We start from the raw sequence: 63,766 nt of genomic DNA on the forward strand, positions 1-63,766 counted from the left end.
TACATGACCATCTGATCATTTATCACTCCAGTGTTAATCTGAAAAATTTTAATTATTCGCCTACCTCCTCATGCCTTTTGCACACATTGTATATAGACTCCCCTTTTTTTCTACTGTGTTATTGACTTGTTAATTGTTTACTCCATGTGTAACTCTGTGTTGTCTGTTCACACTGCTATGCTTTATCTTGGCCAGGTCGCAGTTGCAAATGATAACTTGTTCTCAACTAGCCTACCTGGTTAAATAAAGGTGAAATATTATTTTTTATTTTTTTTAAACTATGCCAAGTTCTCATCTGGCTCCTCTCACTTCTAGCAGAGTTGATCAATCTTTAATCAACTGGACAAGGCTGTTACCCATTCAGTGGGAGAGAACAGAACAGCCATCATGGGGCTTTTATTAATTGTTGGTTGTAGAGGCTAGTCCTCCTCACCTAAGGAACCATCAATACATCAACAATGTACAGGGAGGGGAGGTAGGGTTGTTGTTTTCATTTAGAGGCATTACGTGTAAACACGGTAATGGCAGTTGTTTAAGAATGTGGAAGTTAATTAATGCCTTTTTATTGGCCCATACCATACGCCTGGCCCTGAGCGAAGCTCAGAAACCTCAGAGGCTCCTGGTGCTTGAGAGCGTGCACAGACCTAGCTGGCATAAGTGGTTATTGAGGCCCATCACTAACACACCGCGTCACTATTGGCCTGATGTGGTGGGGAGAAACCCAGAGACTTTTCCACAATAAACTGCTGTGAGTGAAATAGCGCGGTCCATCCTTGCCCAGCGGGCTCAGACAGACACTCCACAGGGCAGCTTCCCATCCCAGTGGAAAACAAAACAGGAATGTGTTCTTTAAAGAGGGCCGCTGTGCTGTGAAGAAACCTCTGGTCTCTCACTGGGGTTGGTTTCTATGGAGGAACTCCGGTGAAGTACCTACAAAGTTGCATCAGATGACATTTAAGAGTCACTCCAACAACCTTGTTGTTCACTGATTCCTCTTACTGTACTTAACTTGACCTTTACATTGGAGTATTATCCCATCCTTCCATTCACATTAGTTAGGCTTGATAGTAGATTTGATTATATGAATGAGTATAAACACATATGTATTCTTCCCTAGCTTGAGCTGAAAGCTTTTGTGTTTGTCTTGTGGTTTTATAAATAAATCAAATCTAGTAAAATTGTGTCTTGCTTCCCACAAGACATTCACCAGACCTCACGCAAGCAAGATCAAAATAAACATACAAGCTCCTGGTGGATGTTGACAGAGTGGCAGTTGAAGAATGCCTGTTCACGCCACATGGCCCCTCATTTCCTGTCAGTCACAGGCCATATTTCCTCACCCTGGCTGTTTACAGCTCAGGCACAACTATTTTAACACCCCGCCATTGATCAACAAGAAATTAATCTCCAAAGACGGTCACAAGCAACTATTCATAGGAACGCTGCCATTCCATTCTAGCCTTTCCTTTCCCAAAATATATATATATATTTTACTCTCAGAATGATAGGACACTCTCCAGATGACACAAAACCTTTTTTTATATCAGGCCATATTGTGATTCATACCGTTATGAAGTGGTTTGTATTCATTGATGCCATTGTCATTTGAATAAATATGTCATAATGGTCCTGTGTTAGACCATAGATTGGAGCTGGGCCATAGCTTTGCCTGTAGTTCTTCCATGAAATGAAATGGTGCACCAATATTGCATTTTAAAAGTCTGTTATATTTAATGAAGTGGCATTTAATATAGACCACATGATTAATTCAATAAATCTGATATTAATAAAGACTTGCTAAAGTGCCCAAATACAGCCTTTTGACATGTCACTCTGTGTTATTTTTTACCCACTTAACATTTACCAACTTAACAAGTTTTCACCACCATAATAAAGCTCTTGTTATTTTGTTTCTTTGACAGTCATTTCTGAACATTAGTACTTGTGTCATGTTATTAGTGATTCATTTTAAGGTAAAAAGAAGAGAAAAAAAAATCTCATTTTTAAGGTCAACCCTGTTACGTGAACTTGTTTTAACATGGTGAAACTATTCCTTTTTATTTTTTTCAAACGAATCATTGAACATCTTATAGTCAAATCATAGTGTAAAAGTGGGTGAGGTGGTTCAACTCTTCTTGGCCATGTTCTGGTGTTTTGTGATGTCAAACAGAGTGGGTTGGGCCTGTTACCCATAGATAGACAGGTTAGAAATGTTAAACAAATGTGTGTGAAGCCTGAATTCAATTGCTCCTCCCTGTTTCACACAACCAGCTTCCATTCCCTCTGTCACAAAGGGATTTATGGTGAAATCAGCATCCCTGCTCCTTTATTTTCTTTTGCACTTAATAGGCACTTACTATAGTATTTTTTTAAATGAACCTCTTGAGAACATTTTTATTGAACATGTGCCCTTCATGACAATGTTACAATTAGGGGAAATCAAGTTTATTTTCACCAAGTTACACCACCCAAAAGGGACTAATTTTGTGGAACAACCCCCACCCTAATGAAGGAACCAGGATGAGGGGGACACTGATGAAGTAAACATACACCATTAGTATCCGTGGCAAAATAGTTTCAGGTTGACAGGTCCCATCCGGTGTGTCGTCAGACAGCAGCGAACCCAGACACCTTTCCCATTTGGTAAAGGTCCCTCTCCTCCAGTGCACCAGTTTTGTTGTCAAAAAGTTTCTGCAGATGCCTTTTTAGATACCGCTCAGTGGGATGTCAAAGTCTGCAGCTGACGGTCTGATGAGTTTCCTGGCCCTGCAGGTTGGAGATCAATATTTTGGCCGTCAACATCCCCAAGTTCAGTGTCCTCCCGTCTCTTGGCACAAGCATTTCGCTACACTCGCATTAACATCTGCTAACCATGTGTATGTGACAAATAAAATTTGATTTGATTTGATTTTCTATGGCATGTGTTTTAATCAAACAGCACCACAGAGCACTAGCCAATAGGTTAGGAGCTACCAACTCCTGCACACATGTAGACACACTATGTTGCACATACTGTGTTTCAAGCATGTTTGACAGCTCAGATAAATCAATGGTAGATAAAGCCTTATGTCAGATATGAGAGTAGTGAACACTGACTACCCACTACTAATACCCCAACAACCAAGTCCACACACTTCTGCACTCACACACACACCATCCTACTGCCTGGGAATGCAGCTACCCCATGAGAATCGTTGAAGTCAGACTCCGGTTTCTGTTGCTCGTAAAATCCTCCAGCGTGGAGATTTATGGTGCAGAGGTCCTTTTTATAATGTACGACATGCATGACTTACAGTCCTCTCTCTACCCTGCCTGATGAACAGAAACTCTAAACAGATTATCTGTGTGTGTGTGTGTGTGTGTGTGTGTGTGTGTGTGTGTGTGTGTGTGTGTGTGTGTGTGTGTGTTTGAAAATGGGAACGCGAAAAGGTAGGTCTGCCAAAAGCACCAGACAACAGTTACTGAGGCAACAGTATATAGTGTTCTGACTTAAGCCCTTCGCCCTGAGGAAATATCCATTTCATTTTCAGCCCTATCCGCTAGATGTCAAACATATGAGGTATAACGAGCAGTTCCAATAGCCTGCTATCTATTCACTAATGGATAAGGAAATTATCATTGGAGGTTTTGAAGTCTCCTAGGCTGTATGATAGATAGATTTCTGATTGCTAGGGATGTGCATCTTTCCATTTCAAGACTATTCGATACGTATCTAGATACTGTACATGGGCACCGATACGATACAGAAATGATACGTTATAGTTTTAAACGATTCGGTAAGATTCCGTTTGATTAGAGAATAAATTGCTGCGATTCGGTTCGATGCAATACAATTCTATGCACTAACATCTGTTGCATAAACACATTCAAATCAAATCAAACTTTATTTGTCACACGTGCTGAATACAACAAGTATTTACCGTGGAATGCTTACTTACAAGCCCTTAACCAACAGTGCAGTTCAAGAAGAGTTAAGAAAATATTTACCAAGTAGACTCAAATTAAAAGTAATAATAAAAAGTAACACAATAAGAATAACAATAAAGAGGCTATATACTGGGGGCACCAGTACCAAATCAGTGTGCAGGGGTACAGGTTATTTGAGGTCATTTTTACATGTAGATGGGGGTAAAGTGAATATGCATAGATAATAAACAACGAGTAGCAGCAGTGTACAAAAGGGAGGGAGAGGGAGGGCAGGGCAAAGGTGGGGTGGGTCAATGTAAATTGTCCAGTGGCGATTTTATTAATTGTTCAGCAGTCTTATGGCTTGGGGGTAAAAGCTGTTGAGGAGCCTTTTGGTCCTAGACTTGGCGCTCCGGTACCGCAGTAGCAGAGAAAACAGTCTATAACTTGGGTGACTGGAGTCTCTGACAATTTTATGGGCTTTCCCCTGACACCACCTATTGTATAGGTCATGGATGGCAGGGAGCTTGGCCCCAGTGTGCTGGGCCGTTCGCACTACCCTCTGTAGCGCCTTACAGTCAGATTCCGAGCAGTTTCCATACCAGGCGGTGATTCAACCGGTCAGGAAGCTCTCGATGGTGCAGCTGTAGAACCTTTTGAGGACCTGGGGAACCATGCCAAATCTTATTTTCCATTCTAGATTAAAATCTGCTGCTGATGAAGCTCATGAGTTGGGTCTTTCTGAGCTGGATCTGTCTTTTAAGGGTTTTTCTTTATTTTTACTATTTTATTTGTCTTGAAATGATCAACTTTACCCCGTGTATATCAAAAAATGACAATTTACACGGATTATTTAAAGCAAAACTACCAAAACTATTGCTGCGGTTTTGGGCTCCCAAATGGCGCAGCGGTCTGAGGCACTGTATCTCAGTGCTAGAGGCGTCACTACAGACCGTGGTTTGATTCCAGGCTGTATCACAACCGGCTGTAATTGGGAGTCCAGGAGGGCATCACACAATTAGCCCAGCGTCGTCCGGGTTAGTGTTTGGCCGGGGTAGGCCGTCATTGTAAATAAGAATTTGTTCTTTAACTGACTTGCCTAGTTAAATAAAGGTTCAATAAAAAATAGAGGTTGAACCTGAACAATCACAATAAAATAAATTGTATTCCCCCGTTAAGCAGGTATAGCCAGATGTAAGTTGTCTCCGGTAACTTGCTTTTATTCCAGTAAAACAGCGCATAGATAACAACAGCGCATAGATAACAATAGCCTAACAAATTACATGCTTTGTCACTCAACTAATAAAGCATAATATCATGCGGGCTATTTTAGCATTTGAATGCTGACAATGCCTCACAGATGTGCAAGATCAGGAACAGGACGCATACCTTGCGTTGGTCAGCACGTGAAGCTGGGCACAGTGCGCATTTTGACTAGGCCACTGATATTGTTCGGCATGCAAAATGACTTGTAGATCAATGACTGTAAACACAGTTGCATGCAGTTCGACACTGAAGGAGAGGATATATCAGTTGTCACAAAAGACGAGCAGTGTTTCTGGAAGATAGAAATAATATGAGCTAAACATTTGAGTGAATCTGTGATTCGTTGAATCGATTTTCTGACCAATGCATGCTGCATTTGGATCGGTTTGGGGTCTGCGGACCTATGCACTTGAATCTTAAACATTTTAATCTGGGACTGATGCATATTGATGAATCGTTGCAACCCTACTGATTGCATATACATTTTCCTCTGAGTATGGGGGACTTGGTAAAAGCTAAGTGTAAATGTGAGGGTTCGGTTGTTAGATCAATCTTTATTCACTTACTCCCCATTTCAGCTTGTACAACCATCATCAGACAAACATGTAGACCGGCTGTATGATATTTCCTAATGATAGAAGTAAAATAGAAGTTCTCAAACAGGCTTTCCTTTTCCATTCATGCTCAATGTTCCTCACAGACAGTCCCAAAGCTCCTCTCACTGATCGTCTGATTTGGCAGCTTCCTGCAGCAGTCTGTGCGAGTTGTGGAATGCATTGGTCCAATCAGCCTATCCTCTTGCCCCAACCCCTGGCCCGGATCTGATGTTAGCTACCCAGGAGGAGGCTTTTTATACTCAGTGGGTGCCCAGTCAGTCAAGGCTTCTGGGACGGGGGCCACAGGCCACAGAGGAGCTCAGAGAGTGATTTCACAGAGAGACAGAGACACAGACAGAGACCCAGGCCAAGACCTCAGTCAACAAACCACCAGACCAGACCCTCCTCTAGGAGAGGAGTGCTCCTCATTCTACCTCCTCCTTAGTCTCCTCTCTGTTTCTGACCAACCAGGCACGTGTCAAACAGCACTATTTGTTGTTTACAAGTATGATGTTTCACTTCATTCCACTGGAAAAGATCAGAGTCTTACCCTTCAATTAGACGCCAATTACCCATTGGTTACAGAGTAGTTTATCTTCTTAGGCTGACAAGAAAAAAGCAGTGTTGAAGTATTGTGGTTATGCTGTCTGAATGGTCACTTACTGTAAGCAGAGACATTTCATCCCGCAGGCCAATAACGGACAATAACACAGAATACGTAAGCAAGTGATGACTCGCCAAAGAGTATTGTGCCTAAATCAGAAATATTTCTCAGTCAAACATAATTTGTGTGTTTAAAGGACATCCTTGGCATGATGACGTCAGCTGTGCATGTGCAACATAAACTTTTTATTGTCCCATTCCACAAGAAAAATTCATGCCAAATTGATACTGCTGGCAAAGACGTCAATATGTAGCCCAAACTCAATCATCAGAGACGGCCACAGACAGACCTTAACCAATCTCATGTCATTCTCTCATTAAGAGAGGGAGTAGCTGACAAAAACATTGTTTTGTAACTGTGCGATGTTGGTGCAATGGGGCGCAAGGAGGCAGCTTCAGGGTGGAAAAAGAAGGGAAGTTGCCAGGTAATGCATTGCACACCTCATTTGCATCTAAATCACTATTTAAAATATTCATGCTGAGGACGGTGATACGGCGTTGGCCAGATGAGAGGAGACACTGCTTGCGTCCCAAATGGCAACTTATTCCCTGTATAGAGCCCTGGACAAAAGTAGTGCACTATATTGGGAATAGGGTACCATTTGGGATGCAACCATACTGTACCACCACTGACTTCATCAGAACCTTGTCCAAATATATTTAGCGAATGCATTGTGTATTTCTTCAGGGTCATGTTTAGGATCATATTTTTGCATTGTGTATATTTAAGTGCCATAGTCAGTTTTTTTCTGTCACAGTAGAGACTCAGACGGATGGAATTTAAAGCACACTACTTATCTTTGAAGAAAAAGGTTTCCAGTGTTTTGGTTTTGTGTGTTGAAATTATAGGGTGTGCGATGGAAATTGCACTATTTCAAAAGATTGTCTGGTCTGCTCAGAAGAATGTGATGGGAAGTTAATCTTTCTTCTAGAATAGTCCTGTGGTTTTAACTACTGGCTGAGTCATGTTGCTAAATCCGGTATTCATTTATTTTGAGTATTTCTGGAGGGTTTGGATGGTCGAGAGAACATTAAAATTAGAGTTGGTTCAAATTATACAATGAAATAACTTTTAGCAACTATTGTACGAACCAAAGACGGCCTTCACAAGCTAGTATATGGAAATGGCTGCAAACCATAACTGTGGAGGTTATCGGCTCCAGGACAAAGCTTGGTAAACCCTGGGCTAGGTCATACTCCTCCCGATCCACTCAGTGCCATAGGGTCAAAACAAAAGGTGAAAGCATACATCAACCTTGCACTTCATGTCAATGGAATGGCTTTGGGGAAGACAAAGCAGTCGACATTGTTTATTCACCAGCACATCTCAAGCTAATCCTCTACCTTCATTGCTTCCTGTCATACAGACAGACCATTATCGATCTACCAATAATATCTATGATCTGATATTTAGGTTTAGCCAGGGGCTAATCGGAGCTGTGACCTTTGCATGTGTGTCAACAGTAGAAATCATCTACTAATGATGGACTGTGTTTTCTTTCTCGCTTTCCTCCATCGGGCACGTCTTGTCTGGGTCTTTCATCTGGATCGTGTTTATTTTTCCTGTGTCCAATTATTGCCTTCACCTGAACTGACAGGAAAGGGTCAAAGACCAATCAGGAAGCCCCCCTCCCCTCCTGCGGCCAATCCAAACAAAGTGTCAGCCATGTGAGGGACTGCGTGACCTGCCTCCAAATGTCAACGTGAATGGAATGTAGAAATGAGTCTATCCCCAAAGCCCTCAATTACAACAGATGGATTTACCCCCAACTACATGCAATGTGTATGTACACACCAATGAGTTCAATACATGCTCACAATCATACATGTGAAGAATACATCTCCAGTAGCAGTCTTATGGCATGAGCAGCAATGTGAAAGTGATACATAAAGATTACACTGTGTCACCAAGGTGTGAGACACTGAGGTGTGACAGAATAACAACATCAATCTGTCTGCACCGCTTCCACTGAGCTTCAAGCCCACCCACACAGCCCACACAGCCCAATATGCCCTTGCTGACATCCTTACAAGTCATGCCCTGCCCTGTGTCCTTACAATGGTGGAAACGTAGTCCCAACCCTCGTTTGCTATGGTAGTTAGAACATCTCAGGGACTCAGGGACCAGGCAGTGTGAGCAGGTCCATGGGGTCCATGCATGTGATAAGGTGCCTTGTCAGGAGTCGACACTAGTGATGGGAAGTTCGGCTCTTTTTACTGACCCCGATCATTTCGACTCGTTCAATCAAAAGAACAAATCTTTCGACTCATTTCGTGAATTTTTTATTAACTTATATTTATTCAGGGGAACCCAAATTGAGACCAGTGTCTCATTTACAATGGTGTCCTGACGACAATGTGATTCAGTAATGCCCAGAGCATGCACGACCCCCTACCGGTGAACGATGAACTGAAAACTCAAGAGTCATGATTCTACAAGCCTCTCGTTCACCATGGAGTGCTTTATTGGTGCTATAATTTGTGACTGAGATGTGTGCTTTAAACAATGTACATTTGTTGATTGCTTGGCATACAAATAAGCATTTCTTGATACATTTGAAACGAGGTCAAGTTGTGCAGGTTGGAATGTATTGTCATGAATCTTGCGCTTGAGGCATCTCTGCAGTGGTCAATAGCTGGAACAGCCACAGTCATAAAAACAGATTTTAGAGCTAACCCTAACCTTAACCACACTGTTAACCCTAATGCCTAATCCTAACCTTAAATTAAGGCTAAATAGCATTTTTTTTAAATGAATTGTTACAATACAGCCAATTTTGACTTTGCAGCTGGCACATCTAGCAGAAATAACTCAGTTTTGCCTCCAGAGCAAGATTAGTTTATATTTTGTTGTATTTTTATAATTTAACCTTCATTTAACTAGGCAAGTCAGTCAAGAACAAATTCTTATTTACAATGACGGCCTACCCTGGCCAAACCCGGACGACATTGGGCCAATTGTGCACTGCCGTATGGGACTCCCAATCACGGCTGGCTGTGATGCAGCCTAGATCATGACAATAACTGTCAACCTGCTCTAGGCAGTTGTGGCCGCAACCGGACTAGATAGTCACCAATTCTTGGCGAAATGCATTGCTTGGTTCGTGAACTGCAGCCCCCCAAACAATTCGTTCTCGAGTTTGAGTTTGTTGAGCAGAGGCTTTGTATGTTTTAGTTCTATAAAGCTCATCATAACATTCAATAATAATTTAATTGCATGTATCAATGCTGCTGTAGGACTCAATGCGGCCAGCAGGTCGAACCACTAAAAACAAATCCCTAATGAATTCAGAAAAAAACAATTATGACTCTGGAGTCGGTAAAAAAAGTTGTTAAAAAAGAACGAATCTGCACATCACTAGTTGATACGCTCACTCATTCTGAAAATACCTTGACATTCCCGTTCCACCATCCACCTCAATCCACCTCCATCCACTCTATACCTCAAACCAGGGTGGGGGGGAAGGAGAGGACATCCATCAAGTTCAGCACAGGTGATAGAGCCCCCAACTTCTCCCCCAGGACCTTGGACCCCCCAACCCTACTAACCCCTCCATCACAACCCCCCTATTCCCCCCTTTCCTCCGGGGCCTGTTTTAGGGCTGCCATGGGGTCCTGTCTGGCTGGACCGGATATGCATTCCAGGACCCAGGGACGGCCTAGCACCATCTGTCATCCAGCTAACAGGGGGACTGGCTGGGCTGGGCCACCATTGTGTCTGAGGCCTGGAGCTTCCGCCCTCCACAGCTAGGCCCAGGTCTGGTCTGCCCAAATTGCATCCTATTCCCAATTTAGTACACTACATTTGATCAGGACCCATCCATAGGCCTTTGGTCTAAAGGAGTGCACTATATAGAGAATAGGGTGCCATTTGGGACGTAGTACAGATTTGGCATGCCAAGGTCACAGAGCCCTGGCTGCTGGTGACATTGACTGCCATTTGGTGGGTTTTCCAACTGACCTGAAATTTCCTCATGACAAATTAAAGCCCCTGATCACAGGCTGCAAATGCTTTTAATTTCCATTCAGCCAAAAACTATAATGCATGTGAAACAACACAGCATGTGAAAAAATGGTGTGTGTTTACAAAGAAAGTATACAGAGGAAGTATGCCATGTCATTCTAATAATTTCATTGATTTTCTCTATTATGGGCTGGTTAGGCAAAGAGTTCTGGTTAAATGCAGAATCCTTCCATGAGCTTACATGAGCTTACATTTCCAGACAAGGTGTGTTTATAGAGTCAATCTGATTCTAATGTATCAACACATCATTTACTCTGCTCTGCACATTTATAAAACAGAGGCATGCAATTCACTTTCCTTGAGCTACGTCTGATTTCAGGAAACCAACATAAATGACTGACTTAGCTAGCCCTGAAGGTCAGAGCCAGCCAGACAGACATCTGCAACAGCATCAGAAAACCCATTGGCACATTTGCTCCTTTACTATTTAGTACGGGGGGGAGGGGTATTTGTCAGGGGTACCATTTGGTAGCCATTACTGTTGAAGAAGGAAATCAGGGGAGGCGCAATGGTGCAGAGGGGGGAGCGAAACAGGAAGCAGTCCATATGCAAACCATTACCCTGGCTCTTATCAGACAGCTTCAATATCATAACCCTGGCATAAAATAAAGGAGAGATTTAATACACACATCTGAAACGCAATGTGGATCTTTGATGCCTGTTGCTTTTTAATGAGCAAAACACCATGCTCAAGAGAACGATGTATCCTTCTACTGAATGTGTCTGTTTTTTTTCTCTCTAGGCACCATTGCTTGAAATAGCGTGTGTGTGTGTGTGTGTGTGTGTGTGTGTGTGTGTGTGTGTGTGTGTGCGTGCGTGCGTGCGTGCGTGCGTGCGTGCGTGCGTGCGTGCGTGTGTTTACGCGGTCTAAGATTCAGTTAGATGGTCTGACAATGTTTAATGTAGTGTGAGCGCAATTACCGCAGCAGTTCTGTCTGTGCTAGTGTGCCCTGTTACACCCGTCACTGGCTCCAGGTGTTGCTGTAAACACTACACCCTCTCTAAGTGTTTGGAATACCACAGCCCTCACCATCTCCTCCCACTCTCCAGATGTCTATAACTGTGTGCATGTGGGTATGTATTAATTAATAGAACAGAACATGTATGAAATATGAATGAGCTTGTATATGAGATGTAAGTGGTGAAAAATATGCATGTTCATATCTTTATGTATCTAAGTGTGAGGTTTCAGGCATGGGTAAATAGTCATCCATGTTATAGAGCAAGCACAGATCAACCTGTTGGTCTTGTGCTTCAATAACTCATTGCCATTTGCCTAATTAACTTTCACAATAGTTTATCCCCAATTTCTAAGACAGGAGGAGACGTCTGCACTTTGTACAACAGAGGAAGGGACGCTCAGGGCAGATATGCTGCCAAATACAGGGATGACACATGGATGACACAGCACTGACGCTCGGGGTCTCCAAAGTGACCTGTCCCTTCCCGCTAGGGACATTTAAACAACGTACCATAGCAGATGAATCCTCTTTATCTCTGAGCAGTCAGCGGCTGAAACGCTTTATTAACATACACTGTGACACTGCCAGGGCAACCAATGAAACGAGGCATAGAATGGAAACGAAGTGGACAGAAATGAAGATTTCAGATAAAAGAAACAGCAGCGAGAGTCTATTGTTTTCAGACACTTCATACATCTGTACCTCTGCCATTTGTCTCATGAATCAGCTAACCAAGCACCAAGCTTTAGGTTCTATCTGATTATCTGCATAATCATAATTATCATTCTATGCAGCGCACCAAAGGGCCAAAAGTTCCCCACACTAAAACTTTTGGGTCCCTCATTTTTCAAACCTTGATTGCGTTTGAAAAGTTTCCTCTAACGAGGCCCTCTCCTGTCTCCTTGCTGGTCGGTGGCGGTCCATGCAGTGAAGTCACTGTTATTCCAAAATCAACTCTGGAGCCTCCAGGCCTACCATCCAGACCTGAACTAATGAGATGGAGCAGTCACATACAATGAGTGTCTGATAAGCCAACACATTATTTCTACGTCCCAAATTGCACACTTTCCTTATAAAGTGCACTACGTTTGACCAGAGCCCTGGATAGGGTGGCGGCTAGATGGAGCATCAGTGCTAGTAGGTGAAGAGGAGTCAGATTCCATATTAAACTTGAAGGAATGGAGTATATTTATTTTGGAGGAGCCTTAGGAGGGCTATGAAGCTGCAAATACTCATATAACGCCAATGAGGCAATGCTTTTTAGGATTAGATTTTAGCATTAAACTCTTCATTAAAATATAATTTCACCATAGCTGATTTTTAACACGGGATCCAATTTTCTAAATGTCACAAAGCGCTAGTCTTTCTCCACCACATGTCAGCAGTTTGAAATCTTAAAATCTTAATCGTGCATTCAAAAGAATGATCCTATTCTTGGGGAAAACTATAGTATTCAACTGAAAAGTTGTCTAAAAATAGATAGCTTAATCAGTGTGTGTGGCTCAGCGGTTTATCCAAAAGAGATGCTCATTACTTGACATTTTTGATGTCCAATCTCATTCATTTCAGTGTCGCAGTGCTAGACTACCGTCTTTCTACATCTCAACTCACATTGTAAAAAAATTGGGAAACATTTGAAGTGCAGAGTCTGTGTGAAACAAACAGAATGACAGTGTCTGGTCACTAGAGACAATTTTGTAATCCTTTTTTATCATTTCTGTCTATCAATTTATAAATCATTCAAGCCTGTCCAACATAGCCAGTCTCTTCAGTACTAGGACTGTTATAATGAAGATCAAAAGGAATGAGGATATTACGTGTGACTCTAGATATTCCCCCAGGGACTGGCATGATGGCATCCACCATCTACAAAACATCATCACCTCAGAGCACAGCAACCTTTACCCCTATCGGACAAATCCTGGCATATCACCAAAGCATATTTAAACAGGATGGATTTCTAGAAGCCATGTATTACATTTTTACCATTTATTTCGACAGGTAAGTTGACTGGGAACAAATTCTCTTTTACAGCAACAAGCTGGGAAAGAGTTGCAGGGGGGAGGAATGATTCAACTGGAAGCTGTGGATGATTAGGTGGTGGCCAGGACACGGAGATTAGCACACCTACTCTTACGATAAGTGCCATGGGACACCCATTTTACCGTCCCACCCAAAAGACAACACACTACGCAGGATAATGTCTCCCTAACTACCCTGGGATCTCCTGAGACCAGAGTGCCCCCTACTGGACCTCCAACAGTTTTTCCAGCAGCATCTGGTCTCCCATCCAGTCCATAGCTTCATAGGGAAGCCAGCAGTGGGATGCAGTGTGGTATGCTGCTGGCTAAACATATTGACAGACTTGGCAATGTTCTTTCTCACTGCAATATGCTGTATGTCTACGCACCTAAGAATACTTGAGGCGGGATCGATATCTAATACCTCTCCTCTCTCAAGAGCTCTTTAAAAATATCATTTATTTTTGTTTTCTTAGATTACAGTCATTCCTAAGAGGATAAACTAGAACAGCAGTATGAGAGAGAGAGAGAGAGAGAGAGAGAGAGAGATTGGTTCTATTAGTCTGACTGTAGCCTTGGCCCTGGAATATGGACATAAAACAGAAGGACAGATCGGTGTTAAAAGGCCTTATGAGTAATGAACGGAACTCAGAGAGCAATAAGAGAGAGGGAAAGGAAGGAGAGACCTGGTTAGATCAATTGTCTATGCTCTCCTTAAAACGTATTGAAGTGTAAAGTATTTATGTCTTGCGCAATGCTCTCCCCCATAACATCTGTATGTTTTGTATAGCTTGTTTCAAATCAGAACGGTCAGAATGTGTTTGCATTCTAAAAGAGTCGGGGAGGAAAGCAAATGCAGACTCAACGTGGAGAAGAAACACTAGTGGGTGTGGCTTTTGGCCAGAGCGATGTGGATGGGTATTCAGGCTACAGTGGGTATATCACTAATCAATACTCTGAGTAGTCTGTACACAATGTGACAGCGCCAGACAGAAACGAGACAGAAGATGGATATGGAAGGGATGAATGTGACTGTTCTGTCACAGAGGGATGGATGTCACCTAGATCTCTGAAGGTCGGAGTTGTTCACCCTCTGTCACAATCTGTCGTTAAGAGGACCCCTACACCTGTGTCCAGTGTGGTGACTGACTTGTGAGAATAAGTGGGCCTCAAAGAATCATAAATCCATCTGATGTTCAGCCGAATCCCTATCTGTGACCTTAGAGGAATTAGTAGCTGACCCCAGCACATTGGGGTTCTCTACTCATTCAATCACATCCCTCTGTCGTCCTAACAGACTGCACTGCTCAGACAGTGTCTCCCTTCTTGGGCCCTTCGCTCTCCCTTCATTTGTGCATCCATCAGCTCATTTGCTGGGTAAAGAACAACACAGTCTGAGCCGAGGGAGCTAGATTAGATAGCTCCCTATTTTAGGGCGCCCAATATGTTGCCATGACACTGGTGGAGTAATTGATCTGGTTAAGTCCTGTTTTCCAATCCTCATCAGTCCCCGGACTCCAAAGATGTATGCATCAAATGGGCCAGTAAGTGGTTTTGTATCAGCCGGTTGGCCCAGCTAAATTGGCCCTGCAGACCACTTCAGTCATACATTATTCACTATGGGGAGACATTAATCTTATTTGAATGACTGAGTGGAGGCTAAATAATCCACGGCAGGAAATTTATTTGGCTTATTTTGGCTCCATTCAGGGTGCCAGCGGCTTGTCTTGGCAAACTGAGATAACAAACGTTTTAATGAGGAATATCCTTTACAACCCAAACAAGGGGAATCTAATCAGGGTTGGTGATGTGCTGTTTGGAAGAACTTCAATTGTCACACTGTCTTTCAATTTCTCTCCCTGTTTCACACTTTTCAGCATCTTACCCTGTCAACAGTGCAAATCTCTCTTAAATTCAACTAGAGGGCATCAATCACATCACCACCTAAAATGTTTGATAAAGGGGCAAAAAAGGGTAATTTTGACCTTTTTATAAACTAGACAAATCAGCTAAGAAAAAATTCAAATTTACAATGAGGGCTTTCCCCGGACAAACCCGTGCCAATTGTGTGCCACCCTATGGGACTCCCAATCACGGCCAGATGTGATACCGCCTGTAGAACCAATGACTGTAGTGACGCCTCTTGCACTCGAGCACTGAGATGCAGTGTCTTAGACTGCTGCGCCACTCGGGAGCCCCCAAAGGGAAGAATAAAAATGTCACACTCTGGGCTATGAAGGTCCGGCTTCATCCTTCCTATCCCCCAAGATATCCCCTGTAGAGATTTGGACAAATGCATCTATTCTGACATTCTTAACTCACACTGGCATGCGACATGGATCATACTATATAGAATCCAGGGGTGTAGAGGAGAGGCTGGGGGAGGCAGAAGGAGGCACTGAGGCAGGCAGGGGGGTCGGGGGGAGGCAGGAGAGGGGAGGCAGGCGGAGGTGAGCAAGAGGGAGGAGTCTCTCTCTCTCTCTCTCTCTGAGGCACCTGCCTGCCTGCAGTGACAGACGGGTTAAATCATGAAGGGATCTTTCCTCCCCATTTCACTTTCCAATTATGGTACAAGACAGTCTCCCTAGCATGACTTACTACCGTCTCACAGTACATACACAACCTCAATGTCTCGTACTGTAGATGTTCATTACTGTACCTCCCTCAGAGTCAGCCAGGGCTGGAAGATAGATTTAAAGTGACTAATGATCTTGCCAGGGTGTAAGGTTATACTGGGCATTGTTTTGGGTCCTCAATGGTGTTCAATTCAATGGAACAGCACACACGAAAGCTTAGACTGCCATAACAGTGTTTCCCCTAGGATTTTTTTCAGCAGTGACAAAGTTGGGTGGGGGAGAGGTTTCAGAGGCCTTCTTGGCCACAGAGGTAAAATGTTGCTGTTTCGAAGCTAATTTCCTCCAATTCTACACGTTGCCATGGGGCGGAGAAAACAGTTACAGTTGTAAAGCAGATTTTCTGCAATTCTACACATTTGGTCATGGGTCTAAGATGAAAATATAAGTTTCAAAGCTAAGTTCCTGCAATTCAACACAACTAGCCATGACTTATGCTATCTGAGTGACTCAAAAATAACAAAATGAATGTGGTCCCCATGTCCTTTTTTAACATTTGGATTCTCCCTGACCGTCTAGTTTTTATATTTTGGTGAATTTGTGTTTTGTCGCAGTGGCGGCCACGATTTAGAAGCGGCGGTGCTTTAATACCTCCACATTCACATCAGGGATTGATTTACAGTCAGGGTTAAGTCAGGGAAAATCTAAAAATATTACGAATAGCCATACTTCTTGACTTATGACATGGCATGCTGTGATTGGAGGCAATAACGGCAGTTGTAGGGCTTTCAATTATGAAAAAAACCTTGAATGGCCACTGTGAGATGTATGAGTGTCCATAACAGAGAATAAATAGCACCCTATTCAATTTAAATAGTGGTCTCCTTTAGACCAGAGCACTGTAAAAGGGGCACTATATGTGGAATAGAGTGCCATTTGGGATGTGTTCAATGTATCCTACATGTTTCCTAGATGCTTTGCATTTCTGATGATGCCATTTCTAATCAAATTATCAGCATTTTGGGATGTTTGTAGCCCTCCTATGCTGACATAACAAATAGCTTATTGCCTGAAATAGCCCATTCAAGGTCAGTTTATGATGCATGGCTAAATTGGAAAAGATTTGTAATCTCGTGTTTGATGAAGGTTGGAATAATGACAAGGCACTGCCATCTAGTGGCCTTCAGCAGTCATTATGAGCTGAGCGGTACAGTACCTTAGACCAGGTATTCCCAAACTGGGGTACACGCAATGCCATCTGGGGTACGCCAAATAAAAATGTGATTCACGTTTTTTTTCTATATATATATATATAAATAATCTTCACATTTTCAAACAGTCCATTTACATTTTCCAAAGGGCCTATACATTTGTGTGAGGTTTTTCTCTCTCCTGAGTAGCCTCGTTTCACTGCCAAAAATAAAATTAAACCATCTAGTGTTCAGCGAAATAACAACACAATGTCAAATACAGGTATCCTAGTCAAATAATTAACATCCAATCACATTAACCGTTACTCTCTCACGGGAATTCCACTTAAGGTCCGCATGTAGCCAAACGTAGCTGCTGATCATGTTGGTGTCTGTACTGATGACACAAAAGCCATGACAGGGAGACATGCGTGCAAGCAGTTGCTCCGACGCCACTTGGGTACACTGCAGCATCCACCGAGAGGCTCTTGCTGCCAAGGGAATGCCTGACAGCTTGAAATATGTTTTCGACACTACAGTGAAAATGGTTAACTTTGTTAAAGCAAGGCCCCTGAACTCTCATGTATTTTCTGCACTATGCAATGATATGGGCAGCGACCATGTAACGCTCATTTAACATGATTATCAAGGGGCAAAGTATTGACATGTTTTTTTTATTGAGAGACGAGCTTAAAGTTTTCTTTACTGTCTATAATTTTCACTTGTCTGTCCGCTTGCATGATGACGAGTTTCTCACACAACTGGCCTATATGGGTGATGTTTTTTCCCGCCTGAATGATCTGAATCTAGGATTAGAGGGACTTTCCACAACTATATTCAGTGTGCTGGACAAAATTGAGGCTATGATTAAGAAGTTGGAGCTCTTCTCTATCTGCATTAACAAGGACAACACACAGGTCTTTCCATCATTGTATGATTTTTTTGTGTGCAAATTAACTGAAGCTTAAGGACAATGTCAAACGTGATATAGCGAAGCACCTGAGTGAGTTGGGTGCGCAATTACGCAGGTACTTTCCCGTAACGGATGACATAAACAACTGGATTCATTATCCCTTTCATGCCCTGCCTCCAGTCCACTTACTAATATCTGAACAAGAGAGCCTCATCGAAAGCCACTGCCAGATTTCTGGATAGGGCTGCGCTCAGTATATCCTGCCTTGGCAAATCGAGCTGTTAAGACACGGATGCCCTTTGCAACCACGTACCTACAGTATGTGAGTGTGGATTCTGAGCCCTCACTAGCATGATAACGAAATGCATGCAGAGACAATGTGGAAAATGACTTAATACTGAGACTCTATCCAATACAACCCAACATTGCAAACTTATGTGCATCCTTTCAAGCACACCCTTCTCATTAACCTGTGGAGATTTTTTCACAATTTTGATGAACAAATCAAGTTTTATATGTAAGATGGCTAAATAAAGAGCAAAATTATTGATTATAATTCTTTTATTATTTGTGCCCTGGTCCTAATTAGAGCTCTTTGTCACTTCCCACGAGCCAGGTTGTGACAAAATCACACTCATTCTTATGTTTAATAAATGTATCGTATAGTGTGTATGTGGCAGGCTTACAATGATGGCAAAAAAGCAACATTTGAGATTGCACTGACCCTGATGCTAGAGGGGGTACGCAGCTGGAGGATGAATGTTTGAAGGGGTACCGGACTATAAAAAATTTGGGAACCACTGCCTTAGACAATACAATTCTCAATTGTATCACGGTTTTAATACTGATCAATAAAGTTACCCATCAAATACATTGATGACTAATTTCATGATGACAGATTTAAAATCCTTGGTTTGAAGTTGAGCATAAAAAAATGTGTCCTTGATTCATACCAAAGATGCTTGGCACAAAAAAAAGATGTAAACAACAGTATTCTGCATTTTTATATGCATCAGGCTTAGTTATTCACCAGTTATAAGGTGTGTTTAAGTTGTCTACCTTTTGTGTTTCTAAGACTGCAGGGGGGGAGATGCAACAAAGGACAGCAGACAACGGACAGGTGAGTTCAGATCAAATAGTATTTGTTTTCTATCAGATTATCTACATTATATTACTGTTATTATTTTACTTTAATCGTCTTATCAAGGTAACATAGCTTTAGCTTGTTAAGAAAAAAACAAGAAAAAAAGTAATTATCAGTCAATAAAGGATATTTAGGCTTGCTTCCTTTTTGCAACTTGATAATAGCTTGTTCCATGTGATTGTACTGCATTTGATGATTTGTTCTGCATATGAATCTCATTGTAAAATGTTTTGTTTTGCATTACTGTTTCCATATGTGTTATGTACTAGCATGTAATACAACATTAGTCTCATTGCCTGATACCTCCTAATTGTCGTGTCAGGTGCAATCTATTCGTCATCATAGTAACCATATTTCTTCTATCATGTTCTATTCAATCTGCTCTGTTAACAGATCTGTAGGCCTAGGTGACATCATCAGTTGTTCTGCTTCTAGCGTCTCTGGGTCTTTGAAAAGTGCCATATAAGTCTGTTGTGGTGTTCTGATTATTATAATGATCATAATGAGGATGATTGTAATTATCATTATTAGGTAGAATGCATCTGTCACATCTGCTCCTGCTACGCCCTCTGGTGGTTGTCCGGTGTCTCCTTTACCTACAGTTCTTTCCCTGTGTTCTCTCTCGCCCTCTCCCTCTCTGTTTAATTGTGTGATTGGAGACAGGTGTGCTGGAGTCAGAGCAGATCCCTACCAGCTGCAACTCATCCATAAATTAAGATCTCTACATATACCCATTCCTGCCACTTCCACTCTGCCAGAATGTAATCTCTGCTCAATCAGTTATTTATCTAGCCTTTTGTCTTTTCTCAAGATCCTGTTGCTCTGCTGTGCTTGTTTCCCTGCCTTAAACTATTTTTTGTCCTCTCCTTACAGTACCGCTCTGTTTCTGGCTCCTGTCTCCTGTTCGACATCTCACCACCTTGCTCTGGATTTCACTCCCCACCATTACCTTGGATTCCCCTCAGGACCTGTTTCCCTGTCCTGCTCAGGCAACTCCAACCTCATTCTACACTCCTGTTTTTTTGCACTCATCTGAGCTACCCCGGTTCTGCACTTCATATTTCTCTGTGTTCAATAAACACATTCATCCCGACTTCCTCTTCTGAGTCCGCTCTTGGGTTCCCCCCCTTCGCTCCTCATAACAGCATCATCTATGTTAATGTCTAAAGTGGAAGGACAGCTCTGTATCAGCTACTTTCAATATGTGCCAACCACACTGTTAGTTCCTGTTTCCACACACTGCTAGTCAGTTGATTTACTGTACAAGTCCTTTCCACTTCACTCTGTAAGTACGTGTAACAATATCTAATAATATTGTATTTAATTTGATGTTTTTAGTAATAAACCATATTGTGATAATGATAGGATCGTTGGCCTTAACGCTATGGTCAGAATTAGAGGGGGAAATGTATTTAGAGCAATATATATATAATACCGTTGTGTGCTAAGTATCAAGTGCAGTTATTCACCAGTTATAAAGTGTTTTTTAGTTGTCTACCGTTCTCTTTGTAAGACTGCATGGAGATGCAACAATGGCATTGAGAACAGCAGGAAGTGTGTTGATGGTCTTTATCTGGTCTCAGACAGGTATGGTCTCATTCCTAACCTTTCAGTAACCATCCTTTTCCTATCCTTTGCTATTCAATCTATAGACATTTCTAAACAATTCTAACAATTCACAATAAGTTGCTTCTCAATGTTCATTTGTTGTAAATTATTAATTTCCTTGTTAATATTTAGATTTGCTCCTCACACCTCACATATAGTATATGATTGTGGTTTCCATTCGCTTATCTCTCCTCAACTGGTGAAAAAAATTGGGTGTGGGCCAGGGGTTTCTTTAATGGTTCTTTAGTTGCCCTGTGATGTGTGACTGTGTTGCAGTGGTACTGGGTCAGAATGGCTGGAGGGTGACTTACAACCCTCAGAGTATCTGTGCCTTGAAGAGGTCAACAGTGGATCTGTCCTGCTCTTATACATATCCCAGAGGTCATACAGTCACAGGGACATCATGGTTCTATAGATGGTCTGTTGTGAAACCTCAGAATGATGATCGTGTGGAGTACTATAGGGACAGAGTGAACGACTGCACCCTGAGAATCACAGACCTGAGAGAGAGTGACTCAGCTGAGTACTGGTTTACATTTAGTACTCAGATCATACAAGGTCATGTCTTTCAAAGTGTGAGAAGTGAGAGCTATTCTGGCAGTCCTGGAGTCAGGCTGTCCGTCACAGGTACACTATTTTGTAATACTTTATCAGTTACATTCAAGTCTTTGGAAATCTGTTTTAATTTGATATTATACAGTACATTAGGAATGACAGTCTGTATATAATATGGACGTCTTGTGTAATTTGCTTACAATGGTTGTTGGGTAAGTTGATAAGGTTATAATGTTTGTTTTTAATCACAGGCCTGGAGGCAAAATTTCAAACTATAGTGACAGAGGGACAGCCTGTGACACTGACCTGTAGCACCACCTGTACTCTGACTGACAACCCCAACCCCACCTACATCTGGAAGAAGAACAGACAACGTCTCACAAACCCAAAGACCAAAAGTAACTACCTGTACCTAGACCCAGTCAGCAGTGAGGATACAGGCAGATACTCCTGTGCTGTAAACGGCCATGAGAATCTCCCCTCTGCTGAAGAGACTCTCACTGTCAGATGTGAGTACAATAAATATATATAATCTAACCAATTTAATTCTAGTATTATACTTTGGTTACACTGTGTGTTCATTTGTATGTCATTCCCAACACTAGATGGCCCAAAGAGAGTGTCAGTATCAGTCAGTCCTTCTGGTAAAATAGTGGAGGGAAGTTCAGTGACTCTGACCTGCAGCAGTGATGCCAACCCACCTGTGGACAAATACACCTGGTACAAGAAGAACGTAACCTCACCAAAAGCATCAGGACAGAGTTACAGCATCACTAACATCAGCTCTGAGGACAGTGGAGAATTGTACTGTGAGGCTGAGAATACAATTGGAGCCCACATATCTACACCTCAATTGATCATTGTAGCCGGTAAGATTGTGTTTTTATTTTAAATTTGAAGTTACACTATCAGATAACATTCATATCATTCTTTATGCTTTAGAGAAACAAGCTTCTGTGAAGAATGCATCTATAGGAATCATAGTGGTTGTTCTGGTTCTCATCCTCTGTCTCTCTGTCCTTATGTGGTTCAGGTGAGTGAATAATTTACCTCTTTTTTTACATTGTGTTTTTTATAATTGATCTTGATTGATTTGAATTGATTCATCCATTCATATGTTCATTCATTCTTTAATTTACAAAACAGGACGAAGGCCTCCAAATCCACCTCCGACACAAGAGACACAGTAGACAATGGACAGGTGAGTGTTGGAATCAGTTGACTGAGAACTAAAGTGGTCTTTGAAGAGATGGACTCAATGACTGTGGTATTACTTTATTTTTCAACCCTCATGTTGTCTGTCCTCTCTCCTCATCAGCAAGACTCTAGTCCCGTGTATGACAACATCTCAGGCATGACCCATACTGCAGCACCGACAGTGGACACAGACAACCAGGATAACGTTCAATACGCCAGCATTCAACACAGAAACCAGGAAGTGCCTGAATACCCACTGCCCAACCGTCTCAACCCCAGAAACAGGAGGAGGATGTCCAGTACGCTGCTGTGAAATTTAACCACACCAGTGCTGTTGACATGCCAGTAGAGACCACTGTGGAAACACCAAGTTTTAGTGTAGCTGGTGAGACATACAAAAGTAAAGAGAAATAAGCCAATTGTTATGGATGAATTGTAGGGATATTTTCCAACTATTCTTCTTGTATAATATGTTTGCTCCAAAAATGCATTGCTTGTAGAACTTCACTGACGTTTTGGTAGTTAGAAAGAGGCCTCATGAAGACAGGACGTCAGCTCTGCATCCCAATTTTAGTCCCTCAGTACTTCTAGTTGGTGTCAACCACAGACATCACATTATTATTTCGCACTGTCAGTAGGTCCCCTTCCACACCTGGTGACATTAATGTGCTACATCACTACACCCTAGTTACACCTCCACACCTGGTGACATTAACCAGGGTGTAGTGCTGTAGTAAATGAATGTCACCAGGTGTGAAGGAGGTGTAACCAGGATGTAGTAATGTAGTAAATGAATGTCACCAGGTGTGGAGGTGTAACCAGGGTGTAGTGATGTAGTAAACACTGTCTGTGTGGGTGGACCATTTCAGTTTGTCCGTGATGTGCACGGCGAGGAACTTAAAACTTTCCACCTTCTCCACTACTGTCCCGTCGATGTGGATTGGGGGCTGCTCCCTCGGCTGTTTCCTGAAATCCACGATCATCTCCTTTGTTTTGTTGACATTGAGTGTGAGGTTATTTTACTGACACCACACTCCGAGGGCCCTCACCTCCTCCCTGTAGGCAGTCTTGTCGTTGTTGGTAATCAAGCCTACCATTGTAGTGTCGTCTGCAAATTTGATGATTGAGTTGGAGGCGTGCATGGCCATGCAGTCATGGGTGAACAGGGAGTACAGGAGAGGGCTGAGAATGCACCCTTGTGGGGCCCTAGTGTTGAGGATCAGTGGATCAGTGGATCAGTTTTCTACAGGAAAACAACAACTTCTACAGGAAGTCCAGGACCCAGTTGCACAGGGCGGGGTCGAGACCCAGGGTCTCGAGCTTAATGACAAGTTTGGAGGGTACTATGGTGTTAAATGCTGAGCTTTAGTCGATGAACAGCATTCTTACATAGGTATTCCTCTTGTCCAGATGGGTTAGGACAGTGTGCAGTGTGAGTGAACATGCACACACACACACACACACACACTAATGATTAATAGAATAGATCTACTGTACCTCCAGTGTTGAGGAAGGTGATTTTTCATTTCCCAGAGTACATGTCATAGTCCAACCTCTCCACCTCTCCTCCCTCTCAACTGGGCTTGGAGAAGCTAATCTCCAGACAATCTCTCATTTGCTCCTCAGGCATTGGGGGCTGGGCATTGGAGAAGTTGACTGTCTTTGTGGAGACATCAAGGTGCACCTGCACAGCGACAGCCACAAACCTTGTTCACAATGTGTCACCTTGTCAACAGTACAGCACAGCACTAAATCAGCCATAAAATAAGTAGTGGTGGACAAGTGCCAGGCGAATGGCATCATTTTCTTGAACGTACCCCAACTCCTAACTCAAAATAGATTGGAACATGCCTTTAGACTTTGTAGTAAAGACGGTTATTCCCTAGCCTAGCACACACACAGACTCCTTGGTAAATTAAATCATTATCAGGTGTAGGAGATTGTCTTTTAAGGGCCACTAAACACACCGATTGGCACGTGTGTTTTTCTGTTGCTCATTAGAAAAACAAGATTTCAGTCTTGGAGGTGTGTTTCATCCCCGTTTGGTTTTTGACGTTTGTCCCCATGAGACACTGTAGGCACAGAATAATATAACCATGATGTTTTTGCCAAGGATGTTTTAGTTTTACATCTAACTAAGGTGTTTGGTGCATTATTTCTCAAGTAAGAAAATGTGCAATGTTTTGTCTTATGAAAACAAAGTTGGAGGTGCTGGTCAGGTGTGTCTCACTGTCTATGCTATTGGATAAAGAGCAATCACTGCAGCTGTTCACCCCATGTTAGTGTGCAAATGGACATCATCAAATCAAATTTACCCGTTGTGATGCACCGATGTTCCAAACTCCGTTTTAGAAGAGACTGACTTTATGACCAAAATTAACCTATTTACACTTTGTAGTCAATTTTGACAGTAGAATAACTGTTTCTTACTTGAATCGATGCCACATAGTCCATTTTCAAAGGGATTTGTTGCTTTTTAAAGGCAGTCACTCTTTAATGTCTTCAAGGTACTTAATTATAACATTAATTGTGTGAACTACTGTACCTCAAACTTCACAGAGGGGTCAAGTGTAAGGCTTTTAGGCTTCACATACACCTTGTCTTTGTCACAGGACACGGTGCACTTGGCCATCTTCAGGATCTGTGCTGCCACTAGGGAAAAAAGGGGAATCCCAGTATTACACATACAATGAACATAGATAACTCTGGAATAGGATCAAATCTGATTTGTACCGTACATTACTATACATTCATTCGTCCTTTATCAAGCCACAAAAGTAAGTGATCTATCCTATTATATATCAAAGGCTAATCCAAAATGAGAAGACATGGTCCCTTTGTCTGTTCATATGTGGCCGCCCTGATTCCTGTACCTTTTTCCTTGATGCACTGACCGCTGTCATCACTGCCCTCGTTCTCCTTACTGGTAAACTTCACATTCTTCTCAGGGATCTGGGCATAGATCTGAAGCTAGCAGAGTCAATACTGTAGGTGTTTGTTTCTTTTTAGTTCCCTCATATTAAGTTCATATCAAAGCAATCTGTTGTTACAGCCTGCCGGTCAAATTGACAGAGGGGTGGACATTCTGAACCTTGTTTGAGGTCAGTAGGTCACATGACCAAGGAGCTATTGAAATTAGAAACATTGAAAAACATTGAAAAATTGCATGAGATGAAAATAGACTAACTAAAGGGTCTGCAATGTGTAGGGCCGCTAAGTGTACATTCTTTAAAGTCAGTATGACCAAGGAGCTATTGAAATTTTGAATTTTAAAACATTTATGTAAAACCATGTGAGATGAAAATGGACAAACTAAAGGGTGTGCAATGTGTAGACCCACTGAGTGGACATTCTGAACCTTGTTTGAGTCAAATAGGTCACATGACCAAGGAGCTATTGAAATTCGAATGTAGAAAAAGTTTAAACTTTGTTTACGCTTCCTAACTAATTAATCTAGGAATACAAAATGTTGCTTGCTCACATTTCCACATGTTTATTAGTTTTGGAACGCGAATGAATGTCCTAATCGTGAAAATAAGACGTGTGCAATGTTGTGCGCAATTTGTCCAAAATCATGACACTTATTTGGAGTCTGTGGCTCAAGTGGTTTGAAAGCGCGAATATCCGTCGAATATCCTATTTAAAACTGGCTTTAACTCGGTGGAGAACCGATTAACTTTCTTGTTCACTAATACTTCAAGTTCCTTGAAGTCACGAGGTTAAAATCAAAAGTGAAAGTTATTTTATGCACTATACAGGGCGCAACCATTTGGGCTCAACACAACATATTAGCACAGATTTTCCATAATAACCGAAATAAAAAAATACACTGTAGCACGATTTCAGAGTGTGGAATCTCAGAATCCTCGTTCCCCTGAGACACGAACTGTCACTTCAAAAGGACAGGTGAGCAATCAAAGTTTCTGAAATAAGAGTCATACAAGTATGATCACGCTTCAATCAATATAGGTCGACATAATTTTCTGAATAATGACGGAAAAAACACTGATTTTGGAGGGTCTGCCAGACGACCTAGACAAAATTAGATCCAAATTGGATTTGTACTTCAAAAACAAAAGGAGGTCTGGAGGAGAGGTATTACAAATTCAAGACTATCCTGGGGACAAGAAGAAGGCTCTGCTCGTTTACCTCGAAGATGCATGTAATTATCAAAATATTTTGAAATCAAAATATTTACATACTGTCAATTTAGACACAAAATCTGATTGTGAATAAATTTGCCTAATTATACAGTTTATCTATTGTGCTCAGGCCTATATCTGAAGTATTGTGATAAACAGTTAATGTAAAGTATTTTGACAAACATCTGAGGCACCAAGATTGTGTTCAGTAATGTAATGTCTTAGGAGCCAAAACATCAGAATATGGTTTTGTACAAAGGGTTAATTAGGCAGAGACTACATATACTGTACCTAATGATGGTATTTTATCATTTCCCCAGCTCTGCAGAAAGTGTTGGCTAAAAGAGATCATAACATAGATTTTAAAAAACCCATTGGGGTGGTTGAGCTTCAAGTGAAACTGAAGGAGAATGGCGGTGAAACAAAAGTGAAGAATGTTAAACCACCTCTCTTACCAAAAAGAGACAATCTGACTCCTGTGGGAAAATCTGCACTCAACACCGAAGAGAAGGTGATTCTTTGTTTATTTGTTATATTGTATCAAGTTTGCCATATTACAATATTTTGACATGTGTTTTTCTGTGCTTGTCTTTATCTGTGATGTAGCAGCCAGTGTCAGACAGTCAAGCAGGTAAGACTGATATTCATAAAGACACTTATTCATCAATATATAACATCAGTATGGGAATTATATTCATGTTAATGCTCTCTCTCTGTGTGTTTCTGTTTATTTTTCAGATTCAGTGGAGGATAAGGATATTAAAGCAAACACACATACACTGCTTGTTAGAACCACAAAGGAACTTGAAAAGGAGCTCCTTAAATTGTATTTTGACCAGTTTGCATCGGATGAAGAAGGGGCCAGCATTACAAGACATGGCAAGAATAGCTGGATCCTCAAACTGTCCTTTCAGTCAGGTAAGGAGTTTTTTTTACATAGACTTATATCATTTAAATATTCTTTCCTCATATTAATATTGTATGATTTACTGTATTATTAACCACACACTTGGATTTATTTTACTGTAATCAGTGTACATTTCCACTTTGTACCTGTTGGAATAAACACTGTAATTAGATCTGCCATACTTGATTATCATTCAGAAGTTACTTTGCTATGACTGTCAAATGGAATGTCTCATCACAGCTGGGAATAGGGGTCATGAGGAAATGCTTCCCTCCCAGTCACAAGAACACAATGGCTGCTATTTGAGTCTTTGCATTTTAGAGAATTTACATTGTTACATTACATGTCATCTACTTATATCCACAGGTGAACATCATATGAGTTTATTTCTTGAGTATGTTTGGACAATCATGCCCAACAATGAATTCTTTACCTCCTGTCAGATGCAGAGAAAGTCCTTGCCAAGAAGGAGCATCAGTATGGCATTTCTGTGGAGGTGTACAATGAGACTGCTGTGGAAGGGAAACTGGACAACAGGCGCTTCGTCCTGACTGGGTTTAATGAGAGCTGCAAGTGCGACATCATCTCTCTGTTCATCGGCAGCTGCAGCCAAGGGGCTGAGCATGCCTGGGAGACCCTGGACGATGGAGACAGAGTAGTGGTCAGCTTCAAACAGAACATTGGTGGGTCCACAGATACATCAAAAAGATGTATACACAATATCTCTAATATTACGCCATTAAGTGACCAAAAAACGGCATACAATACTAATCTAACTATTAACATTTTATGTTACGCAGACATAAAGTCCTTCCTTAGGAAATGTTCATCAAAGAAGTACCAGGGCATGGAGATCGGGGCGTGTCGTTTAGAGCTGACAGACTCTGTGCTTGTCCAGGGGGACATGAGCCAAATCAAAGGAGGAGTGGAGGAGGCCCTCAATCTCTACTTCTCCAGTAAAAGGAGCAAAGGAGGAGATATCAAGTCCCAGATCTGGGTTACCAAGGGCAAGAGCATGGTCATCACCTTTGAAGACTGTCATGGTAGGCCCCTTTTCAATTACATTATCCTCTAGAAATAGGATGACGTTTTAAGCTAAACTGTTCAGTAAATAATTCTGCCCTCTGTTCACCTTATTTCAGTTGCCTATCAGGTTGCGGAACACAAGCATCATTTCGGTGGGGTGGACCTCATAGCTCAGCTATTCTACTCCAGTCTGCAGAAGGCGTTAACAGGGCAAACAGCCCTCCAATCAGACATCCCTTCTAACATAGCCCTTTGTCTCAGTTCAGCACTTTTCGACTTCATTAAATGTGATGAAGCCCGCAAGCAGGATTTAACAACTGGACTACGTAAGGTCAATGCTAGCGTCTCCTTCAATATGATCACAGAACCCCCACAGATGGAGCTGGATATGACCATGGAGAAGGAGTCCTTGGGCATGCTCAGACTGGGCCCTAAATGGGGAAGAATAGCCCAGAGAGAGGCTCTGGCCTTGCTAGAGAAATACAAAGAGGTTCAGCTGCCCACAGCGGTGGAGGTCTGGGAAAGGGTTGAGAATAGTTGTCTTGGTCTCAAATCCTCTGATGCCAGCATCTCTTACAAGAAGAGCAATGGTGAGATTGTGGTGGTAGGAGTGCAGAATGAGGTGAAGACCCTTGTGGAGAAGATTGAGCACATGGTGAAGAAGGTCAGTGATGAGCTTCAGATGGAGAGGAACACAATAGTAAGAAAAATCTCACTGGACTCCAAAGAGAAGTTTGAGATCATCTGGGATCTTGTCTCTGGCAAACTAGTGGACGTGGAGTTTTCCAAAGATGAAGAAAGCTTCATCATATGTCTAAAGGGTTTGGAGAACAAGGTGAGTACCGCAGAAGGTGTTGTCCATGAGGCAATGGGGAATGTTGAAACCAGACTGCTTAATAATGTATCAGTGCCTTTGATGGAGTTCTTGAAATCTCTGGACCTGAAAAGGTTTGAGAGGAAGCATTTTGCCCAGAACCACATATCGTCTGTATTCCTCCTTAGTGATGGTTCCATCCAGATCCTTGCAGAAAGAGCTGACATCCAGAGAGCTGAAGACACATTACACAAGGTCATCAAAGAGGAAGTCATCAAACTCACACCAGACCAAGCCCATGTGACCAATGGCGAACAATGGGCACAGTTCTTTGCCATACTTAATGGAGACCTCAAATTCACAAAGAACAACCACAATGTCAGCATCTCCGTAACACGGGAGAAGATTGGAGTCTGTGGATTCTCCAGTGTGGTGGCAGATGTGGCAGGGAAGTTGAGGGGATACCTGGACAACAAGAAGCCAGAAACAGTGGATGTCTCTCTCAAATCAGTCCAGGAAGTAGAGTTTGTGGCCTCTTGCATGAACCTCTCAGAGGTCCCTGAAATCAAGGCTCTGGGTGTGACTATACTGCCATGCAAAACACTAGGATCTCCTTGTCTGAAGATCACGGCAGCGAGTGATAAAATCAAAAAGGCCGTAGATGCAGTGAAACAGCAGGTCAGTACAATTACAACGGAGAGGTACACATACTCCAAGGCCGGGGAGTCCAAAGTCCTAGAGAAAAACCAAGCGGATCTGCAGGCCAAGTTCAAGGATTTAGGGTGCAAACTCTACCTATCACCAGTGATTACCCACTGTCAGAAATACAGATACAACATTGAAGGTTGCATCACTTTAACTGTTGGTCAGGGTAACATCTCCCAACATGCTGCAGATGCTTTGATCTGCCCTCTGAGCAGCAGTCTGTCCTTTGATACTCCGATCGCTAAGCAGTTCCTTCAGATTGGTGGGCCTGATATCAGGAAGGTGTTTGACAAGTTCCTGAAGGAGAGGCAGACTCTACAGCCAGGAGATGTGGTCTTGTCCAACCCAGGCACCCTTGGAGCTCAGCACCTCATCTATGCAGTGCTTCCAGTATGGGGGAAGGACACCTCAACTCTTAGAAATATCAATCTACAGTCGACGGTCCAGGACAGTTTACTGAAAGCAGACATCAAGAAGTGCGTCTCCATATGGATGCCAGCGATGGGGTGCGGTACCTTTGGTTTTCCCGTCACAGAGAGCTGTGCAGCAGTTATCAAGGGAGTCCTCGGTTTCATTAAACAGAAACCCCAACACCTGAGGAACATATTTGTGATAGACTCCGATGCCAAGACAGTGGGGGAGTTCCAGTCAGCCATTGAAGGAGAGGTAAGTCCGCTTCTCAACATTCCATTCGATGTTTAGTGTTCCTTTTATAATGCCACCTGGCTATATCTGTGATTAACATACCATGTCAAACCTTGGTACATGCTTAGGTTTGATTTAAGGAGGAAATGTGCAGTGTTATTGTAAATGGGGTCAAGTATTCCCGTTGAAAGTCAAACCTCTTCTTGTCCTACTTCATTCAACAGGGTTATCGTCGACAACAAATAACCAACAAAACAGCAACAGGCACAACTCCAACTGCTCCCTCTGCAGCCACTGCCCCACATAACACACATCCACCACCACCCCTAGTGGCTAAGCCAGGCGCAGACATCAAAGGTTAGTTCCTTCAACCATACTTTTTGTATAATCATACCATATGATTGAATACTGCAGGAAACCTATAGCGTGCCCTGTCCTCACAAATTGATTTGTGTTTGAAGTGTTTGAAGTTTTTAGTATAAGGTTTTTCAAGATGAGTGATGAGAAGAGAATCATCCAGCCCATTGCTTATCTCATACACCACCTTATGAAATATGCAGACAGATGGATTAAAAGTATGTTTTCCTTGAAATTTTTCTGACAGCCAACTTTCTAGCTCTGCCCATAACTTTTGGACTTTATAGCATTCCCAGAAAGCATGGATAATTGGGTAATTGTTAGTTTTACACTTAAGACATTATGACCGTTAATGCTGTAGAATTTGTGAATTTTGTCTTTTGTATAATAAATTATATACATTAGTTTATACTGAATTAAGCATACATTTTAGTTACTTTTAATTTCATTAGTTATGCTCCAACATTCCCTCCATATTGTGCCAACATCAATTCTTTTTAAGTCTTGGTTCCAATAGTTTATTTATTTTTTCTGAGATTGTCAGTTGGATATGTTCTCTGCAAGGTTTTGTATATCTTACCTATCATATGAGCATCATTTTCTGACTCAATGTCCAAAAGATTTTAAATCAAATGTTGTGATATCTAACTTTTAAGTTTGAAAATATCTTCATTGGTCAGTACAAAACTAAATGTATTTCCTGTTACCAAATAATTACAGTTTCTGTGCCTTTAATTTTCCAGTTGGACCAATTTATCGGTGAATTCTAAAAAGCTATCCAAGGATTGTTCCATACAGTTTGGTATGGAACAAGGTTTGGTGTTGCTAATGTCTGGTGTACTCAGTATATTTCGCAAGTAAAAACATTGGGTAGCGAGTTGATACAATTCATCGTCTAGAAGATTAAAACCACCCTCAGGCTTGAGCAGGCTTGAGCCTGTTTCTTATGCTGAGGTCTATAAAGCATTGAAGGCAATAGACACTAAAATGTCTGCAGGTCCAGACAAGCTGGATCCCTACCTCTTAATAATAGCAGCTGGTGTTATTACTGAAGTCTATGAATCTCTAGTGAACTCAGTTTAAAAAAAAATTTTTTTTTTTAACATCCTCATTAAAAATAACATACTGAGCAGAGTTTAGTCTGGCTTTAGATCGGGGCACAGCACCACAACTGCAGCTATGGCAGTGGCAAATTACATCATTAATGCACTTAATAAAAAGCAACATTGCGCTGCTCTGTTTGTTGATTTATCAAAGGCATTTCATTCAGTTGATCATATATTGTTGCTAGGATGACTCAGTAACATCGGTCTCAGTGAAGGGGCAGTAAATTGGTTTAGGAACTATTTTTCTGACAGAACACAATGTGTACATACTGACAATCACAAGTATAGCTTTCTTGAGATGAATAAAGGTGTGCCCCAGGGTTCCATTTTAGCTCCTGTGTCCTCAATTTCTATTAATGATTTGGGAAATGGGATGCAACCAGCAAAGTTACATCTAAATGTAGATGATACAGTCATATACTCATGTTCTCCTTCCCTGGTTCAGGTTGTTCAAGAGCTCCAGACTGCTTTTCAGTCTCTGCGGTCCTCCCTTTGTGGTCTCAAACTGGTCTTGAATGTACAAGAAACAAAATTCATGACCTTTACCAGAGCTCGAACTCTGCCAGAGAAGGTTAGCATCGTCACATCTGGTGGCTTATCCATTGAAAGAGTGTCATCCTACAAATACCTAGGTATATGGTTGGATGACAAGTTGTCCTTTAAAGTTCATTTAGATAATCTTGTGAGGAAGCTTCAATTGAAATTAGGTCTTTATTTTCGTAATAAGGCTTGCTTCCCGCTTATGGCTAGAAAGAAGCTTGTTCAGGCCATTTTTCTCTTTGTAATTGATTATGGTGACTTGTTGTATATGCATGCAACCTCCTCTGTCTTACAGAGACTGGACTCTGTTTATCATGCATCCTTGCACGTTATTACAAATGCCAAGTCACTCACCCACCATTGCACCTTGTACCGAATGGTAGGTTGGACCTCACTTTATATGCGCAGGAAGCTACATTTGTATGTGTTCATCTACAAAGCCCTTTTGGGTAAACTCCCTCTTTACCTCTGCAGTCTGGTTTCTTTCACCACCAGCAGTTACCATACCCGTTCTGTAAGGTAAAGTCCCCAGGACATTCACAGTATTAGGCAAGACTGCCTTCTCTTCTTGTACACCAGATGCATGGACTAGTCTACAATCCATGCTTCATCTAGATATGTTAGTGCCACTGAATTAATTTAAAATATTGATGGGAGACTCTTACGGAGGAGTGGAAATGCTTTTTTAGACTGGATAATGTTGTGTGTTTTAATTCTGTAATGTATTTATTGTTGCTGCCTACTTTTTGAAGAATGTCTTCGGTGGGGTAATTGTTCCATTTGAATTAGATCTGCTTTCTTAATTTTTCTTCTATTAACAGTGATTATTAGTGGAGTGTCAGTGTTCCTGAAGAAGGGAGACATCACCAAAGAGACAGTGGATGTCATAGTGAATTCCAACAACCATCATCTGAATCTTAATTCTGGCAAGTGTGTTTAATTGTTTTTAATGACATGTTCACACAGTTTGTTTTCAGTTTGGTTTCATTTGACGGTGTACGGTAAGTCTCTAACTTACTGTATGTCTTATCTCAACAGGTGTGTCTGGAGCCATCCTAAAGGAAGCTGGGAAATCAGTAGTGGATGAATGCAGAAGAATGGTACAATCACTTGGTAAGGCATACTTTTTTATTCAACCTTAATTTATCCAGGAAGTCCCATTTACAAGAGGACTAAGTCAAGCGATAATACTTGATATGATAAGATTAGGTAATAAAATCAATATTTCCAGAAATAATATAGTATTCAGCTTGCTACCAGACCATTAGTGTTGAACCTTAATCACAGAATACTGATTTGTTTTGTCCCAATTTCCCCAGGTGTCCTGAAGGACAATGATGTTGTGTTCTCATGTGGTGGGAAACTGAACTGTAAGAACATAGCTCAGATAGTTGGGCCCAAGAATGCTGCAAATATCACTACCTCCATAGAGAATGTCCTTAATCTGTGTGAACACAGGAAGGCAATCACAATGTCCATTCCTACTATTGGCACAGGTGATTCAACTGAAATATATTATAAAACTAGATGTTCCATTCCAGTGTCACTTGTACTGATTAATCAATCAATTTATTTGTTTCAATTGATCTATTTCTCACTTTGGATGCTGATGCCTTGTGCTTCAGGGAAAGGTGGCATTGAGCCCAAAGATTCCATCAAGGCCATACTAAAAGGACTGGAGAGTCACATATCACAGATGCCTTCATCCAGCATCAAAATCATCTTCATAGTGGCCTTTGAGCAAAAGATCTTTGACCTCTTGAGAGATTACTTTAACGAAAGGAACCTGGGCCCACACAAAATCGAGCAGGTATATTTAATTCACCTAAGGCTCATTTGAAAATGTTTTGTTGATGAGTGTGATGACTAGAGGTTATGGGTTTTATTTAGGCAAAGGCTGCATCACCATCTACACCTTCTCAGTCCAGTCTTCCCCCAAATCAAGGTGTGACTTTGATACTTTGTTTGAAATTAATTCATATTTGTTTACATTTGAAATTAATTCATGGTGTCCTATTTTAAAATGTGCATTGGTATCATTATCACAATATGTGGGTGAAATGTTGACCTTTTCCCTCCCCTAGTTAAAATCCATGGTGTCAGAATTGAAGTGAGGAGAGGCGACATCACTCAAGAAACTGTCAGAGGTATCGTGAATACCACCAACTCAAGAATAAGCTTAACAAAAGGTCTGTATACTGAAAAAAAACGGCATAAAATGTTACATTGTTAGCGCACTCCGGAAAATATGATTTATTCTGTTAATATAACTTTCTTCCTACCTACTGGATACAACCTCATTTGAAACATGTTCTCTTCAGGAGTTAGTGCTGCGATTCTCAAAGCAGCTGGGAGCGCAGTTGAACAGGAGTGCAAAACCATCTGTGAGTGTCTCCCATCTAAGGACAAATGTAACCTGTGGTGTATCACAGCCATTCAGTCTGACTCTTTTCTCTCTCTCTGTCTCTCTGCCGTGTGTCATCTGCTTTATTTCTCCAGGCCCTCTGAGGGCTGATGCAGCAGGGGTGACCAGTGGAGGGGCCCTGCAGTGTGACTTCATCCTCCACATGCTGGGGCCCCACTCTGTGGCTGACACTACACTACGAGTCACCAAGGTGCTGAAGTGCTGTGAGGACAAACAGATCACAACCGTGTCCTTCCCTGCTGTGGGCACTGGTAGGCAATGGTTTATTAGTGGTTCAGTGTTATTACAGGTTATTATAAACAGTTGTAGGCTCCAAACATGCAGGCATTTTAATTTGTTGAGTTATCCACAGCTATTGTCCTATTTTTCAGCTACAGCTAATGCAGTGATTTAAAAAAATAAAAAAAAAAACGTTCTCATTGTAGGAGGTGGCGGCCTTAATGGTGCCGACTCCATTGGTGCCATCCTCCAGGGCATCCAGGATCATCTATCACAGTGCCTCGTTCCTACCATCATCAAACTGATCTACATTGTCATCTACGAGGACAAGGTCCTGCAGGAATGTCAGCTGGGGCTCAACCAGTGGAAGACTAGACAGATGGTATGTTAAAGCTAGAATCCTTAATTGAAACAATAACAAAGCCCCCGTTTCGCTAAAAAGCTAAGGGGTAGGGCTGGAGAACCACTCTCAGATCTATAGACAGAGCTATGGATGCAAGGACTGGCCATCCATGATTCAAATGATAGTTTTAAACATGTTTTGAGGATAGTGTTTGTTTATGTTGTTTCTAAACATTGGAGTAAAACAAGCTTATAATTTGGGTTCTGGTGGGGTACAACATTTCAACTAAGCTCATGAGGCATTTATAAGATATATTCTTCAAGAATCAATGGGTACATATCATTCATTTTATAAGTCCAAAAATGTATGTAGCTAAGGATTCTAGCTTTAAAGAAATATTGAACATGTACTAACTTTGTAATAATAATGTCATAACTGCCATTGTTAATAGAACTTAACTTCAGACATACTGTGGATGTATAGTATACGTACACTTAGTGTACAAAACATTTGGAACACCTGCTCTTTCCATGACAGACTGACCAGGTGGATCCATGTGAAAGCAATGAACCCTTACTGATGTCACATGTTAAATCCACTTCAATCAGTATAGATGAAGGGGAGAAGACAGGTTAAAGAAGGATTTTTAAGCCTTGAGACAATTGTGACATGGATTGTGTATGTGTGCCATTCAGAGGGTGAAGGGGCAAGACAAAGATTTGAAGTGTCTTTTAATAGGGTATGGTAGTAGGTGCCAGGCACACCGGTTTGAGTGTGTCGAGAACTGCAACACTGCTGAGTTATTCGTGCTCAACAGTTTCCTGTGTGTGTATCAAGAATGGTCCACCACCCAAAGGACATCCAACTAATTTGACACAACTGGGGGAAGCATTGCAGTCAACATGGGCCAGCATCCCTGTGGAACGCTTTCCACGGGGATGGGGGGTGCAACTAAATATTAGGAATGTGTTCCTAATGTTTTGTACACTCAGTGTACATTACTGTGTATAGTTATTGTTTTTAAACCCATTCTTTGGATTCTCAACCAGGATAAAGATGATCTTTGTAGTGATGATGATGAAGACAGTGACTCTGAGGATGATATTTATGATGATGACATCAGCTCTGGGGAAGGAGAGGGCAGCAGTGGCCAGACAGGTTTGTACAGTTCCAATGTATTACGGCATGTGATGTTATGCGACAGTTGATGTCTGCTACTTATTCTTCCTCTGTAACCTTTTCCCTTTATCCAGGAAACACCATTGAAGCAGTAATTGGGCCAGTGAAGGTCAAGGTGGTATGCGGGGACATCACTAAGGAGAAAACCGACGCCATCGTCAGCAGTACAAACTCAAGCCTCGATCTGAACTCAGGCAAGATCCCTATTCCAACTTTCAGATCAGCTGAACATATCTGATATTTCATCAGAAAGGTCTTCAAGTGAAGATATTTACACTCATGTTGTTCCTCACTGTGTAGGTGTTTCAGGAGCCATTCTAAAAGCTGCTGGACAGTCGGTTGTGGACGAGTGCAAAGCTTTAGGCATGAGTCTTCCATTTCTTCCATAAATACAAACAAAGTAAACGAGAATTGAAATATGGGTAGCTGGGATAAAAAAAAGTGGTGTTTGTGTAAGAAGTTAGACATGCTAATGCCTTTCTTTTCTGACCCCAGGGACCCAACCCAATGATGGTGTTGTCATGACCAAACCTGGAAACATCCAGGCCAAGCACATCATTCACATGGTGGGGCAGAGCAAGGAAGAGGAGATCACCAGCTCCATGCTCAAGGTGTTGAAGATGTGTGAAGACAATCAAATCCAGTCGGTCTCCATCCCAGCACTTGGAACAGGTAGGCGTAATAACATTGTAGTATCATTGTTAAAAACCTAAAAGTGGCATTTATTATTTGCTTTGCATGTACTGTAATGATAAAGAAATACAGGCACCAAAAACACAAATGTTTATGCTCCTGTACAGGTGCTGGTAACTTGGGAGCAGTGGAGGTTGGTAATGCAATGTTGCACGCAATAACTGAGCTACAGAAAACCATCGGAAACCCATCAGTTAAAACGATTCACATTGTTATATTCCAATCCAAGATGATGAAGGACTTTGATGAGGTTATGAAAAGGTTCAAAAAGGTGACACCCAAGACTGCTGGTTAGTAGTAACCTAATCGTCATCAGAAATATGACTATATAAGCCTTTAAAATAGTTTCTTCACAAGTGCTTAAGCCTTTCCAAGTGTTTCATATTTTCCACAAGTATTACTATGCATGTTTCTCATGTATTATTTCTGTATTTATTTACTTCTACAACAGCCAAAAACGGTCCAAAAACGGTCCAACAAACCACACCAGCCCAGCCTGCTCCTACCAAACCAGCCTTGTGTTTGGCCAGCGCCACAGCAGCGGTGGTCTTCCCCAGTATGGAGGCTGAGGTGTACGGGTCCTCCCCTGCCAGCCTGGCTCAGGTGAAGAAACTTCTGGACGAGCTGGTCTCTGAGGAGTGTGTTAGCCAGGACCTGCCCACCAGCCACTTGCCCCTGCTGCTGGAGCCGCAGAAACAGGCCATCGTGGCCCTGAGCCAGAATAACCAGGTCCGTGTCCTGGTAGCATCCCCAAACAAAGTCACTGTCTCTGGGAAGAAAGAGAACGTTTTTTCCGCTGTCCTCCAGATTAGGGACTATCTGCTGGGGGCGAGGGACAGGGATAACCGGGAGGGAGAGGAGAAGAGGATGAGGGAGACGGTGCGCTGGGAGGCCGGGGAGGAAGAGGTCTGGGGAGAGCTGGATCAGAGTCTCAACTATGACCTGGAGCTGGCCTGCCACAGGAAAGACAAGAGTTTTAAATATAACCACCAGGGGGAGACATTCACTGTTGATCTGAGCCGAATGCAGCAGACTGACAGCAAAGGGACCATCACCAGGGTCAAAAGGAGCCTTGTGGCAGATTCTGACACAGGTAATACCTTGGTTATATGTTTAGGAAAAAGCTTTATAGTCAAGCATCATTTATAGTTCATACAAATGTATAGTTTATCAAAAGTGTATAATACAGAACATCAAAATAATATGAATTGAAATAATAAAAATGTATTTGATAATAACTAATTGATCCTGAGTTTTTACATTGAGGATCTGTTCAATGGTTTCCTCTGTGCTTCTGTTTTTCAGCTGTCATTCAGTTCCCACGTAGCTGGACCAGAATGGACGGCAAGGATCTGGAGATAGTCACACTGGCTCCTAACTCAGGGGAGTACCAGAGCATAGAGAAGGAATTTGTTGCAACCTCCAAGAAACCAAATACTAAAACACAATCAACCATTCAGATTGTCCAGGTAAATGAACTATTACTGAGATGATATACACTGAACAAAAGTATAAACGCAACATGCAACAATTTCAAAGATTTTGCTGAGTTACAGTTCATATAAGGTAATCAGTCAATTTAAATAAATAAATGAGGCCCTAAACTATGGATTAGGGAATACAGATACCTTGTTGGTCACAGATACCTTTTAAAAAGGTAGGGGGGTGGATCAAACAAAGCAGTCAGGATCTGGTGTGATCAACATTTGCCTAAAGCAGTGCGACACATCTTCACATACAGTTGATCAGGCTGTTGATTGTGGCCTGTGGAATGTTGTCCTAATCCTCTTCAATGGCTGTGCGAAGAAGCTGGATATTGGCAGGAACTGGAACACGCTGTCATACATGTCAATCCGGAGCATCCAAAACATGCTCAATGGGTGACATGTCTGGGGGGTATGCAGGCCATTTAAGAACTAGGACATTTTTAGCTTCCTGGAATTGTGTACAGATCCTTGCGACATGGGACCGTGCATTATCATGCTGAAACATGAGGTGATGGCAGCGGATGAATGGCACGACAATGGGCCTCAGGATCTCGTCACGGAATCTCTGCATTCAAATTGCCATGGATAAAATGTAATAGTGTTTGTTTTCCATAGCTTATGCCTCCCCATACCATAACCCCACCATTGGGCACTCTGTTCACAACGTTGACATCAGCAAACCGCTCACCCACACCACGCCATACACCCTATCTGCCCGGTATAGTTGAAATCTGGATTAATCAGTGAAGAGCACACTTCTCCAGCGTGCCAGTGGCCATCGAAGGTGAGCATTTGCACAATGAAGCCGGTTACGACGCCGAACTGCAGTCCGGTCAAGACCCTGTTGAGGACTACAAGCACGCAGATGAGCTTCCCTGAGAGGATTTTTGACCTTTTGCAAAACCCACAGTTTCATCAGCTGTCCGGGTGGCTGTTCTCAGACGATCCCGCAGGTGAAAAAGCCAGATGTGGAGGTCCTGGCTGGGCTGGCGTAGTTACACCTGGTCTGCGGTTGTGAGGCCGGTTGTACTTACTGCCAAATTCTCTAAAATGGTGTTGGAGGCGGCTTATGATAGAGAAATTAACATTCAATTATTAGGCAACGGCTCTGGTGGATGTTCCTGCAGTCAGCATGCCAATTGTACGCTCCCTCAAAACTTGAGACATCGGTGACATTGTGTTGTGTGACAAAACTGCACATTTTAGAGTGGCCTTTTATTGTTCCCAGCACAAGGTGCACCTTTGTAATGATCATGTGTTTAATCAGCTTCTTGATATGCCACACATGTCAGATCCATGGATAATCTTGGCAAAGGAGAAATGCTCACTAACAGGTGTAATCAAATTTGTGCACAACATTTTAGAGGAATAAGCTTTTTGTATGGAACATTTCTGGGATCTTATATTTCACCTCATGAAACGTGACCAACACTATACATATTGCTTTTATATTTGTGTTCAGTGTAGATTATATACAACCAGGAGAGGAATGTAGTGCTTGTATCACTGACAATATCTATAATGCTTTATCTACAGATCCAGAGGATTCAGAGCAAGGACCAGTGGCAGAGGTACGCAGTGAAGAAACAGGCATTGGATAAGAAGTATCCTAAAAACAAGAATGAGCTGAACCTTTACCATGGCACCACCAAAGACATCTGTCAGAAAATCAATGCCTGTGGTTTCAATAGGAGCTTCTGTGGGAGAAACGGTAAAGAACATTCTTTATCAACTCATACACTGTCCTCTCCATTATCATAACAGTAATGCTCTGTAGAGCTTAATCAAACAAAGATTCAAACAAATTATCACTTAAAAAACTGTCTCGTCATTATAGATTCCTGTAGTGAACCCCTCCATTTCATTTCATTTTTAACTTCTTGAATCATTCGGTTTCTCAAATCTTTTGGATTTTCTTTGGTTTCAGCTACTGTTTACGGGGATGGGACCTACTTTGCCAAAGAGACGTGGTACTCGTGCCAGGATGCCTACTCCAACCCAGACGCCAGTGGGCTAAAGTACATGTACCGTGCCAGGGTGCTAGTGGGTAATCCCTGCCTAGGGGTGGGAGGCATGAAGGAGCCGAACCCTCTGAACCCTACTGATCTCCATCAGGGCCTGCATGACTGTGCTGTCAATGACCTGCAGAATCCCTTTATCTATGTGGTGTTCTGTGATGCAGGGGCCTACCCCGACTACCTCATCAGCTTCAAGACTGTCTGAGAGAGACAGTGAGGCGCCTGTTGGCCTTTTTTTTTAAGAATACAGAACTGAAACGTCAATACTGCAAAATGTAACATTTGCACTCTATAAACTGTAGAAACTACACTAAAAAAAGTATGTGGACACCCCTTGAAATTAGTAGATTTGCACTTTCAGCCACACCCATTGCTGACAGGTGTATAAAATCGAGAACACCGCCATGCAATCTCCATAGACAAACATTGGCAGTAGAATGGCTTTATTCAAGAGCTCAGTGACTTTCAATGTGGCACCGTCATAGGATGCCACCTTTCCAACAAGTCAGTTAGTCACATTGCTGCCCTGCTAGAGCTGTTCCGGTCAACTGTTAGTGCTGCTTATTGTGAAGTGAAAACATCTAGGAGGAACAACGGCTCAGCCGCCAAACAATCAAGGCCAAACGAGTTGGCATAACGGGACCACCGAGCGCTGAAGCGCGTAGCACGCAAAAATAGTCTGTCCTTGGTAGCAACACTCACTACCGAGTTCCAAACTGCATTTGGAAGCAATGTCAGCACAATAACTGTTTGTTGGGAGCTTCATGAAATGGGTTTCCATGGCCGCACACAAGCCTAAGATCACCATGCTCAATGCCAAGCATCAGCTGGAGTGGTGTTAAGCTCGCCGCCATTGGTCTCTGGAGCAGTGGAAATGCATTATCTGAAGTGATGAATCACGCTTCACCAACTGGCAGTCCGATGGACGAATCTGGGTTTGGCGGATGCCAGGAGAATGCTACCTGCCCCAATGCATAGTGACAACTGTAAAGTTTGGTGGAGGAGAAATAATGGTCTGGGGCTTTTTTTATGCTAGGCTAAGCCCATTTGTTACAGTTAAGGGAAATCTTAACGCTACAGCATACAATGACATTTTAGACAATTCTATACTTCCAACTTTGTGGTAACAGTTTGGGGAAGGCCATTACCTTTTTCGGCATGACAATGCCCCTGTGCACAAAGTGAGGTCCATAACAGAAATGGCTTGTTGAGATCGGTGTGGAAGAACTTGACTGGCCTGAACAAAGCCCTGACCTCAACTCCATTGAACACGTTTGGGATGAATTGGAACGTGACTGCGAGCCAGGCCTAATTGCCCAACATCAGTGCCTGACCACACTAATGCTCTTTTGGCTGAATGGAAGCAAGTCCCTGCAGCAATATCCCAACGTCTAGTGGAAATCCTTCCCAGAAGAGTGGAGGCTGTTATAGCAGCAAGGGAGGACCAACTCCATATTAATGCCCAGTGTTGTCTTACTCAAGACCTGTCTCAGTCTTGAGTCCGGTCTGGAGATCACATATTGAGTGTCTTGGTCTTGTCTCAGACAGTGAGGACTAGTCATTTCTTCTCCAGACCAGAAAAATGTTTGCAGTCAGAGTGCAGTATAACTCCAGTATACTGCATCCAAATTTACTGCAGTAATTTTGCAGTGTGACTGCAGTTACAGTGCAGTATAACTGCAGTAATTCTGCAATTACTGTGTCCGAAATACCAGTCGACTGCAGTTTCAAAACTGCTATCTTTTTTTGTAAGGGGAGTAAAAAGCTCATTATCAGCTTCCATTCAGTCAGCACATAAAAGCGCATCGCCAGGCCAAATATATACACACCTTTCTTGAAACTTTAATATCTTAACATCATATATTATAGACATGTTTGCACAGTGGTGAACCTTTTGGCAGGCCTTCAGTGTGTGACCAGTTTGTGATTCTGAAAGGCTAGCAACCGTAATAACAGCACATTCATGTAGGAGAGTGCACTTTTTGTAAAACACTAAGGATCAGTAGTGTAGTGGAGGGTATACACAGGTATAAACCATATAACCACCTCTTGTAGAGGAGGTACGATTTATCAATTATATAGTACAATAGAGAAATCATGCACAAAGTAGCCTACACAATCGCAAAGCAGTGAAATAAATGCACATGCGTGCTGCTCATATAGCCTAGTTTCAGCGGAATATCATCTGCAGGCAGGAGTGTGCAGCTGACCACTTGCGCAATGTAGCCGCTTACGGGTATTCTTCAACATAAATGCGTAAAACTACGTCACGATGCTGTAGACACCTTGGGGAAGGTGAGTCACTTCCGGATTGGATTTTTCTCAGGCTTTCGCCTGCAATATCAGTTCTGATATACTCAGACAATATTTTTACAGTTTTGGAAACTTTAGTGTTTTCTATCCTAAGTCAATTATATGCATATTCTAGCATCTTGTCCTGACAAAATATCCCGTTTAATATGGGAACGTTATTTTTCCAAAAATGAAAATACTGCCCCCTAGTCACAACAGGATATTATAATTAAGGTCCTTGTGTAATTGTAGTGTGATATTGTACCCCCTAGCTCGATTGTCCATTGTTTGTCATCTATGTATGCTCGTGTTCCCTCATGTGCTTTATGTATTGATTTGTTGTTAATAATAAAAAAATATATATATATCAAAATTTTAAAAAGCTTGATCTGAAAACGTAGTCGGAGGCGCCGTAAGGAGTGTGTGACGCAATTGTGGAGCCTCCAGAGTTATGCCGAGCTCCTCCCAAATGTATCAATGCGGAAAGCTCCTTATAGCTCCACATTGATATGATTGGTTGATGGTAGGTGGGGCGGGAGGTCCTGTATTAACACAAACTCACTTCCCTTGACAACAGCTCTGCTATGTGAAGCAGAAGATGTAGGAATGCCCCATAAGTGCTAGAAACTCTGGTAGTAAAATGTGTATTCTGACCTTGAATTTAATTTAAGCATGAAGAATAGCATGCTGGTCACCCCGCCATTCGTTCGAAGTGGAGATCTAAGAAATGAAGGTGTGGCAGAGGTGTGTCTACAGATACCGTATTCTGACCTTGACTTCATTCCCTAATAATTCCACCACCTTTAACAAGGAAACCATGAATAAATGCTATCCAACCTACCAGTTCCAAGTGGGAAAAACATCTGCTTTTTATATATTTATTATAGAAATAACAGCATTCTCCATGCACTGTAATTTCTGAATGTGTAAGAGCTATTGATAAGAGCTAGGTAAATGAGTAATCCGTTTGGAGAAGGGGATTGTAAATACACATAGCAATTGTTTTAGGTGATTTTTTCCTTATGATCCCTGGTGAGTGGAGATGATTGTGAAACCAGCCATATCATATGAAGGCAAACTGAAAATCATATCAACATGACATGTATTGTGGACCCTTTTCCACTGTGAAATAGGCTATATATTGCTGCACCATTACTCAGATTTGTTTTATGTATCAATATATTTAGTGTGTAAAGGCTCTCTAGGTTGTTTTTTTATGATTCATACTTTCCTAACCCTAAAATGTGCCTAAATAATCTACAAGTTTGGAGTATGTTTAATTCTACCAATTGGCGCTGAAATGGAGACGAAGGTGCATAGATGGCATTCTTTCATTGATCCCTATTTTCTGAACCCCTTCTCTCAATGTATTCTAGTCTGTCGACAAACATCTAATTAAAGGTATACCATATTTAAAGGGATGGCTTAAGATAAATGTAATAAACTCCATGAGCAAATCTGTGGGCCGGGAAGTAGGAGGGTTCAACAGTTGAATTCCATGTATGCGTGCACAAGGGACCCACGCCTGCAAAGCTCATTATGCACCTTCAAAGGTGATTCTAACATGTATTGACTCAGGGGTGTGAATAGTTATTTAAATGATATATTTCTGTATTTAGTTTAATACATTTGCAAAAATCACTAAAAACAGGTTTTCACTGTCATTATGGGGTATTGTGTATCGATGACTGAGAAAAATAAGAGTTAAATGTTGAATTCAGGCTGTAACAAAACATGGAATAAGTCAAGGGGTATGTGCATTTGGGAAGTATTCAGACTCCCTTGACCTTTTACACATTTTTTTTAACGTTACAGCCTTATTCTAAAATGTATTAAATTGTTTTTTTTTCTTTCATCAATCTACACACAACCCATAATGACAAAGCAAAAAAACATTTTACTGTAGCAAATGTATTATAAACTCACAAGTATTCAGACCCTTTACTCAGTACTTTGTTGAAGAACCTTTGGTATCACGCTGCAAGCTTGGCACACTTGTATTTGGAGAGTTTCTCGCAGATACTCTCAAGCTCTGTCAAGTTGGTTGGGGAGCGTCGCTGCACAGCTATTTTCAGGTCTCTCCGGAGATGTTAGATCGGTTTCAAGTCCGGGCTCTGGCAGGGCCACTCAAGGACAATCAGAGACTTGTCCCAAAGCCACTTCTGTGTTGTGTGCTTGGGGTTTTAGTCCTGCTGGAAGGTGAACCTTCTCCCCAGTCTGAGGTCCTGAGGAGGATTTCATCAAGGATCTCTCTGTACTTTGCTCTGATCACCTTTCCCTCGATCCTGACTCATCTCCCACTCCCTGCCACTGAATAATATTTCCACACATGATAATGCCACCACCATGCTTCACCGTAGGGATGGTGCCAGGTTTCCTCCAGACATGACGCTTGGCATTCAGGCCAGAGTTCAATCATAGTTTCATCAGAGCAGAGAATGTTGTTTCTGATTCTTTAGGTGCCTTTTACTGAGGAGTAGCTTCTGTCTGGCCACTAACAAGATGCACCTGAGCTCAAGTTCGAGTCTCAGAGCAAAGGGTCTGAATACTTATGTAAATAAGATTTCATTTTTGTACATTGGCAAACATTTCTAAAACCTGTTTCTGCTTTGTCATTATGGGGTGTTGTGTGTGTATATAATTGTTATTTATTCAATTTTTTTCTTTCTTAATGCACTGCAGGAGTACTTACTAATGTACAAGCAACAAAGATCTTTGGTTCACTGTGATATCACTGCATGACAAAAGACCTGGCTTCCACTTAAGGCACAAAATCACAAAGGTATAGAGCCAGCCAAATGCTTGTTTATTGAAAAACATGTATTTTTATTCCCATAGTTAAATGAGAGCGGTACAGTGGTTTCCCATGTTCAACTAGTAGTAGAAACAACTCATTCTACTGCCGAAGGAGGCAGTTTATGCCAAGGGGGCCACAGCCTTGGTATAAAAACACACAGCTACACACAGCCCCTTCTACCAGACCAGAGAGAGCCCTCATACATTTTCATTAAGAGTTTTGTCATCTGGGTTACTGACTGTTAAAGAAAACACAAAAAGGTTGTTAATAATGCAGCTGTCAACATATCCTTAAGACAAGGACTTCAATCAACACCTCAGTCTCAACCCTTCAACACAGTAGACATGTTTAGAATACTGAAGGAACCCCTGGCCAGTCGTATTCTAAGAGGCTGAATTAATCAAATAACAGTTTCAACACAAATCATGTCTGTTCCAAGCCCAACGGTCAGGAGGTTAACTTGATTACATCTACCCATGCAAGGGAGGAGCAGAGTACAGGCTTGGACAAGAGAAACAAACATCATAGCCCTAATATCAGCATTATCCTCCGTTAGACCGACTGACACGCACTCAGGAAACTCACCAGGTCAGATAGGCAGGACAGAGTGAGACAGTGTTATTGCACTACATCTGCTGGGTAGAGTTGCCGTTCCAAGTGTTATTCTCATCCTCACTGTCCTCGTGATTCCGTAGCCTGTGGATTTTTCCGTCTTGTTTGAAGTCTGCTGGTTGCTTCTCCAGTGTGCGTTTGCGAAGGGTTTCTCTGAGAAAGTGGAAATGGATGTGAAATAACCCAACTAGGCCTTAAAAATGTTTTATTGGTATGTACCTTATGAAAGTTGTAATTAAAACGCCACTTTAAACGTGTACATGACACTGCAACAAAATTTCCCCATGGGGACAATAAAGTCAGTAAGTAAGTAGGCTTTAGAGCACCCAGCCACACTGCTCAATCAAACCCTAGATTCATTCTCCAAATTCTTTGCACTCTGGTTACAACAAATCATGTTAAATGTGGCTGTTATGAGCCCTGACAACAATTAACCTGGACCAGTAGACCAGCTTAACCATTCAATTACATTGTAACAATCTGGCAACGCCGTGTTACTAACTCCTAACCATAATGTACCACAACAATCTCAGCTACTCTTAAAAATATGCCTGTACACCATGAGTACATAGAAGACTCTGCTGGATGGGGCCTCACCTCTTTGGTTCACCAGATGAGGATGAGGAGCCAGAGGCAGTGTTGGGCCGCTGGGCTGAGCCTCTGGGGCCTGCTGCTCCAGGGATAGGGGGGCTGGTGAAGAGGAAGCCACTCAGGAACCTCCACACAGCCAGCAGAGGGTAGAGGATGGTACCCAGTACAGCCCAGATACCCCCTCCAGAGGTTGACTGGACTACCATGTTGCTTGGCCGTCCCGTTTGCTGGAAGGATTTAGAAGGAGATAAACGCTGTATTCTCAATGCCATCATTCTACTGGGGAAACCAGAGAAAAAGATGGGAAAACAAGCAAAAAGTCCCCAAAACAAACATTGGGAGCTAGATAACATTCAGAAAGTATTCAGACCCCTTCCCTTTTTCCACATTTTGTTACGCTACAGCCTTATTCTGAAATAGATTAAATTACTTTCTTCCCCTCAATCTACACACAATACCCCATAATGACAAAGCGAAAACAGGTTTAGACATTTTTGCAAAAAATAAATAAATAATTTACATAAGTATCGAGACCCTTTGCTATGTATGAGACTTGAAATTGAGCTCAGGTGCATCCCGTTTCCATTGATCATCCTTGACATGTTTCTGCAACTTGATTGGAGTCCACCTGTGGTAAATTCAATTGATTGGACATGATCTGGAAAGGCATACACCTGTCTATATAAAGTCCCACAGTTGACAATGCATGTCAGAGCAAAAAAAAGCTAGAGCTCCGAGACAGGATTGTGTCAAGGCACAGATCTGGGGAAGGGTACCAAACAATGTCTGCAGCATTGAAGGTCCCCAAGAACACAGTGTCCTCCATCATTCTTAAATGGAAGTTGTGAACTTCCTAGAGCTGACCACCCGGCCAAAACTGAGCAATAGGGGAAGAATGGCCTTGGTCAGGGAGGTGACCAAGAACACAATGGTCACTCTGACAAAGCTCGAGAGTTCCTCTGTGGAGATGGTTGTCCTTCAGGAAGTTTCTCCCATCTCTGCAGCACTCCACCAATCAGGCTTTTATGGTAGTGGCCAGGCGGAAGCCACTCTTCACTAAAAGGCACGACAGCCCACTTGGAGACCATGAGAAACAAGATTCTCTGGTCTGATGAAACAAGGATTGAACTCTTTGGCCTGAATGCCAAGCGTCACATCTGGAGGAAACCTGGCACCATCCCTACGGTGAAGCATGGTGGTGGCAGCATCATGATGTGGGGATGTTTTTTAGCGGCAGCGAATGTGAGTCTAATCAGGAACGAGGGAAATATGAACGGAGCAAAGTACAGCAGAGAGATCATTGATGAAAACCTGCTCCAGAGCACTCAGGACCTCAGACTGGGGGCGAAGCTTCACCTTCCAACAGGACAATAACCCTAAGCACACAGCCAGGACAACGCAGAAGTGGTTTTGGGGCAAGTCTCTGAATGTCCTTGAGTGGCCCAGCAAAAGCCCGGACTTGAACCTGATCGAACATCTCTGGAGAGACCTGAAAATAGCGGTGCACCAACGCTCCCCATCCAACTTGACAGACCTTGAGAGAGAAGACTGGGAGAAACTCCCCAAATACAGGTGTGCCAAACTTGTAGCGTCATACCGGAGAAGACTCGATGCTGAAATCGCTGCCAAAGATGATTTAACAAAGTACTGAGTAAAGTGTCTGAATACCTATGTGGATGTGATATATATATTTTTTTAATACATTAGCAAAAATTTCAACAACTGTTTTTGCTTCGTCATTATGGGATATTGTTTGTAGGTTGATGAGGGGGAAAAAAACAATTTCATGCATTTTAGAATAAGGCTAATGTAATAAAATGTGGAAAAAGTCAAGGGGTCTGAATACTTTCCGAATGCACTGTACACAAAGAAACCTAAGAGGCGTAAATATAACTGTGCTGCGATTCGATGACACTGTCTTGTTGTGAATTCTCAAAATGGGAGATGTATCTAGAGTCCATAGCTACCAGTAGTCATCAATATTAGCAGAAGTTTACAGAGAGAAATAGGGAGCTCACTCACAGGCAGCAGCACTATTGAGGCACTGGGGGCCAGCTCAAGCGCCAGAAGAGTCTTGTCTAGGTCGTCAGCAGTAAACTCTCTGCGAGGGAACACGGTTGCCAGGGAGAAGTTGCCATACCTATTTCCCACTTCCTGAGAGGAAAAATGAACTCTTAAGTGACAGCCAGCATTATGATATTTAATATCATATTCCAACAAAGAGGATGAACGTGTTCTTAATAGTCACTTGTCCAACTCTTGAATTATATTGAGTTAGAAAAAGTATCTTACATTGACAGCGAACTGCCGAGCTTCCTGCAGTCTGGCCTCTGAGGGGAACTGGTTGGTGAAGAATGACCCATCTGGTAGACGGAACTGTATTCTGGCTATGGCGCTGGAGGACAGTAACACACAGTTTGATGACAATCTAGAATTACATTAGTAGTGACGTACAATATAAAACTTTAAAAATAGTTTAAACTTTTTATTGAAAGTGACTGGTTTAAAACTTCCTCATAGATATAAGCCCCCCCAGCCCTGTGACTGTAGAATAGCTCCATACCTCCTCTCCCTTTGTGCATTCTCCTTCTTGGCCTCTGTCTCTGCCTGTCTGGCCTGCAGTGCTGCCAGCCGGGCTGCCTCCACCTCATCCTTGTTGTTGGCATAGCGGGCAGCTCTGTCAGCACGGTCCTGTGGGGATAAAGGTGCATCAGCCAGCCACTACCCTCCTCCCACAATGGCTATTTCATCAAACTGCAGTGCTCATTTAGGCCACTCGAGGGAGTTATGAGAGAAAGTTCAATCAGAGAGGCCCAACCAGGGATTAGTTATGAGTGAAAGTGTGATGTGTTTGTTTACCAGGGCGATCTGTGCTTTGACACGCTCCCTGGCAGCCTTCTCCTCTGCCTTATCCCTGTTTCGCTCATCCATAATGCGTTTGGTCTTCTCATCCTCATTCTTCCTCTTGAAGTCAAGCATCTCCTTCCCCATCTTCCTTCTCTCCATCTCCTTCTTTATTTCACCCTGACCATCATCACACAGAAATAGATACAGGCGCACACAAGCATTAACACCAGAATCGTCACTGACGTTTGATTTTGTACGTTTTTTTTCTTTTTCTTTATTTTACTAGGCAAGTCAGTTAAGAACAAATTCTTATTTTCAATGACGGCCTAGGAACAGTGGGTTAACTGCCTGTTCAGGGGCAGAACGACAGATTTGTACCTTGTCAGCTCGGGGATTCGAACTTGCAACCTTTCGATTACTAGTCCAACGCTCTAACCACTAGGCTACCCTGCCGCCCCAAGTAAAAGTAAAAGGAATCGGCCCAAAAAAGAAGCAACGTCCTGCTCCTCGAATTTTCTTAAAATGTTTGTCTTTTACATTGCTGTTGTCAGAATTTTCTAATCACAAATAGTAAAGTATTAATTAAGGGCCTTTTTTTCACCTGCCCTGCCCTGCCCTGCCCCCCCCCCCCCCCCCCCACCACACACACACACACACACACCTATTCCCGCCTTAACGGCCAGGGCAAATGTGTGGTAGGACGTTAGTACCCAGCCATGTGCGTCTCTCTCCTCACTGAATTAATTACATAGGCTAAATGGATGAATGGTTGATAGAAACTGATAATTGTGCACATTACTTCACAAATGTATTTAAATTAGGCCTAACTGAATGATGAGGGAGAAGAGGGTGATTTAATTGTGTGTAATGAAGAATTGTGGCCATTGTGACTGAAATCGAGAGCATAGAGTAGAGAAGACGAGATTGATTCATGCGTAAAGGCACGGTTGGGGAACAATACAGAATCCGATACAATCAGTAACTAATTTCACACATAAGAGTTAGCCTAAAGACAAGACTAAATTGACAATAGTATGATGAGTGACAATATTATCAGTTGTCAAATTGTACATGAAGTTGACAGAAAAAGGAGCACCACTTTATCAAATTTTCCTTCAGTCACATTCAGGTAAAACTCTGATTGTATCAGCAATAGCATATTCTGCAGTTTCTAAGACACTTTTGTCAAATAACTCAATTCAAGACCTGCAGCTCTATTTCCAAATATTACTTTTTCAAAGCATAACCGCACTTTCCTTGGGGCAGCATTGCTCAGGATGCTAAGCAAAGACTAGTAACATAATAAACATAAAATATGCTATTCTGTCTATTTTTATATAAATGTTATTATTTCCACAATGTTTTTTGGGGCCTGCCAAAAAAAAAAAAAAAAGTTTTCTTTGTGATGGATTTAACTCTTGAACTAGTGGTTTTTCATTTTTACTTATAGCCTAGAGTAACAAACTAATGAAAATTGCATTATGTTCTTCGAAATAGGTAACATTAGAATATGAAAAAAACTAAGACCTTCATAAACACAACCACATGATTATTCTTCCCATAGCATATATGAAATGTATTTATTAGACTGTTAGAATGTTGAACCATCATTGTTTGGGAGGGGGATCCAACGAGGCCAGGCATATGCTTATGGAGCCGCAAGACAACGTTCTCTAATGGATACATATAGGCTGAAAGGCCAGGCGATTCTATTATTATTATTATTACTGTGGTGTCAATATGGGACACCAATGTCTACAGTTATTCTTTACCTCCTCCTCTCCTTTCTTTTTCTGCTCCCGTCTTTCCTCCAGTTTCTTTGTTAACCTACAGAAGGAAAGGTTTCAGTTTGAAAAGAAAGCCATTTTCAACCTTTTATCCCACCTCCGTTGTGTGTGTATATAGGTCCTACCTCTCCACCTTGGCATCGAGGCCTTCGTTCGGCTGAGAGCTGGTTGACACGTCCTCTGATGATGCGCTCCTGTCATCCCCAAGGGTCACAACCTCTGAGGCCGAGGGGCCGCCTTCTTCTGCTGGCCTGGACAGGGATTCTGGGTTGGACCACATCAAAGCAATCATGACAGTGTCTCAACTTCAATCTCTCAATCAACAGGACACATATCAAATAACACGCACAGACATGCATTTACATATAGCGCAAGTACTTGTAATTTTGTTGCATTGCTTTTCAGTAAAATTACTTTTCATCAACATTCCAAAGTGACCCCTCACACAAGCATACCTTTAGACATTGCTGGTGCTGCTGCACTGTCTGTGTCTGCTGGTGGTGTGTGGCTGGGTTGGAGCTCCTGTGAGGTCGAGGGGGTCTGTGCTGGGGCTGGCTCTGAGGCTACCGTGGCTCGTGGGAGCCCCTCCATGGGAGCCCCTGCATCCGCTCCCTCACCTGCCATCTGCTGAGCGTGCATCTGTTAGGCACAAGAAATGCATGTTAAGTGTGACACGCTATAGGCTGGCTGATGCGCAATGCACATGACTACACAGCGAGCTGGAGACTTCGAGAGCAGGTGTCAGGCAAACTAGATACCCTCTACCTTACATCTATCTCAGTGCTCTTGGAGACCATTTACTGATGTCGTTTAAGTGTTTTCTGTGTTATATTTGGCTATCATACCTGTTTGACTTTGTTGATTCTTTTCATGAGTTCCTCTGCAGAGACAGTCCCAGCAACAACTTCGAGGGGGATTCCATTCTCTCCGATAAAGAAACTGGACGGGATGCACACCACTGGGTCTTTTTCAGAAAGTTAAAGGCAAACCAACCATGCTCATAAAAATCATTTTAAAAATGGGATTGGACTTAATTGCATGATCTAGAACAGGTATTCCCAAACTGGGGTACGCCAAATAAAAATGTGATTCACATTTATTTTAAATAACCATTTCTTCTTCTTCACATTGCCATCAGTACATTTATATTTTCCAACGGGGCGATACATTTGGGTGGGTTTTTTCCCCCTTGCCTGAGTAGTCTCAACTCATTTTTGGCAGTTTAATTAAACCATCTATTGTTCATTGAAATTACACAATGTCAAATACAGGTAGCCTAGTCAAATAATTAACATGCAATCACATTAACCGTTACTCTCTCACGGGAAACCTTCACTCTTGAGCAGACATTTAGAAACATGACAATTTAAAAAAATAAGCAATGGGAGTTTTTGGAGCAAGAATAAAGACGACTTTCGAGAAGTAATATGTATAAAAGCAACAGATACCATTAATAAGATAGAAGCATCTTATATGGTGAGCTACCAAGTGGCTAGGACAGGCGAGCGCCATACTATTGTGGAGGACTTTACTCTTCCTGCTGCCACAGACTTGTCTGGGACAATGCTGGGGGAAAAGGCAAAAAAAAACTACACAGACAATGCCTTCATCAAACAACACTGTTTCATGACGCATCAGTGACACGGCAGGAAATGTTTTGAAACAATTACTGCTTCGCATACAAGACAGTGCATTACACAGCTCCTGGTATATGTATGTTACGTTTATGTGGGGTCAATTAAGGAAGACATCCTCTTCTGCAAACCAATGGAAACCAGGACAACATGAGAGGATATTTGTAAAGTACTGAACAGCTTTGTGACATCAAATGGACTTTGGTAGCTGTACTGATGGCGCAAAAGCCATGACAGGAAGACATAGTGGAGTGGTAACGTGCGTGCAAGCAGTTGCTCGCTCTGACGCCACTTGGGTACACTGCAGCATCCACCGAGAGGCTCTTGCTGCAAGGGGAATGTCTGACATCTTGAAAGACGTTTTGGACACTACAGTGAAAATTGTTAAAGCAATGGCCCTGAACTCCGGTGTATTTTCTGCATTATGAAATGATATGGGCAGCGACCATGTAACACTTTTACAACATACAGAAGTGCGATGGTTATCAAGAGGCAAAGTATTGACATGTTTTTTTTTTTATTGAGAGACGAGCTTAAAGTTTTCTTGACTGACCATAATTTTCACGTGTCTGTCCTCTTGCATGATGACGAGTTTCTCACACAACTGGCCTACCTGGGTGATGTTTTTTCTCGCCTGAATGATCGGAATCTAGGATTACAGGGACTCTCCGCAACTATATTCAATGTGCGGTACAAAATTGAGGATATGATTAAGAAGTTGGAGATATTTTCTGTCTGCATTAAGGACAACACACAGGTTTTTCCATCATTGTATGATTTTTTGTGTACAAATTAACTCAACCGTACGAACAATATCAAATGTGATAACGAAGTATCTGAGTGAGCTGGGTTACGCAGGTACTTTCCCGAAACGGACAACAACTGGATTTGTTATCCCTTTCATGCCCTGCCTCCAGTCCACTTAGCGATATTGCGGTTCTGTGAAAATGTAATTTAATCAGAAGCCACTGACAGATTTCTGGATAGGGCTGCGCTCAGAGTTTCTTGTCTTGGCAAATTGCGCTGTTAAGACACCGATGCCCTCTGCAACCACGTACCTATGTGAGAGTGGATTCTCGGCCCTCACTAGCATGAAAACTAAATACAGGCAGAGACCGTGTGGGAAATGATTTAAGACTGAGAATCTCCAATACAAACCAACATTGCAGAGTTATGTGCATCCTTTCAAGCACACCCTTCTCATGGCCTATTTATTGCCTACCTCCTCATGCCTTTTGCACACACTGTATATAGACTTTTTTTTCCTACTGTGTCATTGACTTGTTTATTGTGTTATTGGCTTGTTTATTCCATGTGTACCTCTGTGTTGTTGTCTGTGTCACACTGTTTTGCTTTCTTGGCCAGGTCGCAGTTGTAAATGAGAACTTGTTCTCAACTAGCCTATCTGGTTAAATAAAGGTGAAATAAATAAAACATTTAAAAAAATAACCTGTGGTGAGTTATTCAATTTCGTATGAACAATGGGTTTTATATGTAAGATGGCTAAACAAAAGAGCAAAATGATTGATTATTATTTGGGCCCCGGTCCTATAAGGGCTTTGTCGTCACTTCCCACGAGCCAGGTTGTGACAAAAACGTACACTCATTCTTATCTTTAATAAATGTATTGTATAGTGTGTGTGTGTGTGTGTGTAGCAGGCTTACAACGATGGCAAAAAACAACATTTGAGATTGCGCCAACCCTGGTGCTAGAGGGGATACGCAGCTGGAGGTTGAATGTTTGAAGGAGTACAGACTATAAACACTTTGGGAACCACTGATCTAGAATATGTCTGAAAGACAAAGCTTGGTGAATAATCTAAAGGAAATCAAGCCTACGGGACCACAAACACAACAGTCTAACTTTAAGATAAGGATAAGAACCCTTTGGAGAAGAAGGATACAGATTTGGGAGAACTGTGTGCATGTCTCACTGCAAGAAAAGAAAAACATTAAACATAAAATGCATCACATTTGTTAGTATTTCCATTTTGATAGTGCTGTACAGAAAGCATAGATCATATCCACACAAGTGTAGGAGGATTCCATTATAAAGGCTACCTCTTGGAATCAACCCTGATTGCAACACAGCAGTTATAGGAGGCCTCAGCCACTCTGTCGTCCTCCCAACTGGACATCATTTGTCCTGACACCTCATCGTCGCCTAGTAGAGAACAAGAATGACAGATTCAGAAGTGGTGAATCACAAGTCCTACGACACTCAATGCCCAGTTCCCACAATACAAGTCTGTGGTGTTGTGTAGCGGACTAAACTCCATTCCATGGTGAAGGAAGGAGTTTAGTCCGCTAGTGTTGGTGGTGACAGTCGCCATCCAGAATAATTGCGACTCGTCATCTAACGATTAACACACTAACGTTAGTAGGAAGCTAGCCAGAGCTAACGAACGTTAGTTAGCTGCGATTTGACAGCTGTCATTCCTTTTCGTTTTGACAAGTTAGCATTGGCTACATCGACACTTCGAGTTTCATGTTGTTGACATGCATAGCTAGCTAAATAGCTGACTGACAATGACAGGGCTCGTTTGCTCAGCCGAGCTTGACACAGTTTTATTCGCTACTATGGCGAATCTTTCGACTGGTTAAGGTTAGCTTAGCTAGCATACAATACTGCGCTAGCTAATCTACAAAACAATACCTGTTATTACGACGACGAAGATGGAGCTCTGTTGTTTTGCGGAGATGATGGCTGCTGGAATAGAGCCTTCAAACCAAATCATTTTTATAAAATGTGTTGGCTTTTCCTGTTTAATCGTTTCAATTCTGTAAATGCCTAGAACGTTCAAGCTCGTCACAGGAACTAACGGAGAATGATGGAAGTTGTAGTCCATAGATACGTATCGTGCTTATGGGACTTGAAGTCCGTTCATTATGTCACCAAATTAACAGTAGATGGCGCTGTGGTACTGAAAGTAATTGGTGCAGATAACTAACTGTCCACCACGATGAACTCTGAGGGGGGGACTGGATCTCGCTCAGTCCGTTTGTACATAGTCACACGAGATCTCTGTCACCACAGGTACGATTTTGACGAAATGTTGGTGAATGATGCGTCTTGCCATAGAGATCCGGCATTTACAAAATGAAAGACTATATATTTGAACAAGATAGTCACATGACCACTAAAACAATGGAAATAAAGTACCACAGTATTAGTCATAATCCCCTTAAAACCTAGAGGTCAAACAGGGAAATGGTTCCAATCGTTTTGCACCATTCATTCTTCCCATAGGGGTTCTTAAATAGACTTAAAATAAGGGCTGTGTTTCGTGTAGGCTTACCCTGGCGTGACGTTTTGATAACTGTGTAAATCTCTCTAGGACTTTTATCAATATATTCACCTTTATTTATGCCACAAAAAAATAAACGCTAATCTGCTGATAATGTGGCTATTTTAAAGAACTAGAAATGCCATGATAATCTTTACAAGACTGCCGAATCGAGGCAAAGGTAAGAATCTCTGAAATGAACTAATGTTAGATAAATGTAGTAATTAATAGATTGGCTACATCTCTTTAAACGGGCAATTCTGTGAACTGTGTCTTGTGCAAGTTTTAAATGGACAAAATACCTGTTAGCAAAGGTGTCAATTAGAGATGATGCGCAGGAGCCTGCAGGCATTTGCATGATGTTTGTTTTGATGCTAATTAATATTTTTGAATCTGACAGTAAATATAGCCGAATATATTGATGTCACCTTGTCCGACATAAATGTACATGGTTATCAAAACGTCACACCAGGGTAAGCCTACAAGAAACACAGCCCTTATTTTAAGTGTTTCTAAATAAAAAACTATGGGTAGAATGAATGTTGGAAAAATGATTGGAACCATTTCCCTGTTTGGCCGCTAGGTTTTATGGGTATTATGAATCAAATCAAATGTATTTATATAGCCCTTCGTACATCAGCTGATATCTCAAAGTGCTGTACAGAAACCCAGCCTAAAACCCCAAACAGCAAGCAATGCAGGTGTAGAAGCACGGTGGCTAGGAAAAACTCCCTAGAAAGGCCAAAACCTAGGAAGAAACCTAGAGAGGAACCAGGCTATGTGGGGTGGCCAGTCCTCTTCTGGCTGTGCCGGGTGGAGATTATAACAGAACATGGCCAAGATGTTCAAATGTTCATAAATGACCAGCATGGTCCAATAATAATAAGGCAGAACAGTTGAAACTGGAGCAGCAGCACGGCCAGGTGGACTGGGGACAGCAAGGAGTCATCATGTCAGGTAGTCCTGAGGCATGGTCCTAGGGCTCAGGTCCTCCGAGAGAGAGAAAGAAAGAGAGAATTAGAGAGAGCACACTTAAATTCACACAGGACACCGAATAGGACAGGAGAAGTACTCCAGATATAACAAACTGACCCTAGCCCCCCGACACATAAACTACTGCAGCATAAATACTGGAGGCTGAGACAGGAGGGGTCAGGAGACACTGTGGCCCCATCCGAGGACACCCCCGGACAGAGCCAAACAGGAAGGATATAACCCCACCCACTTTGCCAAAGCACAGCCCCCACACCACTAGAGGGATATCTTCAACCAACTTACCATCCTGAGACAAGGCTGAGTATAGCCCACAAAGATCTCCGCCACGGCACAACCCAAGGGGTTTATTATGTTTATTATGTGGTGCTCTATACATGTCCTCAAAGATGGAAGGCAGGCGGGAGGCGAGATCAGGTGGGACCATTCTAGCCCATGAGAGGGCAGATACGTGTGTGAACATGCCATAGCGATAGAGGACTCATTTTTGTATCTGTGCCATTATAGCGTCTGTAACACATGGGCAGTGCCATTAAGGCTATCTCCATTTTAAAGTAGTACATTTTCTTCTTCGTTGGCTGATTGCTCCCAACTTGTAGAAATCCCCATCGAGTGGACTACTTTAAAATGGTGGAAGCCCTCAATGGCATTGTCCATTTGGATTTGAAATCAAATATGAGGTTAAAGTGCAGACTGTCAGCTTGAATTTAATAAGGGTATTTCCATCCATATCGGGCAAACTGTTTAGAATTTACAGCACGTTTTGTACATAGTCCCCCACATTTTAGGGGAGCAAAAGTATTGGGACAAATTAATTTATGTGTATTTAAGTATTCAAAAGTTAGGTATTTGTTCCGGTAGCATGCAATGACTACATCAAGCTTGTGACTCAACAAATTTGTTGGATGCATTTGCTGTTTGTTTTGGTTGTGTTTCAGATTTTGTGTCCAGTAGAAATAAATGGTAAATAATGTACTGTCATTTTGGATTAAAAATCCAAACTTGGAGTATAGACCCAAAAGAAGAACAAATGCTTCACTGTCCCAGTAATTACGGAGGGCACTGTATATCAGTGGTGGAAAAAGTACCCAATGGTCATACTTGAGTAAAGATACCTAGAAATACTGTGACTCAAGTAAGAGAAAGTCCTCCAGTAAAAGTACTACTTGAATAAAAGTCTAAAAGTATTTGGTTTTAAATATACTTAAGTATCAAAACTAAATGTAATTGCAAAAATATACTTAAGTATCAAAAGTAAAAGTATAAATTATTTCAATGTGCTTATATTAAGCAAACCAGACAGCACCATTTAATATATATATATATATATATATATACACTGCTCAAAAAAATAAAGGGAACACTAAAATAACACATCCTAGATCTGAATGAATGAAATATTCTTATTCAATACTTTTTTCTTTACATAGTTGAATGTGCTGACAACAAAATCACACAAAAATTATCAATGGAAATCAAATGTATCAACCCATGGAGGTCTGGATTTGGAGTCACACTCAAAATTAAAGTGGAAAACCACACTACAGGCTGATCCAACTTTGGTGTAATGTCCTTAAAACAAGTCTATATTAGGCTTAGTAGTGTGTATGACCTCCACGTGCCTGTATGACCTCCCTACAACGCATGGGCATGCTCCTGATGAGGTGACGGATGGTCTCCTGAGGGATCTCCTCCCAGACCTGGACTAAAGCATCCGCCAACTCCTGGACAGTCTGTGGTGCAACGTGGCGTTGGTGGATGGAGCGAGACATGATGTCCCAGATGTGCTCAATTGGATTCAGGTCTGGGGAACGGGCGGGCCAGTCCATAGCATCAATGCCTTCCTCTTGCAGGAACTGCTGACACACTCCAGCCACATGAGGTCTAACATTGTCTTGCATTAGGAGGAACCCAGGACCAACCACACCAGCATATGGTCTCACAAGGGGTCTGAGGATATCATCTCGGTACCTAATGGCAGTCAGGCTACCTCTGGCGAGCACATGGAGGGCTGTGCGGCCCCCCAAAGAAATGCCACCCCACACCATGAGCTGCACTACCTGAGCCACTTGTGTGGGTTGTAGACTCCGTCTCATGCTACCACTAGAGTGAAAGCACCGCCAGCATTCAAAAGTGACCAAAACATCAGCCAGGAAGCATAGGAACTGAGAAGTGGTCTGTGGTCACCACCTGCAGAACCACTCCTTTATTGGGGGTGTCTTGCTAATTGCCTATAATTTCCACCTGTTGTCTATTCCATTTGCACAACAGCATGTGAAATGTATTGTCAATCACTGTTGCTTCCTAAGTGGACAGTTTGATTGGCTTGGAGTTACATTGTGTTGTTTAAGTGTTCCCTTTATTTTTTTGAGCAGTGTATATAACAGATAGCCAGGGGCACACTACATGTAACAGTACTTTTGGGTGTCAGGGAAAATGTATGGAGTAAAAAGTACATTATTTTCTTTAGGAATGTTGTGAAGTAAAAGTTGTCAAAAATATCAACCATAAAGTACAGATACTACTAAGTACTTTAAAGTATTTTGACTTAAGTACTTTACACCACTGTTGTATATGCAGCCCCTCATGAGCTACATGTTTCCCATAAGGACATAAACTACGCCCATTAGATGTTAGGCAAATTACTAGTTTTGTCCCGCACCAAACATATTATTTTTCGGTGACCATTTTTTTATTATTATATTTTTTTCACACTGTCGGATCAAGCATAAATAGTATTTTATGGTCAATATGGCTTCTGTATTGGCCCTACAGCATTTACGGAGATGCATCCTTTGCAGAAGTCAGGTAAATCATACTTATTGCGACTCGTTGAGGTATTTTCAGCATACCCCTATCTGTCGTGAAGGAAGTTATCAAGGAAGGGATTTTCTGTTTATACAGGACGTATCGCCTCCACCTACGGTCAAACAATGATCTCAATGCGGAGCTACATGTATATAGAGCCCTCCGCATCATTTGTGGGGGACGACATGTTTACTGTTGCCTTGTAACTATGGAGCTTTGATTAATAACAAGACCCTCTAAAAAATACACGGGTGTGGTAGCTCACAACACAACACATAATAGAACATTGCATTTTATTACTGTGCTAATAGATCAGCCTCCACTACATTACTTTGTAATGCCATATTAAGATAGTATGGGTTAACATAAGTGCACTATTTGTATTCTTACTCTTTATGGGAAGAAAAAAAATCACAAGGCAAATAGTCACAAAATGTCTGTCTTAGCATCCCAGTGCTTTTCCTATTGATCATTACCCCACACTCTAGAAGGCTCTGTATGGTTACTGTGATACAGTCTCTGCAGAAGTCAACGCATTCATACTTCTTGCAATTCGTGGAGCAGAGCAGCGCTGTTGTCAATCAAGTGAGTTTGTGTTTATGCAGGACCTCCCGCCCCCACCTAGCGTCCCCCACTCATGTCAATGCGGAGCTACTGATAACAATTCACTAGCTTCGATTGCAGTCCGAGACCAATGTGTCGCAGGGGGGAGACTATACAATTTCACCACTAGTTTGCTTTCTCTATCAATAAGATTAGCATTTCAGAGACATGCATTCTTTATCAGGTTGATAAAGAAAATCTTATTTGATAGTCACCATGTCTTTATGACTTTCAAAACGACAGATGAGAATTCAATCTAACCTTGTTCTTCCTTAGGGTGGTTGTGGTCCCCAGATGCCAGATACCCAAACAAGTGAATCCTGAACAAACACCAGATATTGACCCACATCAACCTAGATTCAGCATACCCCTCTCTATCCAAGCACCTATTCCTATGGTCACAATGCTTTCCCTATCTTATTGCTGAACCATCAGTTTTAAAACAATCAAAACGACCACCTGTACTGTCAAGGCCTTAGGGCCAGTTTCCTGTCCCAAAAGCCTAGTCCTGGACTTAAAAAGCTTGTTCAATGGCAATTATCCATTTAAAGTGCTTTTTAGCCCAGGACTAGGACTCATCTGTCAAGGAAACAAGCCCTCTGTGTTTAGTTTAATAAAGGCGTGAAAACCTCCACCACCCCATTTTAATAGTAGGAATACAACCGAATTGGCACAGCTATTAAAGCCGTCTGTAACCTTATCTACTGTCTATGGAGCCCTTTCCAACCTGCCCTAATTTTAGCTTTACTCCTACTGTGTCTGAGCTGACCAAGTCATACAACAGTGGAGAGGGTAATGGCAGCAGGTTATCACCCTTCTAACAGTGGGAAGGGCTGTTTCATAGGCTAGTGCATACAGTATGCGCCGGGTGCTTCACTACACATCAGGAAAAGGACCATTCTCAGTAAGAACTATGAGCACCTTTCACAGAGAACAGGGTTGTATGTCATTTCCTTTCATGGAAAACATACCCCTGCTCACAGCTTTCATTCAATGATTTATGCATGTCTGGGACTATACTGGAGGTGATAGTGAGTGCAGCTTTGTTCAATTGGTTTTGTACGGACTTACCATCAATTCTCCATGGTCTTCAGTGCATGTATACATTATAGAGCAACATTTATTAATATTATATTTGCTGCTTGAAATAACTTCAGAATGCATTAATATGCTTGATATCAATCCCTGTGCTAGACGTCAACCCTTCGGCAGAAGAAAAGAGGGTAATTTATTGCTGAGAGAATTTCCTCAATAAGGCTCCATTTCACCAGCCTTGGCTGCAACACTGAGCTAGGTCCTCCAGATGTTGGCTTAATTATCTGTTAATAATCTCACTGTCAGTATGGAGATCCTTAATGCCATGACCGGACACCTAACAGGCTCCTTCGCATAACAGATAACGCAGATATTAAGCCATCCATTTAAAACGGTTTCTGGCAACACTAGCTTCCCCAGGCTCTAGATGAGACATGGGGCAGGTGGTTCGATTTTTCTTGCGGTAAATTGCTTTATTGTTATTGGAAAGGAAAAATATGACAGTGGAGGAAGGAACTGTGTGGCATTGGGTGAGATGAGGTTGGTGGGAGGTTAATGTAGCAGACAAATTACCCTATAAAACCTGGATTGAGATGAATAGCACCAACCAAAGACCAAATTAGATAATGCCAAGCATAAAACCCACATCCCCACCAATAGCAAAATAAACCACTATCTGCTTACACTGACATCTGAGGTAGGACTATACATAGTGTTGATGAAAAATAATAATTTTATCATAAGTTTAAACATCATGAAAGAGGCCATTCAAAGCGGTTCGTGATGATGGACAGAGAAAGAGAAACCCAGAGGACCCTCATCCATTTCAAAGGACTTCTTGTGATCTGAAAAAGCACATATTTTGGTGTAAACATTTATTGGTTTCAAACTGAAATAAAAATGACTTGCACCAGCACTGAACAGCCTTTCAGAATCCACACATTTTTATCTTTCGAGAGAAATAAAAAGGATATATATATATATATATATATCTCGTACCAGTCAAAAGGTATGGTACCAGTCAAAAGTTTGGACACACTCATTCCAATGTTTTTCTTTATTTGTGTTATTTTCTACATAGTAGAATAATAGTGAAGACAAACTATGAAATAACATATGGAATCATGTAACCAAAAAAAGCATTAAACAAATCAAAATAGATTGAGATTATTCAAAGTAGCCACACTTTGCCTTGACAGCTTTGCACACTCTTGGCATTCTCTCAACCAGCTTCATGAGTTAGGTACCTGGAATGC

At 42.0% G+C, this 63,766-nt stretch overlaps 3 protein-coding genes across 7 annotated transcripts; 2 read left to right on the top strand and 1 right to left on the bottom strand.

Moving 5' to 3' along the window:
- The first annotated feature begins 20,464 nt into the window (after positions 1 to 20,464).
- Positions 20,465 to 25,953, top strand: LOC115115554 (B-cell receptor CD22-like). 2 transcript variants are annotated; one of them, XM_029644039.2, is made up of 8 exons: positions 20,465 to 20,543; positions 20,772 to 20,845; positions 21,143 to 21,493; positions 21,673 to 21,930; positions 22,027 to 22,290; positions 22,364 to 22,454; positions 22,568 to 22,622; positions 22,740 to 25,953. In XM_029644039.2, exons 2-8 carry the CDS (start codon positions 20,791 to 20,793, stop codon positions 22,929 to 22,931), a joined length of 1,266 nt encoding a protein of 421 aa, XP_029499899.2. In that variant the 5' UTR covers positions 20,465 to 20,543; positions 20,772 to 20,790; the 3' UTR covers positions 22,932 to 25,953. The 2 variants fall into 2 exon arrangements, with proteins under 2 accessions (XP_029499899.2, XP_029499913.2); XM_029644053.2 differs by having other exon boundaries at positions 20,514 to 20,547.
- A 96-nt stretch (positions 25,954 to 26,049) lies between these two features.
- On the top strand, positions 26,050 to 44,933 carry LOC115110079 (uncharacterized). 3 transcript variants are annotated; one of them, XM_029635421.2, is made up of 26 exons: positions 26,050 to 26,780; positions 27,081 to 27,271; positions 27,367 to 27,391; positions 27,499 to 27,678; positions 28,111 to 28,350; positions 28,468 to 28,710; positions 28,810 to 30,878; positions 31,082 to 31,214; positions 33,682 to 33,786; positions 33,899 to 33,973; positions 34,180 to 34,356; positions 34,486 to 34,670; positions 34,751 to 34,805; positions 34,945 to 35,049; positions 35,182 to 35,244; positions 35,360 to 35,536; positions 35,711 to 35,886; positions 36,897 to 37,005; positions 37,101 to 37,220; positions 37,327 to 37,389; positions 37,522 to 37,698; positions 37,827 to 38,009; positions 38,171 to 38,812; positions 39,025 to 39,188; positions 40,743 to 40,917; positions 41,134 to 44,933. In XM_029635421.2, the coding sequence occupies exons 1-26, from the start codon at positions 26,609 to 26,611 to the stop codon at positions 41,427 to 41,429; spliced, it is 6,300 nt and encodes a 2,099-aa protein (XP_029491281.2). In that variant the 5' UTR covers positions 26,050 to 26,608; the 3' UTR covers positions 41,430 to 44,933. The 3 variants fall into 3 exon arrangements, with proteins under 3 accessions (XP_029491281.2, XP_064869201.1, XP_029491290.2); XM_065013129.1 differs by having other exon boundaries at positions 28,117 to 28,350; XM_029635430.2 differs by having other exon boundaries at positions 27,370 to 27,391.
- A 1,368-nt stretch (positions 44,934 to 46,301) lies between these two features.
- LOC115110089 (UBX domain-containing protein 4) lies at positions 46,302 to 56,611 on the bottom strand. Of its 2 annotated transcripts, none has more exons than XM_029635453.2 (13): positions 56,441 to 56,611; positions 55,846 to 55,948; positions 55,689 to 55,717; positions 52,996 to 53,114; positions 52,606 to 52,789; positions 52,276 to 52,414; positions 52,136 to 52,190; positions 50,376 to 50,528; positions 50,080 to 50,207; positions 49,809 to 49,911; positions 49,539 to 49,670; positions 47,523 to 47,743; positions 46,302 to 47,078 (listed from the first exon to the last, which is right to left on the bottom strand). In XM_029635453.2, exons 1-13 carry the CDS (start codon positions 56,520 to 56,522, stop codon positions 46,940 to 46,942), a joined length of 1,587 nt encoding a protein of 528 aa, XP_029491313.1. In that variant the 5' UTR covers positions 56,523 to 56,611; the 3' UTR covers positions 46,302 to 46,939. The 2 variants fall into 2 exon arrangements, with proteins under 2 accessions (XP_029491313.1, XP_029491304.1); XM_029635444.2 differs by having other exon boundaries at positions 50,376 to 50,540.
- Positions 56,612 to 63,766: the final 7,155 nt, after the last annotated feature.

The sequence above is a fragment of the Oncorhynchus nerka genome, linkage group LG3 (assembly GCF_034236695.1).
Source record: "Oncorhynchus nerka isolate Pitt River linkage group LG3, Oner_Uvic_2.0, whole genome shotgun sequence".
In the NCBI taxonomy this organism is placed as follows: Eukaryota; Metazoa; Chordata; class Actinopteri; order Salmoniformes; family Salmonidae; genus Oncorhynchus; species Oncorhynchus nerka.

What these genes read in the sequence shown, in the direction of transcription:
- LOC115115554 (XM_029644039.2), top strand. Translation starts at nt 20,791, where the DNA reads ATGGCATTGAGAACAGCAGGAAGTGTGTTGATGGTCTTTATCTGGTCT. An exon ending in CTTTATCTGGTCTCAGACAG is followed by an intron (nt 20,846 to 21,142) that starts GTATGGTCTCAT and finishes ACTGTGTTGCAG; the next exon opens with TGGTACTGGGTCAGAATGGC. An exon ending in TCTGTCCTTATGTGGTTCAG is followed by an intron (nt 22,455 to 22,567) that starts GTGAGTGAATAA and finishes TTTACAAAACAG; the next exon opens with GACGAAGGCCTCCAAATCCA.
- LOC115110079 (XM_029635421.2), top strand. Translation starts at nt 26,609, where the DNA reads ATGACGGAAAAAACACTGATTTTGGAGGGTCTGCCAGACGACCTAGAC. An exon ending in GCCAGGCGCAGACATCAAAG is followed by an intron (nt 31,215 to 33,681) that starts GTTAGTTCCTTC and finishes TTCTATTAACAG; the next exon opens with TGATTATTAGTGGAGTGTCA. An exon ending in ACAGGAGTGCAAAACCATCT is followed by an intron (nt 35,245 to 35,359) that starts GTGAGTGTCTCC and finishes TTATTTCTCCAG; the next exon opens with GCCCTCTGAGGGCTGATGCA.
- LOC115110089 (XM_029635444.2), bottom strand. Translation starts at nt 56,522, where the DNA reads ATGATTTGGTTTGAAGGCTCTATTCCAGCAGCCATCATCTCCGCAAAA. An exon ending in AAAAGAAAGGAGAGGAGGAG is followed by an intron (nt 50,541 to 52,135) that starts GTAAAGAATAAC and finishes GATGATGGTCAG; the next exon opens with GGTGAAATAAAGAAGGAGAT. An exon ending in CCTCAATAGTGCTGCTGCCT is followed by an intron (nt 47,744 to 49,538) that starts GTGAGTGAGCTC and finishes AAATCCTTCCAG; the next exon opens with CAAACGGGACGGCCAAGCAA.